The 67,443-nt window shown below is 49.0% G+C and overlaps 6 protein-coding genes across 11 annotated transcripts; 2 read left to right on the forward strand and 4 right to left on the reverse strand.

Moving 5' to 3' along the window:
- Window positions 1–487: 487 nt before the first annotated feature.
- Window positions 488–3,587, reverse strand: UBXN1 (UBX domain protein 1). Of its 2 annotated transcripts, XM_003828492.5 has the most exons (9): window positions 2,843–3,587; window positions 2,668–2,721; window positions 2,473–2,579; window positions 2,318–2,387; window positions 1,906–2,097; window positions 1,760–1,811; window positions 1,497–1,613; window positions 795–987; window positions 488–627 (listed from the first exon to the last, which is right to left on the reverse strand). In XM_003828492.5, exons 1-9 carry the CDS (start codon window positions 2,899–2,901, stop codon window positions 578–580), a joined length of 894 nt encoding a protein of 297 aa, XP_003828540.1. In that variant the 5' UTR covers window positions 2,902–3,587; the 3' UTR covers window positions 488–577. The 2 variants fall into 2 exon arrangements, with proteins under 2 accessions (XP_003828540.1, XP_008952147.1); XM_008953899.5 differs by lacking the exon at window positions 488–627 and having other exon boundaries at window positions 691–987; window positions 2,843–3,077.
- A 6,565-nt stretch (window positions 3,588–10,152) lies between these two features.
- Window positions 10,153–13,873, reverse strand: LRRN4CL (LRRN4 C-terminal like). The gene is made up of 2 exons (XM_034932800.3): window positions 13,176–13,873; window positions 10,153–12,263 (listed from the first exon to the last, which is right to left on the reverse strand). The coding sequence occupies exon 2, from the start codon at window positions 12,256–12,258 to the stop codon at window positions 11,542–11,544; it is 717 nt and encodes a 238-aa protein (XP_034788691.1). The 5' UTR covers window positions 12,259–12,263; window positions 13,176–13,873; the 3' UTR covers window positions 10,153–11,541.
- A 147-nt stretch (window positions 13,874–14,020) lies between these two features.
- Window positions 14,021–32,442, reverse strand: BSCL2 (BSCL2 lipid droplet biogenesis associated, seipin). Of its 2 annotated transcripts, none has more exons than XM_003828498.4 (11): window positions 30,802–32,442; window positions 29,014–29,330; window positions 26,171–26,252; window positions 18,293–18,436; window positions 16,402–16,536; window positions 16,115–16,212; window positions 15,020–15,161; window positions 14,815–14,881; window positions 14,527–14,607; window positions 14,352–14,432; window positions 14,021–14,261 (listed from the first exon to the last, which is right to left on the reverse strand). In XM_003828498.4, exons 1-11 carry the CDS (start codon window positions 30,886–30,888, stop codon window positions 14,113–14,115), a joined length of 1,383 nt encoding a protein of 460 aa, XP_003828546.1. In that variant the 5' UTR covers window positions 30,889–32,442; the 3' UTR covers window positions 14,021–14,112. The 2 variants fall into 2 exon arrangements, with proteins under 2 accessions (XP_003828546.1, XP_008952148.1); XM_008953900.4 differs by having other exon boundaries at window positions 14,527–14,613; window positions 30,802–31,252.
- On the forward strand, window positions 31,369–32,903 carry GNG3 (G protein subunit gamma 3). The gene is made up of 3 exons (XM_003828499.6): window positions 31,369–31,618; window positions 31,996–32,095; window positions 32,378–32,903. Exons 2-3 carry the CDS (start codon window positions 31,997–31,999, stop codon window positions 32,504–32,506), a joined length of 228 nt encoding a protein of 75 aa, XP_003828547.1. The 5' UTR covers window positions 31,369–31,618; window position 31,996; the 3' UTR covers window positions 32,507–32,903.
- Window positions 32,904–36,334: 3,431 nt separating this feature from the next.
- Window positions 36,335–51,167, reverse strand: HNRNPUL2 (heterogeneous nuclear ribonucleoprotein U like 2). 2 transcript variants are annotated; one of them, XM_008954226.6, is made up of 14 exons: window positions 50,322–51,167; window positions 47,986–48,121; window positions 47,611–47,687; window positions 47,284–47,423; window positions 46,505–46,595; window positions 46,293–46,405; window positions 45,809–46,072; window positions 45,512–45,634; window positions 44,992–45,120; window positions 43,738–43,906; window positions 40,689–40,889; window positions 39,564–39,637; window positions 39,200–39,307; window positions 36,335–39,078 (listed from the first exon to the last, which is right to left on the reverse strand). In XM_008954226.6, exons 1-14 carry the CDS (start codon window positions 50,857–50,859, stop codon window positions 38,998–39,000), a joined length of 2,244 nt encoding a protein of 747 aa, XP_008952474.3. In that variant the 5' UTR covers window positions 50,860–51,167; the 3' UTR covers window positions 36,335–38,997. The 2 variants fall into 2 exon arrangements, 1 of the variants encoding a protein (XP_008952474.3); XR_008620189.2 differs by lacking the exon at window positions 39,564–39,637 and having other exon boundaries at window positions 39,037–39,078; window positions 50,322–51,031.
- Window positions 51,168–51,445: 278 nt separating this feature from the next.
- On the forward strand, window positions 51,446–63,679 carry TTC9C (tetratricopeptide repeat domain 9C). 3 transcript variants are annotated; one of them, XM_008953905.4, is made up of 4 exons: window positions 51,681–51,931; window positions 52,529–52,792; window positions 59,070–59,252; window positions 61,691–63,679. In XM_008953905.4, exons 2-4 carry the CDS (start codon window positions 52,555–52,557, stop codon window positions 61,783–61,785), a joined length of 516 nt encoding a protein of 171 aa, XP_008952153.1. In that variant the 5' UTR covers window positions 51,681–51,931; window positions 52,529–52,554; the 3' UTR covers window positions 61,786–63,679. The 3 variants fall into 3 exon arrangements, 2 of the variants coding, with proteins under 2 accessions (XP_063464592.1, XP_008952153.1); XR_010113429.1 differs by having other exon boundaries at window positions 51,683–52,792; window positions 61,691–62,380; window positions 63,373–63,679; XM_063608522.1 differs by having other exon boundaries at window positions 51,446–52,792.
- The last annotated feature ends 3,764 nt before the right edge of the window (window positions 63,680–67,443 follow it).

The following is a 67,443-nucleotide window of genomic DNA, read 5'->3' on the forward strand; positions in this document are numbered from 1 at the left end:
GCAAATCACAAGGTCAGGAGTTCGAGACCAGCCTAGCCAACATGGCAAAACCCCATCTGTACTAAAAATAGAAAAAATTAGCTGGGCGTGGTGTTGGGTGCCTGTAATCCCAGCTACTAGGGAGGCTGAGGCAGGGGAATCGCTTGAACCTGGGAGGCAGAGGTTGCAGTGAGCTGAGATTGCGCCACTGCACTCTAGCCCAGGCAACAGTGCAAGACTCCGTCTCAAAAATAAAAATAGAAAAGCAGCAGCAGCTGGGCTTTTATTTTGTCTTACCATAGGAGTAAAAGGTGCCATCCAATGTAGTCTCCACCCCTTTTAGCACCTCTCCTCCGCAACTTCCCCAGCAGTTAATCAGACCCAGAGATTAGAAACAAGTGTCTTTGTTGGAAACTAAAGATGAGGAAGAGGGTCTACTGTTCCGTTTTAGCCTCTTCCTCTGCCTTAGTTTTGTCCCTCCCAGCCATTCAGGAAGGAGTCAGGCATGTACAGAACTCAGGGTCTATTTATTAGGAAGGAGATGTCAGTGCTTTATCAAAGATGAAGGGGTCACAGAGGGACGATGGGACAAAGGCCCTCAGCTGGGACATTTCTTGGCCACAATGAGAACAGCAGAAGGCACGAGTCCTGAAGATGGAAGAAAACAGGCTTGAACCACAAGGATACTTGGTTTTTGCTCCCAAAATTCCTGGCCTTGCACCATGTTCACAAAGCCCCTTCTCTTTGCATCCCTCCTTTTCCTAGGCATGCCTCCCTACTCCCCCAGGTCCTGGTTTCTAGTCTTGCAGCCATACCCAGCTCCTGCAGAGGCCGCTCCATGTCAGCTTCTGAGAAGGCCCGTCTGGGGAAGCCACTGAGCAATTGCACAGGGTCCTGGCCCCCACCTAGTTCCTCCCCACGGTGGAGCTCCACATAGAGCCTCACGGCTGCCAGCTGTTCCCGGGCCCGGAACGTCTGGGTCAGTGAGGTCCCATCTGGCAGCCTGACCTAAAGGGCAAGGGAGATACTCAGTATTGTGGGCATCAAAACTGAATGAGGTGCCCAAGTAAGGAAAAGAGCTAAAGCTGGGCCCCCTTCTTCTTAGATTGAACCAGCACAACTATTTAAAGCACCAAATGAACAGCCACTTAGGCTCCGCTTTACTAAGTGCGGATGAGAGACTCCCAGCTCCCTCACAACCTAAGAAAGACAAGGATAAGATTATACAAAAGAATCTGGATAAATACCACATCACCAGATAGCTACATAATAAACCAAATAAAAACATGAACAAGTAAAAGGGTAACTGCTGAGTAAGAGAGAGGTATGGGTTTAAATACGACTGGGGCAGGTGAAATTTGATACCTTTCCTAAGAGTAGAGATAGGATTTCAAAAGTCATTTACAAAGAAGGGAGAGATTTGGCAAAGGGCACATTAACTGAAAAAAGCTCTGAGCTGGGCACCTTAACAGGCAACGAAGGGGTCCCAAGAGGAAGATAGGAATTAGAATCAGTACCTGTATGCGACACTGGTCATACTCCCGCTTGGTGGGAGGCTCCTGGCTGGGAGAAGAGGGAACAGGACCTGGCTCTGGTGCCACTGGGGGTGGCTGAGAGCCCACACTGCCACCATACTAAAGGGCAAAGTAAAACAGTCAATCAGGTACTCACCCATCCTCAGGTGAAACAGATCATATAAGCCCATGCTTTCCCTCTGAAGCTGGAAAAGATTTACTAACCTGCCCACTCCATTACCCGTGGCGTCTTCTCAGTCACCTACCTTCTTGGCTCTCTCTGCTTTGTCCCTCTCGATCTTTTCTCTAACTCTTTGTCTGAAATGTAGACAAGAAGAAATTAGGTCAGACATCAACAAAGCAAATCTTGATTTCTTTCTCATCTGCTATCCATCATTTCCCCTGCCCAGACCTGGCTGCTAACTCCTCGGCCTTTTCCCTCCGCCTCTCCTCAGCAGCCCGGCGCATCTCATCTTCCTGTAGCCGCTGTCGTGCTGCTGACAACTCTTGCCCTTGTCTCCTGCGCTGCCGTTCCCGTTCCAATGCCTCCCGTTCCTCTCTTTCTTCACGCTCCCGCTGCTTCTGGGCCACCAGCTCCAACATCCTGTGTTGCCGAGGGAAAACAGTTCAAGAGAAATGGACAGAGTGGTAAAGTGTAAAGTTTACAATAAACAAAATTAGGCGACATATATCCCAAAGTAGATTAAAGGAAAAGAAAATGCCAAGAAAGAGGAAATGTGGAAAGGTCAAGGTTCTTTGACCAGACGTGTACTGGGGAGAGATGGAAGACGACCCTCAGACATGTGAGATTGTTGTTACTGTACCTCTTAGTTTGTTCCTGTCTTTCCTCTTCACTCAAAACGGGTTTGCCTTCTCCGGCAGCAGAACCAGATCCTACAAACAAACAATCGGTATTATTATCCCTTCAGATTCTCCTTGGACCCTCCTGAAGAATCACACCGTGACCCTCAGTCAGGACCTTCAAGGCCGCCTTGCTCTGAGGAAGTGGGCTCCCGTCCCAGGATATGTCCAAGGGGAGTCTCTAAAGGCTCGTCCACATCGGGGTCGTCTTCGTGCTCCATCAGCCTGGCAGGGAAAGTGGGCGGGGAGGTTAGCTTTGAGGCTGCCCCTCCCGCCAGCCCCCAATTCTCTGCCACCCGGGACGAGCGCTTACCAGTCCATCGCAGCCTCAATGCCCTGGTTCCCTGTGAGGGCCAGAGCCTTCTCCCTGGGGGCAGAAACACCATGAATAGCGCCCACGAGCCATGGTGACGGTCAGGCTGGGGCAAAGGCCGAGACAGGTCCGCGACCCCCCACCCCCGCAGGCCGGGGTTGGGGAACTCCCTTACGCGCGTCCCCTGGGGAAACCCATCTCGATGAGACTCTCAAGAGCCGTCAGCTCCGCCATGGCGCCGACACCGCGGCTTCCGCGGGGACCTGGTGTGTGACGAGAAGGAGGGCGGGAAGGGTCAGCGCGAGGCAACCCGCCCTCGACACCCGCCGACGGGCGCTCGCTCTCTCACCCGGCTCTATAGCAGCCGGGAACACCGACGAGAAGAAAGCCGAGGGGAAGCGGAAGTGCCGGATCTGTTTGGGTCACGTGGGGGCGGATGTCGACGGGTGCCGCTGAGAACCATAAAACTTCTGGCCCTGCTGCCAGGACTTTCCGTGGGTGGGAACAGGGAGGCAACCCACCAAGCCAAGGCGCCAGGCTGCTGTGGGGAAGAAAGCTGGTGCGGCTCTGAAACCCGTGGGCGGAATGAAGCCAGTTCCCGGAACTTCATCCTGCCTCACCCTCCTTAGAAATTAGAAGGAATATGGTCCCTTAGCGCAATGCTTTGGGAAGTTCTTTGGCAATGTTTGCCAGGAGCAGAAGAAATGTGCTTGCTCTTTGGCCCACTCATTCTCCTTAGGGAATTGAGCCATCCTCTGCCTGACTGCCAAAGGGATTTTTGCAAAACACAATCATGTAGTCCTGTCCTCACCTCCCTGCTTAAAAATCCGTGACACTTCCACCATCTAGGACAACTTACTTTTTTTTTTATTTTTTTATTTTTGAGATGGAGTTTCACTCTTGTTGCCCAGACTGGAGTGCAATAGTGCAGTGGCGCGATCTCTGCTCACTGCAGCCTCCGCCTCCCGGGTCAAGCATTTCTCCTGCCTCAGCCTCCCGGATAGCTGAGATAACAGGCGCCCACCACCACGCCCAGCTTTTTTTTTTTTTTTTTTTTTTTAAGAGGGAGTCTCGCTCTGTTGCCCAGGCTGGAGTGCAGTGGCGCGGTCTCGGCTCACTGCAACCTCCGCCTCCTGGGTGCATGCGATTCTCCTGCCACAGCCTCCTGAGTAGCTGGGATTACAGTCCCACGCCACCATGCCCGGCTAATTTTTGTATATTTAGTAGAGACAGGGTTTCATCATGTTGGTCAGGCTGGTCTTGAACTCCTGACCTCATATGATCCACCTGCCTCGGCCTCCCAAAGTGCTGGGATTACAGGCGTGAGCCACCACACCCAGCTATTTTTGTTTTTGAGACAGGATCTGGCTCTGTCACCCAGGCTGGAGTGCAGTGGTGCAATCTTGACATACTGCAACCTCAGCCTCCTGGGCTCAAGCGATCCTCCCACCTCAGCCTCCCAAGTAGCTGGGACTACAGGCACATGCCACCACACCCGGCTAATTTTTCTTTTTCTTTTCTCTCTCTCTCTCTCTTTTTTTTTTTTTTTTTTTTTTTGAGACAAAATCTCACTCTGTAACCCAGGTTGGAGTGCAGTGGCACAATCTCAGCTCACTGCAACCTCTGCCTGCCCCGGGTTTAAGCGATTCTCCTGCCCGAGTAGCTGGGATTATAGGTGGCTGCCACCGCGCCTGGCTAATTTTTGTAGTTTTAGTAGTGACGGGGTTTCACCATCTTCACCAAGCTGGTCTTGAACTCCTGACCTCATGATCCACCCACCTTGGCCTCCCAGAGTGCTGGGATTACAGGTGTGAGCCACCGCGCCCGGCCTAATTTTTCTATTTTTTGTAGAGACGGGGTTTCGCCATATTGGCCAGGCTGGTCTCCAACCCCTGAGCTCAAGTGATCCACCTGCCTCGCCCTCCCAAAGTTAAAGGCGTGAGCTACCATACTCGGCCATCTGGGACAACTTAAATGCTAGTGGTCTGACTTCCTTCTGCGCACACCTTGGCTTTTTTTGCGGGGAGGGGGGTTAGAACCCCCTCTCAAGTGGAGATCACAATAGCACCTACTTTGGTGCCTGGCAAGGCAGAGTATGTAAATGCTGGTAGTTATTGTGCAGTTTCATCACCCACCACTTGAGGGTAAGCTGTGCATATTGCAAACCAGACTTCACCCTCCTCTTGGCCTGTGCACCGACCAGTCTCCGCCTAGGATGTCCTGTCTCTTCACTTAGTGAACTAACTCCCAGGAGTTTTTCAGGATTCAGGGTTTGCCTTCTAAGAAAAGCCTGCTTTGATCACTGCTGTCTGCCTTCCAGCTACAGTATTTAACCCATTAAGCATTTATCCCCGCTGCTGTGAGTCACTGTTGATTACTTTGTGCGCCACCACTACCCGGGCTGTTAGATTCCTGAAAGTGAAGCTCACTTTAAATGTTTATTAGAAGGTAGAGTAATAATTACAATAACAGTTACTGATATTGATAATATATGCACTAGAGACTTGTGTGTGTGTGTGTGTGTGAGACAGGGTCTCACTTTGTTGCCAGGCTAGAGTGCAGTGGTGGGATCTCGGCTCACTGCAACCTTTGCCTCCCAAGCTCAAGCTATTCTCATGCCTCAGCCTCCCGAGTAGCTGGGATTACAAGCACCCGCCACCACATCGGGCTAATTTTTGTATTTTTTAGTAGAGAGGGGGTTTCATCATGTTGGCCAAGCTAATCTCGAACTGCCTCGGCCTCCCAAAGTGCTGGGATTACAGGCGTGAGCCACCGTGCCCGGCCTACTAGAGAATTTTGTATGATTAATCCATATTTAATCATCACAACAATCCCTATGATGTAGAAGCTATTTTTAGTCACAAAAAAACAGACTCAAGGCCAGGCATGGTGGCTCACGCCTATAATCCTAGGACTTTGGGAGGCCAAGGCGGGTGGATTACCTGAGGTCAGGAGTTCGAGTCCAGCCTGGCCAACATGGTGAAACCCCATCTCTGCTTAAAAAAACATAAAAATTAGCCGGGCATAGTTGCAGGCTCCTGTAATCTCAGCTACTCAGGAGGCTGAGTCAGGAGAATTGCTTGAACCGAGGAGGCGGAGATTACAGTGACCCGAGATCGTGCCATTACACTCCAGCCTGGGCAACAAGAGTGAAACTCTGTCTCAAGAAAAAAAAATAAAAAAACAAAATACAGACTCAGAAAGATGTTTTTTTTTGGCCAGGCACGGTGGCTCACGCCTGTAATCCTAGCACTTTGGGAGGCTGAGGCAGGCAGATCATGAGGTCAGGAGTTCGAGACCATCCTGGCTAACACGGTGAAACCCCTTCTCTACTAAAAATACAAAAAATTAGCCAGGCGTGGTGGCACACACCTGTAATCCCAGCTACTTGAGAGGCTGAGGCAGGAGAATCACTTGAACCTGGGAGGCGGAGGTTGCAGTGAGCCAAGATTGTGCCATTGCACTCCAGCCTGGCGACAGAGTAAGAGGCCGTCTCAAAAAAAAAAAAAAAAAAAGGAAAGATGGTTTTTTTTCTGAGACAAGGTCTGGCTTTATTGCCCAGGCTGGAGAGCAGTGGCACAATCTTGGCTCACTGCAACCTCCTTCTCCTAGGCTCAAGCCATCCTTTCACCTCAGCCTCCCAAGTAGCATGTACCACACCTGGCTAACTTTTGTATTTTTATTATAGTAGAGGTAGGTTTCTGCTATGTTGCCCAGGCTGGTCTCGAACTTGTGAGCTCAAGCCATCCCCTGCCTTGTGCTGGAATTACAGGCATGAGCCACCATGCCCAGTGCTGGAATTACAGGCGTGAGTGCTGTAATTACAGGCGTGAGTGCTGGAATTACAGGTGTGAGCCACCATGCCCAGCCAAGATGAGATAATTTACCTAAAGTCACAAAGTAAATAACAAAACTAGGATTCAACCCAAGGCAGTGTGTGTTCTCTAAACCACTATGCTATGTTGCCTCTCCACGGTAGAGTGACAAGCATGGGCTTTATTTTTTTATTTTATTTATTTATTTTTTGAGACAGAGTCTCCATCTCAAAAAATGAAATAAATAAATAGTAATAATAATGAGATAGTATGACCTCTCGTTATTTGTAAATAAATGAATGCTAAGGAAGGCCGGGCACGGTGGCTCATGCCTATAATCCCAGCACTTTGGGAGGCTGAGGCGGGCAGATCACGAGGTCAGGAGATCTAGACCATCCTGGCTAACACAGTGAAACCCCGTCTCTACTAAAAATACAAAAAAATTGGGCGTGGTGGCAGGCGCCTGTAGTCCCAGATACTCAGGAGGCTGAGGCAGGAGAATAGTGTGAGCCCAGGAGGCGGAGCTTGCAGTGAGTGGAGATCGCACCACTGTACTCCGGCCTGGGAGACAGGGACTCCGTCTCAAAAAAAAAAAAAAAGGAAAAAAGGCACAGGGTATTCACTGCAGTGTTATAACAAGTGTATTCAGGATAACATATGTATTCTTTTTTTGTTTTTAGAGATGGAATCTCACTCATTGCCCAAGCTGGAGTGCAGTGGCACAATCTCAACTCACTGCAACCTCTGCCTCCCTGGTTCAAGCGATTCTCCTGCCTCAGCCTCCCGAGTAGCTGGGACTACAGGCACCCGCCACCACACCCAGCTATTTTTTGTATTTTTAGTAGAAATGAGGTTTCATCATGTTGGCCAGGCTGGTCTTGAACACCTGACCTCAAGTGATCTGCCCACCTTGGCCTCCCAAAGTCCTGGGATTACAGGTTGAGCCATTAAGTCCAGCTGGGATAACATAGTATTCTAAATTTATTCTAGAGGTTCTATAATAGAATAAATTTTTTTTTTGAGATGGAGTCTCACTCCGTAGCCCAGGCTGGAGTGCAGTGGCGTGGTGTCGGCTCACTGCAACCTCCACCTCTTGGGTTCAAGCAACTCTCCTTTGTCAGCCTCCCAAGTAGCTGGGACTACAGGCGCCTGCCACCACACCCAGCTAATTTTTGTATTTTAGTAGAGATGGGGTTTCATCTTGTTGGTCAGGCTGGTCTCAAACTCCTGACCTCAGGTGATCCAGCTGCTTCAGCCTCCCAAAGTGCTGGGTTTTAGGCATGAGCCGCCATGCCTGGCCTTCTTTTTTTTTTTTTTTGAGACACAGTTTCACACTTGTTGCCCAGGCTGGACTGCAATGGCGTGATCTGGGCTCGCTGAAACTTCCACCTTCTGAGTTCTTTTCTTCTTTTCTTTTTTCTTTTTCTTTTTCTTTTTTTTTCGAGATGGAGTCTCACTCTGTCGCCCAGGCTGGAGTGCAGTGGCGTGATCTCCACTCACTGCAAGCTCCGACTCCCGGGTTCATGCCATTCTCCTGCTTCAGCCTCCCGAGTAGCTGGGACTACAGGTGCCCGCCACCGCACCCGGCTACTTTTTTTTGTATTTTTAGTAGAGACGGGGTTTCACCGTGGTCTCGATCTCCTGACCTCGTGATCCAGCCGCCTCGGCCTCCCAAAGTGCTGGGATTACAGACATGAGCCACTGCGCCCAGCCCCGCCTTCTGGGTTCAAGCGATTCTCCTGCCTCAGCCTCCCGAGTAGCTGGGATTACAGGCGTGCACCACCATGCCCAGCTAATTTTGTATTTTTAGTAGAGACAGGGTTTCTCCATGCTGGTCAGGCTTGTCTTGAACTCCCAACCTCAGGTGATCCACCAGCCTTGGCCTCCCAAAGTCCTGGGATTACAGGCATGAGCCACTGCCCCCGTCCTGATTTTTAAATTTTTTGTACAGTTAAGGTTTTGATATTTTGCCCAAACTGGTTTTGAACCCCTGGTCTCAAGCGAGCCTCTTGTCTTAGCCTCCCAAAGTGTTGGGTACAGGCATAAGCCACTGCACTGGGCCATATTATTCAGTATTAATTGAAATTTGTATGTGTTACTTTTATCTTTTTAAATTTTTTTTTTTTTTTTTTTTGAGACGGAGTCTTGCTCTAGCCCAGGCTGGAGTGCAATGGCGCAATCTCGGCTCACTGCAAGCTCCGCCTCCTGGGTTCACGCCATTCTCCTGCCTCAGCCTCCGCAGTAGCTGGGACTACAGGCACCTGCTACCATGCCCGGCTAATTTTTTTTGTATTTTTAGTAGAGACGGGGTTTCACCATGTTAGCCAGGATGGTCTCAATCTCCTGACCTTGAGATCCGCCCCCCTCGGCCTCCCAAAGTGCTAGGATTACAGGCGTGAGCCACCGCGCCCGGCTTAAATTTTTATTTATTTATTTACTGTTTTTGAGATGGAGTCTTGCTCTGTCTTCCAGGCTGGAGTGCTGTGGCATGATCTTGGCTCACTGTAACCTCCACCTCCCTGGTTCAAGTGATTCTCCTGCCTGAGCCTTCCGAGTAGCTGGGATTACAGGTGCCTGCCACCATGCCCAGCTAATTTTTGTATTTTTAGTAGAGGCAGGGTTTCGCCTTGTTTGCCAGGCTGGTCTTGAGCTGACATCAGGTGATCCGCCCTCCTCAGCCTCCTCCTCGGCCTCCCAAAGTGCTGGGATTACAGGTGTGTGCCACTGTGCCCGCCTTATGTGTTACTTTTTTTTTTTTTTTTTTGAGATGGAGTCTCGCTATGCCGCCCAGGCTGGCGTACAGTGGCGTGATCTCAGCTCACTGCAGCATCCGCCTCCCAGGTTCAAAAGATTCTCCTGCCTCAGCCTCCTGAGTAGCTGGGATTACAGGCACATGCCACCAAGCCCAGCTGATTTTTTGTATTTTTAGTAGAGACGGGGTTTCACCGTGTTAGCCAGGATGGTCTCGATCTCCTGACCTCATGAGCTGCCCACCTCAGCCTTCCAAAGTGCTGGGATTACAGGCGTGAGCCACCGCACCTGGCCCATGTGTTACTTTTATAATTAAAAAAAGTTAGAATGGCCTGTAATCCCAGCACTTTGGGAGGCCAAGGGGGGTGAATCATTTGAGCCCAGGAGTTCAAGTCTAGCCTGAGCAAAATAGTGAGACCCCCCATCTCTATAAAATATATACATATATATTATTTAAAAAGTTATAATATCCACACAGGTAAGGATTATACTGTGTAGTAACACAAAACAGACTTTTCTACATTCGCTTAATTAAAAAAAATTCCAGGCCGGGGGCGGTGGCTCAGGCCTGTAATCCCAACACTTTGGGAGGCCGAGGCGGGTGGATCATGAGGTCAAGAGATCGAGACCATCTTGGCCAACATGGTGAAACCCCATCTCTACTAAAAAAATACAAAATCAGCTGGGCGTGGTGGTGCACGCCTGTAGTCCCAGCTACTTGGGAAGCTGAGGGAGGAAAATCAGTTGAACCCAGGAGGCGGAGATTGCAGTGAGCTGAGATCGTGCCACTGCACTCCAGACTGGGCAACAGAGTGAGACTCCATCTCAAAAACAAAAAAAAATCAAAAGTATGTATATTACTCTGAAAAATGGGTGTGTGGACAGTGACTTGAAAGGAATCATAAACAATAAAAATTACTTCCTTTTAAAGGTCCTTTAATGTTGTTATAGTGGATATGCAATAAACACAAATGGAGGGTAAAAGTGGGGGAAAATTCCTTGGTATTACTGTCGTTTTTGTTTTGTTTTACCTAGCAAGAATATAAACTTATTCTCAAAATCCCACTGAAGCCACTCACAGTGACAGAGCCATTTTGAGGGTGCATGACATGGATCAACTAACTACAAGCAATGGGCCAGTGGCCTGATTTGTAAGGCCCACAAACTAAGAATGGTTTTTACATCTTTTTTCTTTTTCTTTTGAGAGGGAGTCTTGCTCTGTCACCCAGGCTGGAGTGCAGTGGTGCAATCTCCGCTCACTGCAAGATCCGCCTCCCGGGTTCACGCCATTCTCCTGCCTCAGCCTCCGGAGTAGCTGGGACTACAGGTACGCACCACCATGCCCGGCTAATTTTTGTATTTTTAGTAGAGACGGGGTTTCACCGTGTTAGCCAGGATGGTCTCGACCTCCTGACTTCGTGATCTGCCCGCCTCAGCCTCCCAAAGTGCTGGGATTACAGGCGTGAGCCACCGCGCCCGGCCGGTTTTTACATCTTTAAAGAAGGGGGTCTGCCTGGGCACAGTGGCTTATGCCTGTAATCCCAGCACTTTGAGAGACCAAGGCGGGTGGAGTACCTGAGGTCAGGAGTTTGAGACCAGCCTGACAACATGGTGAAACCCCGTCTCTACTAAAAAAACACAAAAATTAGCCGGGCATGGTGGTGGGCGCCTGTAATCCCAACTAATTAGGATGCTGAGGCAGGAGAATCGCTTGAACCCAGGAGGTGGACGTTGCAGTGAGCTGAGATGGCGCCATTGCCCTCCAGCTTGTGTGACAGAGGGAAACTCCTTCTCAAAAAACAAAAAACCAAAACAAAACAAAATAAAAAATAAGGGCGTCTGGCTATGTTGCCCTGGCTGGACTGGACTCCAACTCCTGGGCTCAAGAGATCCTCCCATTTCAGCCTCTGGAGTAGCTGCTACTATAGGTTCGCATTACTAAGTCAGGTCGTTTTTACATTTTTAAATGGTTACAAAGGTCATATAAGTACCCACATAATAATATCCTCCATTTTATCCTCTTAAACCGCAAAGGTTACATTATTTATTATCTGGCCGCTTAAAAAAAAATTGGGGGCCCCTTTCTATTCCTTCCCAGACCTCAGCCAGGAAACAAAGCGCCAAGTACCGGACCTAAACAAGCGCTCAGCCCTGAGAACCATGACTCCGCCGTGGCCCTGGAGCCTGGGGCTGGCTCCCAGCTCGCCGTCCAGCCCTCCCTGGAGGCAGCGGGTTTTCCTCTTTCCCGGGGGCCAGGCTGAGCGCCCCAGGTGGGGCTGTCTGTGCCCGAGATGCCCCCAGGCCCCTTTCAGAGCGCCCCTGCGGCTCGGGCGGCGGCTCGGCGCGGGCAGCCCCAGCGATCGCGCAGGCAGAAGTGCCACACCAGGGCGGCACAGCTTAGCAGGGCCAGGGCCGTGCCCACCCCGACGGCCGCGTGGACCAGAGTGCGGGGGTTGGGCGGCACCGCAAGGCGGCTGCAAGGCCCGAAGGCAGGGATGTCGGCCCCCTCGGGGCCCTCTCCTCCAGCCTGGGGCACGCGGCTTGCCCCGGCCTCGTTAGCGGCCACTACGCAAACGACATAAACGCCCCCTGGCTTCAGCCCCTTCAGTTCGGCTCTGCGGACCGTAGCGTTCAGCTGGGGCCCCTTCTGCGCAGCCTCGCTGCCGTCCCAAAGCAGCAGCCAGTAGTGGAGGACCGGGGAGAAGGGGGCACACCAGTGGACCACTGCGCGGCCCTCTTCGGCCGCAATGCGCACTTCTCCCATGCGCGGCGGGTCGGGCGGCTGGGCAGGGCTGGAGAGTCCTGGGCACAGGCAGGCCGCCGGCCCGACCCTCTGTAGCTCCTTGCAGGGCACCTGCAGGTGTCGGCAGTGGTCGTAGTCGCAGGGGACAGCCGGCAAAGGCGGCCACGCCGTCTCAGTCTCTTCTGCCTCCTCTTCTTCAAAGTCTTGAGGGGCCAAGGGCTGAGCTCTGGGAACCAAGAAGGTCACGGCCAGGAGCCACAGAAGGCAGGGAGAGCCCAGCATGGAGACTGGAAGGGAAGGGGTGGATAGATAAAGCCTGTTCAGCCCAAAAGCCTGCCATGCCCTCTGCCTGGACACAACCTCTGGAGACAGGAAAATGCAACTGGGGATCAGAAGAGGAAAGAAGTTGGAATGAGGCAGACACACTCATTTGTCAACCAACTTCTGAGTCCAGGCTGTGTGCTTGGTTTCAGACAAAAAATAAAACATGATCTGACACATGAGACAGATGCATGATCAGCATGTGTTAAGTATTAGAAACAGTTAATGAATAAACAAAGTGCTGAGGGAGAGAAGAGGAGGACATGATTTACTTAGCCCAGGGAAGAACGGTAGGATATTTACTAGCTGCCACCCAGAGAAAAGATCTAAGCAAAACAAGTAACAAAGCCGGGCCCTTAGGCTGATGCCTATAATCCCAACACTTTGGGGAAGTCAAGGCAAGAGGATTGCTTGAGGCCAGGATTCCAAACCAGCTGGGGCAACACAGAGAGACCCCATCTCTACAAAAATTAAAAAGTATTTAAAAATTATTAAAAAGTTAAAAAACATTAAAAATATACTGCACATGCCTGTGGTCCCTGCTACTCAGGAGGATCACTTGAGCCCGGGAGTTCAAGGCTGCAGTGAACCATGATCGCCCCACAACACTCCAGCCTGGGTGACAGAGTGAGACCTCAACTCAACAAAAACATGTATCCGTCAGTGACACAGGCAAAAACCCAGAAAGGAGACAGAATTGAGAAAAGAGAACAGAACGGAGAAATATTGTAAGCACAGCTATATTTTTTGAAAACAAGAGAAAAAAATAGGGACGCTGGAATCCTCCCTCCCCACCTGCTATCTGTGCAAATCCTGTCCAAGGAGTCCTGGCCCCTGCATGCCTCCCTCCTCCTCTCTGGCCCATAGCAGCTCCTCACCAGTGGGTAGGCCTTGATGCAGCGGGAATCCACCAGCTGATGTCTGTGGGTGTTAGGCTGAGGGATCCCCAAGATCTCAGGCTGTGCTGTCAGGTTGTATCTTCAACTTCAATGCCGTTTGGCTGGAAGCTTTTATAACCTTCGACTGTGATGTCACCACCTAGCTCCCCTCCTCCTCCCACCTCCCTGGTGATTGCCAAAAAAGAGGGCTGCTCCCTTCAGAGGGACTGAGTCACGGGGCCAGGGATGGGGAAAGCCACATGCAATGGTTTCAGCTGGAGCCCAGGATGCCTGGGTTCTGGAAAGGGAGTGGAATGTGGAAAGCAGCCAGGAGCTTAGAATCCGAAGGCTGAAGTCATACAACGGGATAGGGAGGGGAACATAGAAGGCGGCCACCTGGCTGATATTAGAGGAAAACAGCTGCGAACAGCACGGGCCTGAGCCGCAAAATGCTGTTTTGGTAAAAATCATACCACATCCATGGCAGTCATTTCCTGTCTTCTGCCTCCCAATGGACAGAGAAAGGGAGGAAGGGAGGAAGGGAGGGGTGCAGAGGGGGCCAGAATGATGTCTCCCAGCTCTGCAGACCTGCCCTACACCATCCCCCTCCTCTGGGGGAGATGAAAGTCACATGCAGGGAGTGGGAAAGCTTGCTAGGGGCCAGGATAGCTTCTCCCTCCTTGGACTTCCTAGGCTTATGAATGGAAACATCTGTGCTTAAAATAGCCCAGGTCTGGAGGCCTTCCCCTGGACAAGAAGACCTCCCCTCTAATGGTGGAAAGTGAGAGATGCATGGGGGACACAGGGTTTTCAAATGGCCCTGAACCCATTTCAGAGTCAAGGAAGAAGCTGACACAAAATAGTTTATTGAAGGAAAAACGAGGGGAGAGGAGTCAGGTGGGAAAGTGCTGGAATGTGAGGAGTCTGCCCCTTTTCTTCAGGAACTAGAGCAGGTGGGGCGCTGTCGGAGAGCACCCCCAGCAGGTTCAGAGCTGCCCAGAGTCTCTAGGACAGGGGCAGAAGCAGGAGCAGGAGCAGGCAGGTTGGCCTCCGTCAGCAAAGCTGCATCTTCCCAGGAGCCTGAACCTGGGCCAGGAAAGGGAAAAACAAAATCTCAAATGGGATATTAGATTAACCGGGGGCCCCACCCAGGTCATGCTGCAGGATGCCCCTCACCATCACTGGCCTCAGGCTCTAGCTCCTCTTCTCCGCTCAGGGGCTGCTGATCTGGTTTCTCCTCCTCGGACAGCTGACCCTCTGCAGCCAAAAGGGGAATGCAGGGGTCAGACCCAGACACTGAAGGAGAAAGCCAAGGAGTCAGGAAGGAGAGAGTGTGGCGGCTGCGCCATACCTGTCCCTGAGGGATCTTCAGGGCTCTCACCATCCTCTGTAACATCTGATTGCGGAGTTGACTCCTCCTGGCCTTCAGGCCCTGCACCTCCAAAGAGGGAGAGGACAGCTTAGGGTTAGGGTGGCTGTGCCTGGACGGCAGTGCCAACCTCACCTTCCTCGCCTTTCCTTTGACCCTTGTCTCAGTCGGTGATACCCTAAGCCTCATACTGGATGAAGCAGGGACTCCTTCTGGCCCAGCCCAGCTCAACCTAGCCCACCTCAACAGCTCCCCAGCCAACACCTTTACCTGGCTGATGAGCAGAGATCCTTCGTTGGACTTCCTTCTGGGAATTGTCTCTTTTTCGGATGTTAACCTGTGGAGGAAAAACTACTGAGCAGCCAGGACTGACTTCCCTCACTAACAATCAGGACCCTCATGCCCTAATCCCCAACATACCCCTGACCACCCACAAAGATCAAAGGGACAAAAGGGGGTCCTTGCCCCTTTCGACCTGCAAAGAGAAGCGGTGTCGGGGCCAGATGCCCCCCCACACCCACTGCATGTAGCTGAAGAGCACGATGACGCTGAGGAAGGTGAAGTTGCTGGCGACACCTATGAAGGCGCAGGTCATCGGGAAGTTGTATAGCAGGTATCTGAGGTAGGAAGTAGGGACAAGAAGGTAGTAGCAGTTACCAGAGAGCACCAGCCTTCTCATGTCCCAGAAATAATTTCTAGGGCAATTCAAGTGAGTTTGGTTACAGCTGGCTCTGTCACCCCTGCCTCCCACCCACACAGTTCCCAGAACCTGCTATACCAGGTTCTAACAAAGGCCAAGGACCTTGGGAAGTCTCCTGTGGGAGGGCCATATGCCACAGCCTCAATGTTGTCTGTCTCTCAAGAGTCACCCCAACTCTTGCTAAGCCAACGGTTCAAAACAGTAGCTCTTAATTCTGTCAGCCCATCAGCCTTCCTCAGGGTGCTTTAAAACATTCTGCTCACAGGCCGGACGCGGTGGCTCACGCCTGTAATCCTAGCACTTTGGGAGGCCAAGGTGGACGGATCACAAGGTCAGGAGATTGAGACCATCCTGGCTAACACGGTGAAACCCCATCTCTACCAAAAATACAAAAAAAATTAGCCAGGTGTGGTCGCAGGAGCCTGTAGTCCCAGCCACTCAGGAAGCTGAGGCAGGAGAATGGCGTGAACCCGGGAGGCAGAGCTTGCAGTGAGCCGAGGTCGCGCCACTGCACTCCAGCCTAGGCAACAGAGCAAGACCCCCTCTTAAAAAAAAAAAAAAAAAAATTCTGCTCACTTGGGTGGAGCCCTTAGCCCTGGATTTCTGGGTGGATGGCAGGGCGGAGGGAAGATGAACAGGGATGATGGAGGGTTGGGGGGGCAAAAAACAAAAATTAAAAATTCTGATGCCTAGATAAAAATTCCCCAGGGAGCTGATAGGCCAATATGTGGCAGCTTTGAGACCCTCTGGCCTATGTGAAACCCAACTCAGCTCTGCTCTGTAAACCCATTACCTCTGCTTGGGACCCTCTTGGTGGAAGGTTAGCCCCCGTGAAGAGTTGCCCAAGGTTCACTCCAGTTGGCCCCTCACCTGAGCCCAGTGAAGTGCGCGTGGATGCGGAGGTAGGCTCCATACAGCTGGATGCGCTTGCTGTGGATCTCAATGATCGCTCCAGTGGTCGGCACATACTGTGAGGGGGTGGGGTGAGGGCGGCGTCAGGCCAGGGTCCTGCCGCTGGCATTCTTACCCGCCTCATCTGAGCCCCACTTCCAGTCTCTCAGTTGTGATGCCTCCTGAGCCTGGAGGCTCCTCAGGTAGAATCCTGGGCTAATGGGAGGGGCTATCTCCTAGTCATAAAGCTCGTTCACCTCACTCACCGAGTTCTCTCTATAGTCTGCGTAGAGTTCCACCTCCAGCAGCTGCTTCTGCTCTGCAAAGCCAAATAGCAGGAGGCTAGAGAAGACCAGTGTGTCCAGCATCTGGAGCAGGTCTGAGCGGTAATGCAGCATCACCTGCAGGGGGTGGCAAGCAGAGGCTGGGGAAAGGTGCACGCCAGATCCCCATGACCCTACCTACCCCTCAACCACCCCTGAGTAGTCTATGAAGGCGGCTTCTTCCTCAGGTCCCTGGCTCCCTCACCTTCACTTCCTACCCCTCAGTCTCATCCAACCATTCCAATTGCTTGAGTATCTCTCTCCCTACTAAACCACACTCTATTATAGAGCAAAGGCCCCTCCTTCCAAGAAACCTTCCTAGATTAAGCCCAGCACTGTCTCTGATCTGCCTTTCCCACCAAGTAGTTCTGTAATCCAGTACGGGATCTAAGTCCCAGTGCACCATCTGAAGCTTTCCCCCCATCATGTAGACATCAGGAATTTGCTTCATGATGAGGTTGTGTTGTTAATTAATGGAAGAATGGAGTCTTAACATTTATTAGGCCAGGTGCGGTGGCTCACACCTGTACTTGCAGCACTTTGGGAGGCTGAGGTGGTTGAATCATTTGAGATCAGGAGTTCGAGACCAGCCTGGTCAACATGGTGAAACCCCACCTCCACTAAAAATACAAAAATTAGCCAGGTGGGGTGGTGAGCACCTGTAGTCCCAGCTACTTGAGAGGCTGAGGCAGGAGAATCGCTTGAACCCAGGAGGTGAAGGTTGCAGTGAGCCGAGATCACGCCACTGCACTCCAGCCTGGGCGACAGAGCAAAATCTCTGTCTCAAAAACAAAAAAACATTAAACAGCCACTATGTGCTAATAGGAATTTTACATTTCCCCATTGAATCCAAACTAGTCTTGCTATGAGGCAGTTACTATTATACCCATTTTATGATACTTTATACCCAAGAAGTTAAGTCAGGTGACCCACAGCTAGCTTGTTTCTGAATGAGGACACAAGCCCATGTCTGTCTGGCTCTAAAGCCTGTTTTCTGAGAGCAGCTCCACTCTTCACACTTAATCCCAAAGCTGGGCGTGCTCCTGAGATACCTGGGGTGTTTGGCAAAGGTTTCTGGTTTTGTAAGCTGATTCCTTTCTTTTTTTTTTTTTAAGACAAAGTTTTGCTCTTGTTGCCCAGGCTGGAATGCAGTGGCACGATCTTGGCTCACCACAACCTCTGCCTCCCGGGTTCAAGCAATTCTCCTGCCTCAGCTTCCTGAGTAGCTGGGATTACAAGCATGCACCACCATGCCCAGCTAATTTTGTATTTTTAGTAGAGACGGGATTTCTCCATGTTGGTCAGGCTGGTCTCGAACTCTGGACCTCAGGTGATCTACCCGCCTCGGCCTCCCAGAGTGTTGGGATTACAGGCATGAGCCACTGGGCCCGGCCTTGATTCCCTTCTTTATCCTGATGTGTCTGTGACCTCAAAGCCAAGGGTGTTTTCTCCTGAGGAATCCCTACCCAGACATTCTTTTTTTTTTTTTGAGACGGTCTTGCTCTGTTGCCCAGGAGGGAGAACAGTGGTGCAATCTTGGCTCACTGCAGACTCAACCTCCCAGGTTTAAGCGATCCTCCCACCTCAGCCTCTAGAGTAGCTGGGACTACAGCCGTGAGCCACCATGCCCAGCTAATTTTTTAAACTTTTTTTGTAGAGATGGGTTTCGCCATGTTGCCCAGGCCAGTCTTGAACTCCTCGGCTCAAGCGATCTGCCTGCCTCGGCCTCCCAAACTGCTGGGATTATAGGCCTGAGCCACTACACCCGGCCCCCTACCCATTCTGATCCTGCCATCTTCCTCCACACCTTCTCAGACAGGCCACCAACACTTACCGAACGCGAAGAAGTGGAGATGATTCGGCCACCTCTGGTGTAGCAGGAAATGGTGACCAAGAACATGCCCAAATCTTGATTCACAGGGGACTCTGGCAGCTCAAGCTCTAAGGTAACACGATACGGCTGTCCATACATCAGCACCTGCCAAAGGTAGCCCCCATTTCTTTAAAAAAATTTTTCTGTTGAAAATGTACTGTCTCTATTCCACCTCCCTCTTAGCCCCCCCAACGCCCCCAAATACTCAGCCACAACCCTCTTGGGTAGCCTAACGGGCCTTTCAATCTGTCATCCCAAGAAGGTGCTGCCCCCTTCTGGTGGCTAGAGCCTCTCACGTCCAGGTCTTGGGTATCCTGTTGGCTCTCCTCAATCAGACTGGCTACCCTGTTCCCAGAAAGGCTGTGTCACGTTTCTTTTCCAAAAGTGAACCATCATGTTGCCAACTGGGCCATCTGTGACTCTGGCCTATGGGCCGGTGAGGCTGTCCCCAGGGCCCAACCTGTCCTCTCTTACATTATTAATCAAGCACTGACAATGCTCAGTCTCCCCAGCCAGCTCTGGCACAGTCATCCTCGCTCCAGATCATCTTTCTGCCATTCTAGCTCCCTTATCTTGGTTCTGTTGGTAGCACCCCAAGACTCAGAGTAGGAAGGCTTCTTCACAGGGATCACCCTCAAGAGGTTAAAGATTTGCTACCAAACATGCCCTAGTTTTTCCTATTTCTATATTCTTCTAGCCCTTTTATTGATTCATATCTGGCAACAAGGCCCTCACACAGTAGTATATAAAAATTACAGGAGTGAGGGTAAAGCTTCTGTTTTTAATTAGAGGTAATGGGTTAAAAAAAAAAAAAAAAGGTTAGCCAGGTGCAGTGAGTCATGCCTGTAATCCCAGCACTTTGGGAGGCCGAGGCAGGTGGATCACCTGAGGTCAGGAGTTCGAGACCAGCCTGGCCAACATGGTGAAACCCCCATCTCTATTAAAAATACAAAAATTAGATGGACGTGGTGGCAGGCGCCTGTAATCTCAGCCACTCAGGAGGCTGAGGCAGGAGAATCGCTTGAACCCTGGAGGCGGAGATTGCAGTGAGCCGAGAGCGCGCCATTGCACTGCAGCCTGGGCGACAAGAGCAAAACTCTGTCTCAAAAAAAAAAAAAAAAAGGAAAATACTGCCCTAGCCCATAGTGAACTACCTCCAAAACGTGGGTTCAGCCTTGGGGGTGCTTTCAGTGTTTATCACTAAGGCAATGGTTGAAACCACTGATAGGGGCCTTTTTTTGTACCTTCTTATTGCCAGTCAGAACTATCTGTTGGCCGGGCGCGGTTGGCTCATGCCTGTAATCCCAGCACTTTGGGAGGCTGAGACGAGTGTACAAGGTCAGGAGTTCAAGACCAGCCTGGCCAAGATGGTGAAACTCTGTCTCTACTAAAAATACAAAAATTAGCCGGGCGTGGTAGCAGGCACCTGTAATCCCAGCTACTCGGAGGCTGAGGCAGAGAACTGCTTGAACCCGGGAGGCGGAGGTTGCAGTGAGCTGAGATCATGCCACTGTACTCCAGCCTGGGTGACAGAGCAAGATTCTGTCTCAAAACAAACAAACAAACAAAAAACTATCTGTTGAAGAAAATGGATTCCATGAGATTCCTACCCCCTGTAGAGACCAGATGATTAAGCCAGTTGCTTCATAAACGTTTTGTGTGTGTGTGTGTGTGTGTGTGTGAAGACAAGGTCTTGCTCTGTTACAGGCTGGAAGGCAGTGGCATGATCATGGCTCACTGTGCCTGGAACTTCTGGGCTCAATCTATCCTCCTGCCTCTGCCTCCTAAGTACCTGGGACCATACGGACTATAGGCACATGCAACCACACCCAACTAAAAATTTTTTTTTTTTTTTTTGGAGAGACAGGGGTCTTGCTTTGTTGCTCAGCCTATGAATTCTTCCCCTCAACCACTCCCCCAGTCTATTAATTCTTTTCTTTTTTGAGACAGGATCTCGCTCTTGTCACAAAGGCTGGAGTGCAGTGGTGTGATCACAGCTCACTGGCAGCCTCAACCTCCTGGGCTCAGTTGATCTTCCTGTCTCAGCCTCCTGAGTAGCTGGAACTACAGGCATGTGCCACCACACCCAGCTAATTTTTTATTTTTTTGTAGAGACGGGGTCTCATTATGCTGCCCAAGCTGGTCTTGAACTGCTGGACTCAAGCAATCCTGCCTTGGCCTCCCAAAGTGCTGGGATTATAGGTGTGAGCCACTGCCCTTGGCCCAAATTCTTTGAAACATTAAAATAGGTAGTTCTCTTAGCCAGGTGTGGTGGTGCATGCCTGCAGTCCCAGCTGCTGAGGAGACTGAGGCAGGAGGATCCCTTGAGCCCAGGAGTTTGAGCTATGATTGGGCCACTGCACTCCAACTGGGGTGACAGAATGAGACCCCAATTCAAAAAAAAAAAAATTAATCTCCTCCAAAGGGATCCACAGAATTTAATACTAAAACCTTGTGAATAAATCCATGCCGGACGGGCGCGGTGGCTCATGCCTGTAATCCCAGCACTTTGGGAGGCCGAGGCGGGCAGATGACGAGGTCAGGAGATCGAGACCATCCTGGCTAACATGGTGAAACCCCGTCTCTACTGAAAATACAAAAAAATTAGCCGGGCACGGTGGTGGGCGCCTGTAGTCCCAGCTACTTGGGAGGCTGAGGCAGGAGAATGGCGTGAACCCGGGAGGCGGAGCTTGCAGTGAGCCGAGATCACGTCACTGCACTCCAGCCTGGGCGACTCTGTCTCCAAAAAAAAAAAAAAATTCCATGCTTTTGTCCACAATTGCCTGCTTGATGGGCAGATTCTCCCCCTTCTCTAACATTCCCATGTAATATTCACCCTTCCTTAAAAGATCCGCTTTGGGCCCGGCACAGTAGCTCATGCCTGTAATCCCAGCACTTTGGGAGGCGAGGCAGGTAGATCACCAGGACAGGAGTTCCAGACCAGCCTGGTCAACGTGGTGAAACCCCGTCTCTACTAAAAAAAAAAAAATACAAAAATTAGCTGGACGTGGTGGCATGCGCCTGTAATCTCAGCTACTCAGGAGGCTGAGGCAAGAGAATCACTTGAAGCCAGGAGGCAGAGGTTGCAGTGAAGCAAGATCACACCAGTGCACTCCAGCCTGGGCAACAGAGAGAGACTCTGTATCAAAAAAAAAAAAAAAAAAGATCCGCTTTGAACATCGCCATCTCCATCGTCTTAGACTATCCCAGACAACACTGATCTAATTCTTCACGAATGCTTCTGGAATGCAGAATCCACATCCTTTTTTTTTTTTTTTTTGAGACGGAGTCTCGCTCTGTCGCCCAGGCTGGAGTGCAGTGGCGCGATCTCGGTTCACTGTAAGCTCCGCCTCCCGGGTTCACACCATTCTCCTGCCTCAGTCTCCCGAGTAGCTAGGACTACAGGCGCCCGCCACCACACCCACCTAATTTTTTGTATTTTTAGTAGAGACAGGGTTTCACCGTTTTAGCCAGGATGGTCTCCATCTCCTGACCTCGTGATCCACCCACCTCGGCCCCCCAAAGTGCTGGGATTACAGGCGTGAGCCACCGTGCCCGGCCTCTTCTTTTTGAGATGGAGTCTTACTCTGTCACCCAGGCTGGAGTACAGTGGCATGATGTCGGCTCACTGTGACCTCTGCCTCCTGGGTTCAAGCGATTCTCCTGTCTCAGCCTCCCAAGTAGCTGGGACTACAGGCACACACCACCACGCCTGGCTAATTTTTGCATTTTGAGTAGAGACAGGGTTTCACCATATTGGTCAGGCTGGTCTTGAACCCTGACCTCAGGTGATCCACCCGCCTCGGCCTCCCAAAGTTCTGGGATTACAGGCATGAGCCACTGTGCCTGGCCAGAATCCGCATCTTACAGTTTACTACTTAAATGCATGCAAACATATGCAATGTATAGTTTTCCATCAACGCTGTGAGCTCATTGAGAGCAGCGACCACATCTACTTCTAGCAAGCCGTTACACATAGTGGACAGATTATTTCATTCATTAATTCATTTAAAAATGTTCATTGTCAACAAACAAAATGTTCAACCTCTTCTAATTATCAGACACATGGGCTGAATTTGCTCTCATCTTCCTTTTATTCCTCCCTCCCTCATGTGACAGCCTCACACCTGATCGTTTGAGGCTCCCTCCCTTGGCTCCCTGCCTTCCCATTATGATCTCTGCAATGGGCCACAAAACTGTATGCACCATCCCAGGTTCTGTGGCTTTCTCATTTCTTCTCAATAAAGTCATTTATTATTATTATTTATTTATTTATTTTGAGATGGAGTCTTGCTCTGTCGCCAGGCTGGAGTGCAGTGGCACGATCTCAGCTCACTGCAACCTCCGCCTCCTGGGTTCAAGTGATTCTCCTGCCTCAGCCTCCAGAGTAGCTGGGATTACAGGTGCACACCACCACGCCCAGCTAATTTTTGTATTTTTAGTAGAGACGGGGTTTCACCACGTTGGCCAGGATGGTCTCGATCTCTTGACCTCATGATCCGCCCGCCTCGGCCTCCCAAAGTATTGGGATTACAGGCGTGAGCCACCACGCTTGGCCCCTAATTTTTTTTGAGATGGAGTCTTGCTCTGTAGCCCAGGCTGGAGTGCAGTGGCACGATCTCGGCTCACTGCAAGCTCCGCCTCCCAGGTTCACGCCTTTCTCCTGCCTCAGCCTCCCAAGTAGCTGGGACTACAGGCCTGCACCACCACACCTGGCTAATTTTTGTATTTTTAGTAGAGACGGTGTTTCACCATGTTGGTCAGGATGATCTCAAACTCCTGACCATGTGATCCGCCTGCCTCGGCCTCCCAAATTGCTGGGATTACAGGCGTGAGCCACTGTGCCCAGTCAAGTCATTTATTATTTTTTAACCATGGAAGCAAACTGAATAAATGTCTTTATAGAAGATTCTAGGCCAGGCATGGTGGCTCATACCTGTAATCCCAGCAGTTTGGAAGGACCAGGTGGGAGGACTGCCTGAGCCCAGGAGTTTGAGACCAGCCTGGGCAACATAGCAAGATCCTATCTGGTTTTTTTTGTTGTTGTTTTTTTTTGAGACTGAGTCTCGCTCTGTCACTCAGGCTGGAGTGCAATGGAGCAATCTCGGCTCATTGCAACCTCCACCTCCCGGGTTCAAGCAATTCTTGTGCCTCAGACTCCAAAGTAGCTGGGACTATAGGTTTGTGCCACCACACCTGGCTAATTTTTGTATTTTTAGTAGAGACGGGGTTTGACTGTGTTGGCCAGGCTGGTCACGAACTCCTGACCTCAGGTGACCCACCTGCCTCCTCAGCCTCCCAAAGTGCTGAGATTACAGGCGTGAGCCACCACACCCGGTTATAATCCTAACACTGTGGGAGGCTGAGTCGGGAGGACCACTTGAGCCTAGTAGTTTGAGACAAGCTTAGGCAACATAGTAAGATCTTGACTCTACTAAAAATTAAAAAAAAAAAAAAAAAAGCTGGGCATGGTGGCACACACCTGTAGTCCCAGCTACTTGGGAGATCACTTGAACCTGGGAGGTCAAGGCTGCAGCGAGCCGTGATCGTATCACTGCACTCCAGGCTGGGCGGCAGGGCAAAACCTTGTCTTGAAAAATAAAATAAAATAGAACCCCAGACTGTATAGGTTATACTCCTCCCTTCAAAAGTGTGACATTCTATCATTACATCAGTTTCCTCCAAAGTACCACTTTTGAAAAATAACTTCAGGCTGGACATGGTGGCTCATGTCTGTAATCCCAGCACTTCAAGAGGCTGAGGTGGGCAGATCACCTGAGATCATGAGTTTAAGACCAGCCTGGCCAACATGATGAAACCCCGTCTCTATTAAAAATACAAAAATCAGCTAGGTATGGTGGCATACACCTGTAACCCCAGCTACTTGGGAGGCTGAGGCAGGAGAATCGATTGAACCCAGGGGGCAGAGGTTGCAGCGAGCCAAGATCGTGCCATTGCACTGTAGCCTGGGCGACAGGAAAGAAACTCCGTCTCAAATAAATAAATAAATAAATAAATAAAACTTCAGGCTGGGTGTGGTTGCTCACGCATGTAATCCCAGCACTTTTGGAGGCCGAGGTGGGTGGATCACCTGAGGTCAGGAGTTTTAGACCAGCCTGACCAACATGGTGAAACCCTGTCTCTGCTAAAAATACAAAAGTTAGCCAGGTGTGGTGGTGGGCACCTGTAATCCCAGGTACTCAGGAGGCTGAGGTGGGAGAATCACTTGATCCCAGGAGTTGGAGGTTGCAGTGAAGTGAGATCGTGCCACTGCACTCCAGTCTTGGCGACAGAGCAAGACTCTGTCTCAAAAAAAAAAAAAAAAAAAAAAAAAAAAAGAACCTATCCTTTATGAGAGCCTCCTCTAGCTTGCCTACTATAGAGGGCCCAGTCCCCATATGCATTTCTCAGGGTTCCCAGGTTTGTTGACATCACACTGGCATCTGGCCAGTCCTCTGGCACAGTACCCTTTGTAATGACACGATGCATATATTTGACAACAGTTTCATAATGTTATATAAATGCTTTCAAAACTCTTGGGTAGATGCCCATCTTATTCCAATGTAATAGCTCATTTGTTCATTTAGGTCTAAAACATTGCTTACTTCACCTAGCAGATATTGCTCACTTTACCTAGCAGATAAATAGATCATACTTCACCTGATACAGATGGTCCTCAGTTTATGATGGGGTTACATTCCGATAAACCCATCTAAGTTGAAACTATCACAAGCTGAAAACGCATTTAGTACACCTAACCTAAAGAACATCATAGCTTACTTAGCCTAGCCTACCTTAAACATGCTCAGAACACTTATGTTAGCCTACCTATAGTTGATTACAATCATCTAACACAAAGCCTATACTTATAATAAAGTAGTGAATATCCCATGTGATTTATTGAATGCTGTACTGAACGTGAAAAACAGGCTGGGCGTGGTGGCTGACGCCTATAATCCCAGCACTTTGGGAGGCGGGCAGATCACAAGGTCAAGAGATCCAGACCATCCTGGCCAACATGGTGAAATCCCATCCCTACTAAAAATACAAAAAAATTAGCTGGGTGTGGTGGCGCGCTCCTGTAGTGCCAGCTACTCGGGAGGCTGAGGCAGGAGAATTGCTTGAACCCAGGAGGTGGAGGTTGCAGTGAGCTGAGATTGCGCCACTGCACTCCAGCCTGGCGACAGAGTGAGACTGTCTGAAAAAAAAAAAAAAAGAAAGAGAGTGAAAAACAGAATGGTTGTATAGGTACCTGAAGTACAGTGTCTACGGAATGTATGTCGCTTTTGCACCACAGTAAGTTGAAAAATTCTTAAGTTGAATTACCGTAAGTCAGGGACTATGTTGAGAAAGAACATTTCTAACACCTGCTGCAGAAAGATCCATCAATACACACAATTAATTTTAATTTCTTTTCCTTCAAAGCCTTCCTCTTAGTCTCCTTTTTCTTTTTTTAAGACAGAGCTTCATTTTTGTTGCCCAGGCTGGAGTGCAATGGCGTGATCTCGGCTCACCAAAACCTCCTCCTCCCGGATTCAAGTGATTCTCCTGCCTCAGCCTCCCAAGTAGCTGGGATTACAGGCATGCACCACCACGCCCAGCTAATTTTGTATTTTTAGTAGAGATGGGGTTTCTCCGCGTTGGTCAGGCTGGTCTCGAACTCCCAACCTCAGGTGATCTGCCCACCTCAGCCTCCCAAAGTACTGGGATTACAGGCGCGAGCCACCGTGCCCGGCCAGTCTCTTATTACTCAATTGCTTCTCTCTAGGCTTTTCTCAAGTCTTCCTATTTTGAGTCATCAAAGCTCTAATGAAACCTCTCTCTAGTTCCCATACTCACCCGATCACGTCCACCCTTAGTCAGTGAGACATTGGCAACAGGGAAGGAGCAGAGTGAGGTGGTGGAGGAATCACAGTCAGTCCTAAACGAGAATGGAGGAGGATACTCTGCTAAGTTAGTCTTACTAGTCCATCCATACACCTTCTTTGCCCCCTAGGGCTCCCTCCTGCCCTCCTCCCTTCTCTCAGAACAGGCACCCTTCTCTCTGTTACAAAGATGGAGAACAAATGTGGCCAGGAGATTCAAGATACCAGAAGGATTATTTCATTCTCTTCCTATGACTTCAATGTATGTCCTCTCATTACAGCAGATGTTCTTAGATGGGAATCTAGAGATACTTAAATAGTTGCATACTTCAGTGTTTCTAAAGACTTAAGGAGCTTGATAAAAATGTAAATTCCAGGGCCAAGCAGCGGCAGCTCACGCCTGTAATCCCAGCACTTTTGGAGGCCAAGGAGGGCGGATCACCTGAGGTCAGGAGTTTAAGACCAGCCTGACCAACATGGAGACACCCCATCTCTACTAAAAATACAAAATTAGCGGGGCGTGGTGGCGCATGCCTGTAATCCCACCTACTCGGGACGCTGAGGCAGAAGAATCGCCTGAACCTGGGAGGCAGAGGTTGTGGTGAGCCAAGATCACGCCACTGCACTCCAGCCTGGGCAACAAGGGCGAAACTCCATCTCAAAAAAAAAAAAAAAGGAAATTCCAGGGTCCCACCCCAAGAGATTCTGATTTGGTAGCTCTGGTCTGGGTCCTAGTTTGAGAAAACGCCTCCAAAAGGATCTACAGATGGTTATTAAGAAGCTCATGAACCCCTCCAATTGTAGGCAAATTTGCATGTGGGGGTGTGGGCGCAGCATATGCCTGGGTATGTATATACGTTTTTGTTTTTTTTTTTGAGACGGAGTCTTGCTCTGTCGCCCAGGCTGGAGTGCAGTGGCACGATCTCGGCTCACTGCAAGCTCCGCCTCCCAGGTTCACGCCATTTCTCCTGCCTCAGCCTCTCAAGTAGCTGGAACAACAGGCGCCCGCTACCACGCCCGGCTAATTTTTTTATTTTTAGTAGAGACAGGGTTTCACGGTGTTAGCCAGGATAGTCTCAATCTCCTGACCTTATGATCCGCCTGCCTCGGCCTCCCAAAGTGCTGGGATTATAGGTGTGAGCCACCGCGCCTGGCCGTATATATGTTTTTATGGCAGGAAGGGCCATAAGATCCATTTCCTAAAAGTTTAAGAAGCTCTGCTTTAGAAACTATAGCTCTGGACCAGGGACTTAAGGGAAAAAATGACTTTAAACCATTGATTATAACGCCCTTCTCTGCATCTGTTGATAGGTCCTACAACCACTGTTAAGAAAAGAGAACTAGGCCGGGCGCAGTGGCTCATGCTTGTAATCCCAGCACTTTGGGAGGCCAAGGGGGTGGATCACGAGGTCAGGAGTTCGAGATCAGCCTGGCCAACATAGTGAAACCCCATCTCTACTAAAAATACAAAAAAAAATTAGCCAGGTGTGGTGGCAGGCACCTGTAATCCCAGTTACTTGGGAGGCTGAGGCAAGGCAGGAGAATGGCTTGAATCTGGAGGCAGAGGTTGCAGTGAGCTGAGATTGCGCCACTGCACTCCAGCCCAGGCAACAGCACGAGACTCTGTCTCAAAAAGAAAAAAAAAAAAAAGAAGAAGAAGAAGAGAGACCTTGGTGGGGCACAGTGGCTCACGTCTGTAATCCCAGCACTTTGGGAGGCCAAGGCGGATGGATCACCTGCATTCAGGAGTTCAAGACCAGCCTAGCCAACATGGTGAAACCCCATCTCCCCAGCACTTTGGGAGGCCAAGGTGGGTGGATCACAAGGTCAGGAGATTGAGACCATCCTGGCTAACAAGGTGAAACCCCGTCTCTACTAAAAAAAAAAAAAAAAAAAAAAAAAAATTAGCTGGGTATGGTGGCAGGTGCCTGTAGTACCAGCTACTCAGGAGGCTGAGGCAGGAGAATGGCGTGAGCCCAGGAGGCGGAGCTTGCAGTGAGCCGACATGGCACCACTGCACTCCAGCCTGGGCGACAGAGCAAGACTCCATCTCAAAAACAAAAACAATAACAAAACAAAAAAAAACCATCTCTACTAAAAATACAAGAATTAGCCAGATGTGGTGGCACACACCTGTAATCCCAGCTACTTGGGAGGCTGAGGCACGAGAATCGCTTGAACCTGGGAGGCAGAGGTTGCAGTGAGCAGACACTGCACCACTGCACTCCAGCCTGGGCAACAGAGAGAGACTCCACCTCAAAAAAGAGAGAATTTGGCACTTGGCAGGGTTTGTAAAATGAGAAGGAACCTAAGGGGCCAGTCAAGACGCAAGACTCTCTGGGAAGCAAGTTTATGCGCCTACTCATCTTATGTTTCCATAATCTCTATTGTGTAGCCGACTTTCAGGGACTGAGAGGCAGTAATGTAAAAAGCAAACTGCTGCTTTCCTAATAGCTCCTCTACTGAAAGCCAGGTTGGTTCTGCACTAAAGGGTTGAGTTGGCTCAAAATTCTACATTGGCCCTGAGAGAGGGGTGATCCAACCAAAATAGAATTGATCCTCATAATGATAGAAGTGGATATTTTTCCTTTTTTTTTTTTTTTTTTTTTTTAACCAGAATTCAGTAATCAGAGGTAGAACTAGAACCCTAGCCCTGGCAACCCAAATCTAGCCTTGGGCTGTGAAAGTTGAGAGGCCCTGGAAGCACACCTGGCTCCAGTTTTCCTTATCTGTAAATGAGGGGATTGAACTGAATGAACTCCAAGGGCCTTACAATTCCCATAGGAGTCCTCTATTTTGATAGAAGGCCCCTCTCACCTGTAGTAGAAATGCACAGGGCTGAGGTGGCTGACTGTCGGCATGTAGGAATAGTAGAAGGAGCCATAGAGGAAGACAGACACCCAGAGCAAGAGGAGGATGGTGCAGAAGAGCACCCCAAACTGCAGCAGCAGCCTGCGGGCACGGCCTGCCAAGACTTGGCCCACCTCCTGGGCCCACAGTAAGGCAGGTACTGGAGGGTCGTTGACCATGGCCGGGAGAGCAGGGTGTCTGGCCCCAGGTTCAGGCCTTGCGTTCCTAGCTGCTCTGCCACCTGGACGCCACCCCTGGCCATGGGACGCAGCAGCTGGTGGTTCCTGGAAAGAGAGGGTGAGGGAAAAGAGTGACTCCTTTCCCCAGGGCGGTGGGGACAAAACAGCTTACTGGACTGGCTTTGAGGAACGAGAGATAGCAGGATAGCAAAGTCATTATTTCATATATATGGCCTTTCTCCAAATGATTGTGCCACTCTGCCAATTACCCCTTCCCTTTCCTCCACTGTGTTCCCTCTGGCCCAGTGCTAAATCTCCTCAGTGGAATTCCTTCTCCAGTCATTTGATGCTGGGACAAACCACCTTCTCATTCACAGCTATATAACAAAGAATAAGCACCTTACGATTCTTAGAAAGGGCTTTACACACACGGTGATACTGAATCCACACTGCTAGGCAGCTGCACGGAGAGCATGTGCGACTTGCCTAAGGTCGCACGGCCTGACGAAACCAGTAGCCTAAGAGTAGCCACAATTGCTTCCCGAGTTTCTCCTCTCCGCCTCGAGCAGAGCTCGCTCCCCGACACGGCTACACCCCACGCCCGGCGGAGCGCCCTGCAGCCAACCGCCGCTTCCCGCCAGTCCCCTCCGGCTCGGGGCTGGGCAAAGCGCCCAGAGCCCCTACCTAATCGTGCAACCATGGAAACCAGCCCGCCGGCTGCCACAGGGCTGCCGACTCACCAGCCTCGCGCGCTGCCAGGGTAACCGTGAGACGGGACTTCCGGCTCCCGGGGAAGTCCCGCCCCTCTCCGCCGGCCGCTTTTGTAGCCCTGGGAGGCGGGGCTTCGGCCCAGGGCGGGGTCCAGCGCGGCGGGGCGGAGCCTTCCCGAGCTGCGAGGTCGCTGTCTCCTTGCGCTCGCCACTGGCTCTCTCTGCGGCAGGTTTCCCTCCGGTTACCGTGACCAAAGGGGAAAGACGCCTGCCTCCCTGCAGGCCCCAAGATGTGCCCCAGGGGATACGCTGACTGCAGCCTCCGCTCGGCTATCCCTTGAGACTGCAATCACAGCCCTCCGTGCACACCTTCACCACAGGCCATTTCACCCGCGAAGCGGGCGAGTGAGGCGGTCATCCAGCTGGCGCTGATTTTTATCGCCCACAGCTCCTAGGACCTGTAGGCATCTAAGGCGGGGGCATTCGCCTAGAGCATGTTGCAGTTTGCGGCAACCTGGGCCTCTTGCGTTGTTGCGCAGGCAGATTAGTGCCCTGTTCCCAGCGTGGTAGCATTGTGGACCTCCTCTGACCCTAACTGGATACACTCTCCCTCAGAGTCCCCACAGCACATTATCTAGACTAGCTTTTGGCAGTCTTCTATTTTGTAGACGTCTAATCACCCCAGATAAAGTCCTTCAGAGGGCAAGGCCAGTGTTGTGTACATCTTTGCACACTGCTGCGGGCGTGGGAAGTAATCTATTCAAAATGAATGAAATTCTTAAAACCAATCCATCCCCCCGCCCCCTTCACGCCAGCCCATCTATTTCCAGTATATTTCTGCTGACTGTCCCCACAAGGGCCCCTACCTCCTCTTTGTCCGGTCCTTTGATCTGGTCTCCGCACACCTCTTTTTCCCCAGCTTCCTCCTTTTGGTCTACCTTTTCTGTAGACATCTTCCTGACGAGCCTCTGTTGACTCTGGATCTTCCACTGAGTCACTTGTGGCTAAAACGTGAAGTGGCGATCCAGACGCTGATACCTGTGGCGCATCACATTTTCCTGGATATGGAAAATGGAGGGTCCCTGGGAGAGAAACGAAGATTCAGGTGCTAAGTGCTGTGTCAGGGTAGAGGGAGGAAAGGAGGAGGGGGGCGACTGCCCAGCTGATGTCAGATTTTCAAATGAGCAGGGTCCCCCGCAGCCAGTACAGACTCCACTGCAGGGGCCGTCATAGGCCCAGACCACGCCATTTGAGAGGGGGAGTCGGCCTTGGCCTCAGCTCTGTTGGGGAGGTCTCTAGCCCAGAGTCAGGATGCCTGCAATGGGGGAGGGGCAGGCAGTGAACCAGCGACAGTGGGGGTGTGCGCAGGGATGTAGGCAGCTAGGCTCCCCCACTGGCCAGGCAGTTGGTATGCTCCAGGATCTGAGCAGCTCCTTCTAGCATCCTTCATCCTTCAGGTACCAGCCATCCAGACAGTGCTTGAGCTGCAGAAACCGAGACCAGCCCTCGACAGACCTCTGGCCTGGCCCTCCCCAGGGGCCTCCTTTCCTATAGTCACTGCTTCTGCATCAGATACTTTCAGCTGCAACTCCCTACTGGGTGGGGCACCCATTTCAGGCAGAAGGTTTTGGTACCCTCCACTGACCCTACACCCAGGGCTGCTACTGCCGCTTGTGGCTTCAGGTAAGTAATGGCCTGTTTTTCTCCTGTTGGGGCTCACTGGAGCAGACAGGGGTGATGTGCCCTCCTCATCAGGGTTGGTTGAGGTCTTCAGAGCTGGGAACACACATGGTTTGAAGGGCTGAAAAGCCTTAAATCATTTGTGTAAGGTTTAATGATCTGTGGCCCAGGCCATGAGGGAGTTTGGGGAGCACCTCATCCCACCCTATTTTTTTCCATGAGGAATACAGGGATGAGACAGTCCACTGGAGGAGGAGGAGGAGGATAGGAGGGGAACAAAATATTGGGGTATGACCACAGCCTTGTAAATTGGTGTGGAGTGAGCATGGAGGGGGGCCTCCAGCTGAGACTGTGCTCTGAGAGGTCCCTCTTTTTTCCAGGATGAAAGGTGAGACCCCGGTGAACAGCACTATGAGTATTGGGCAAGCACGCAAGATGGTGGAACAGCTTAAGATTGAAGCCAGCTTGTGTCGGATAAAGGTAGGTGGGACCCTGGCTGGCTCCCATTAGTTGGCCAGGCTGTGCTGTGCTGCAGGTTCCCAAAGCTCAAGATAAGAGATGCGTTCTTTCCTTCACTTCCTGAGGTCAGGGGAGGAGTCTGGGGCTCTGTAGAGAGAGCTGTCCCCAGGCCTCTGGGGGGGATGAGGGAGAAGACAGTCGTAAGGAGCCCTGGAGATGGCAAAAGAGAACCCATTTGGGGAGGGAGGCTGCAGTCCCCTTCAGAGGTCCTGGCTAACAATACCCTTCCTGGCTGTGTCCCAGGTGTCCAAGGCAGCAGCAGACCTGATGACTTACTGTGATGCCCACGCCTGTGAGGATCCCCTCATCACCCCTGTGCCCACTTCGGAGAACCCATTCCGGGAGAAGAAGTTCTTCTGTGCTCTCCTCTGAGCTCCCCTGTCCCTTCTCACAACTCCTCCCTTTTCCCTCTCCTGGGCCCTTCCTTAGGTCAGTAATTGTTGTGAGCCCCTTAGGCTCCTTGCATCCCATCCCCCTAACCCTTGCCTGACCATGTGAGGTTATCTGAAGCACAAGGCCCACCCTCACCTATCTGTCGACCCCATCTCCTACCACCTTTGTGGCCGACCCCAAGCACCCCAGAGATATGAGGCACCCTTTGCTCCACCCACAGCAGGGCCCCGTCAGACTCTGCCAGCGCGTCCTGCCCGCTTCCCTCGGTGACCTGCTCAGACAATGGAGAGGGATGGGCCAGGTTCTTGCTCTCAGTCTCACCTGGAGCTACTGGGAGGGTAAAACCATTTGAAGAATAAAGTCATCCAGAGCCTCAGGACAGCTCCTGTGTTAGAATTCTTGGGGGGAGAGGATCATCAAGCAACAGATCTGCCATACCCAGGGAACAGGGCCAATCAATGCAGGCTAGACATCGTCAAGGATCGGAGATCAGAGGGGTCGGGGGATGGCGGGCGCGAGAGAGCGTCCACAGTGTAAGAATTAAGTACAAAAGACGCTCAAGAGGCTGCGAAGAGCAAACACACACACACAAACGTGCAACGAAGCCAAGTTAAAAGGTAAACAGGCCGAAGAGGGGGGATTTAGGGGAGGGTGCGGGAGTGCAGTCGTACAGCAGAGGAACTCTTAGGAGGGTAGGGGCGGAGCTTGGCTTCAGTTACCGCGACTGGAGCCGATTTTATACCTAAGATGGCTGCGCCCACAGCCGCTCCCATTCCAAGATGGCCGTACCAACATGGCAGCCCCCACATCACGGAGTTTACCGTACAGGGCTTCTCTTAAAATGGCGGCCCCCAGGCAACCGGCGTTCTCAATATGGTCCCTTCCGCCCTCTTCTGGTCTCAAAATGGCTGCCCCTGCCCTAACCAAGCCGGGGCCCGCGCCCTGCAACCCCGAAATCTGGATTTCGGTGTCCTCCCGATTGAGTCGAAGGCACACGGGCGGCCATAACGAAGAATCACTAAACAAGGGGACCCCAGGAAGCACAGCGTGGCCGACGCTGGTCGCGTGGATCTTGCGAGGGAATCTAGGTTTCTACATTTTGCCAAGAAAGGAGAGGCTCCCTTTGGAGCGGAAATATTAGCGGCAGGGGGTTAACCCCCGGCCCTGTCCGTCTCGGTGCACCGCTCCTCAGTTGCTTCCTGGTCTTCCCAGGAGCTGGATAAGCCTGAAGTTGCTCAGTTTGGGTTTCCTAGTAGAACTGGGGCTTGTTTTTGCTTTCATTTTCCCCTCAGGCCGATTCAGCCACAGCAGCCAGAAAGCAGTGGCCGCACCCCTAATGTGCCTTGCAAAAGTCCAGCATGCTGTCTGGGCAGGGACCAAACTTAAGGCTTAACATGTCATGGTCATCTCCAGGACTCAAACATGGCAGAGGTTTACGAACACCAGAATGCCTCCTAGAATCTTTTCCTTCCAAGGGTGCACAGAGGCGAGATGGGACCAGGGACAAGACAAAGAACGTTAACAATCCCAGTACGTGTGCTCCTGCTAGAGGTCCCCTAAACTCAGGGACGCATCCTCCCCAGGAAAAGCCTAGGCTGGCTCCTGTTTTGTGCCTGGATATACTTCGGGAAGGGAGGCTGCTTTGAAATAGTAGGGACAGCTCATTACCTCCAGCTTCCAGGTATCTTTGCACAGAAGACAGCAAAGTGGAGAAAGGAAACCAAAGGAAGAAAGGTTGTTATCACCAGCAACTGAACTTAGCCTCCTAAGGATATCTTCCTGAATTCCAGGGACACCCAGTGAACTTGGGTCACCTTAAGGCGTCCCAAGCAACTTTTTACTGTTGATGGAACTTCTGAGCTCTAAGAAGTCCTGGAGATCTTCTAATTAATTCCCTCATCCTAGAGATGAAGAAACGGGAAAAGTTTGCCCTCCTGGAGTGGGACCCTACCCCCATTCTGTTGCGGAGGAGCCTCAGTTCCTTCTTGGCACGGTGAAAATTCCAGGAAGGATCAATCAGGTCAGGTCCGTTTTAATCCCTGTATCCTGACAATGGCACATTATCAGGCACCCAAATACCCAATGAATAGATTGTACTGTACATGCTTAAATGGCAAATGTGGCATGGCAGGGACCAAGCACTTTGCCTCCCTCGCCCCCACTGTATCACGGTGTTGGGCAAATTCCAGGGGAGTAAGTGAAATTTTCCACAACAGCTCAGACATGGTTAAAAAAAAAAAAAAATTAGTGTGTTTAATAAATGTAACCTTGATTTTTAAGAAAGCCTCTTTTTGGCCGGCCGGGCGTGGTGGCTCATGCCTGTAATCCCAGCACTTTGGGAGGCCGAGGCGGGCGGATCATCTGAGGTCAGGAGTTCGAGACCAGCCTGGCCAACCTGGTGAAAACTGTCTCTACTAAAAATACAAAAATTAGCTGGTGTGGTAGCGGGTACCTGTAATCCCAGCTACTTGGGAGGCTGAGGTAGGAGAATCACTTGAACCCGGGAGGCAGAGGTTGCGGTGAGTCGAGATTGCGCCACTGCACTCCAGCCTGGGCAACAAGAGCGAAACTCCGTCTCAAAACAAAACAAAACAAAACAAAACAAAGCGCCTCTCTTCAATTTTTCTGCACACTCAATGTTCCTACCCATCAGATTATAACTGCGTGGCTACAGCGCTAGGTGGGAAAATGGGGTTTAAGCAGTAACTACAGACCAGGCATGAGCTATGATTAACCACTTTAAAAAATGATTAATTAGCTCTAACAGCAACTTAAATGTCCTAAAGAATAGATGGCTACCAAAATTAAGGGTGGCCTTCAGGATACAAAGCTGTAAACCCGGGTATCTGAATCCGTGTCACATACAGAGGGTAGGAATTAGAGCAGTATCTACATCAATACTACTACTCCTTCAGAACACTGGATGTCATGAGCCTGTGGTATCTCAGCTTTAAGACCCTGACCATTTATTAGAAACTGCCGTTAGGATCATTTCAGTGCTAATAATGCAATGGTGGCTGGGAGCAGAGGCTCACACCTGTAATCCCAGCACTTTGGGAGGCTGAGGCAGGCAGATCACGAGGTCAGGAGTTCAAGACCAGCCTGGCCAATATGGTGAAACCCTGTCTCTACTAGAAAAAAAAAAAAAAAAAATTAGCTGGGCCTGGTGGCACACATGTGTAGTCCCAGCTACTCGGGAGGCTGAAGCAGAAAAATCGCTCGAACCCAGGAGGCGGAAGTTGCAGTGAGCCGAGAGCGTGCCACTGCACTCCAGCCTGGGTAACAGAGCGAGGCTCTGTCTCAACAACAACAAAAAAAAAAAAAAAAAAAAAAAGCAATGGCGCTGTTGTAAATTTAATTTACCGTCTCGTTCTCCAGATTCACTGGAAAATAACCCCCATCAAACTTCTGTTGAATGAGTGGGCTTTCCCCCTAGCAGTAATTATTCATGAATATACTTATTTGGCTCCACAATGTACATTTAACTTCAAGCATCCAACTGGTTTTTGCATAGGCCAAATACAGAGGTCATGAGTTATAATTTATTTTCCTATACTTCAATGGCTCGACTCTTGGCCTAAGCAAGCACTAAATAGACTAATAACTACCCACCCATGTCAACTGACTGCATGGCTGGCTCCCAAGTGAAGGCATGGTAGAATAGGGAGGGAACGGCAGCCACCATGCAAGAGGAGAGTCCTCCTTGGTTGGAGCCCATGCGACCTGAGAAAGAGGCATTAAAAAATGAATAAATAACCCAGTGACACCCTCCGCCCCAGTCAGTGCAGCCACAGGAGATAGGGTGAATTCAATCCAAATGGTTATTTATTCTAAAACTGGAAGCTACTTTGCCTACATTTTCGCCAGAATGGTGTAATGACAACAGGGGAGGAAAAAGTTACAGATGTAAACAATGACACAGTTACATTTTTTTTTTAAATGGTAAAACCCTTTTTTACTGGCCACTTCCAAGAATGCTTTACAGGTTGTGCAAAAACATTTACAGGCTCCATGTGGTGTTTTTCTCACAAGCTTTCCTGTCTACAACTACAACAGACGTCTGATAAAACACTAAACAAGTCTTCTAAGGAAAACAAGGCTAGGGATTCCTCTGGTTACCATAATCCACATTTTCCCCCTTAACATAGTTTTTCATAATAAAAAGACAGAAACAAAACCCAGACATCTACTGTTGCTGCAAATGATCTCTTGGACTAAACCAACAAGGATGTGGCAGTTTCACTTTCCACCCACCTAGAAAAACAGTTTTGTAAAAAAGATTACTTTCTAGTGTCAAATATCAACAGCGAGTACCTCCCCTAACCCCTGTTGGAAAAAAACTCAACTTGATTTAGTTTAGTCCCCTTGCCCCTAAGGGCCCTAGCATCCCCATCCATGTCACAGACTACAAGAAAGATGCTATTTGCAGGACTAAACATCTGAAAAGGGGTGGCAGCCACTGCCTCAGGAAATTCAATTTTCTATTATAACATAATCTTGCCCTAAGGGAATTTCTTTGGGCTCTAGTTTTTACCTCCTTGCCTTGACATTATAAGCAAAGCTTTCTCAAACTCCCTTAATAATAATACAAAGTTAATGTGTTACAGAAAAATTCATGCAATCACTCCACTGCCACACAGAAATCCATTTGAGGACACCGCAGGGAAGCAGGTGCCAAGAGAAAGGACATGACTATGAGTAAGCAAACTTATCTCCTACCAGCCCCATTCCAGCCTTGGGGTCAGAGGTATTTGGGCGGAAGGGTGTGTCATGACAGACAAGGACACTAGAGGCCAGAATAAGGGTCTGTACACCTGAACAAGGGCTGCAGGGCAGTAACAGTGGGAGGAGGAGAGGAAGACCAAATCAGCCCACAATTTTAAACAGAGAACTGCCCAGGTGAGGAAATGGAAGTGAAGCATTTTCTAGTGGCACAGATTTTCTCACTAGGAAGTGCTGCAGTATGTGGTGTCTGCTGAGTAAGCTCTTGGCTGACAGTGCTGAGCAGGAGGATGAATGAAAACTGAAGCTAGACATTGAAAGAGCATTCCATATCCCACCCATAGTCTTGAACCCAGCAACCTACAGCTGTCTATCAAGAACTGGGAGGGTATTGGTAAAGTCACAAATGAAACTATCCCAACTGAAGGCTCCTGGCTAGAGGCCTCTCTGGGGACACACAGGGAAAGCGCCCCAAAAGGAATTTTGTTTCTAGAAGTCGGGAAGGGGTGCTCCCTTTCACACGCACATTTACACACGTTCACACTCACACTCTTCCCAAGGTTCAGCAGCCCCACTGAGCTGCCTCCCACCCCCCCCCCACCCTCCCCTCTTCTATTCATTCTCTACCTGTGTATCAAAAAAACCAGCAGGGCACGAGCCCTCCACACTGTAGAAAATAGTTGCTAGTTGCTATTCTCAGCACCTGGGCCTGTGAGCCCACACCACAGGATTCACCTATATACATATCCCGCTGCAGTGAAAAGAATCCTGCTGTGTTTTCGTGTGAGCTGAAACCCTGAGAAACGTTCCTTCTCTCGCACTGTAAGAGGACAGACACTCTAACAGGGATGATTTCAGAGACCTCCCACCTCTCTCAACCTTGGAAGACAGAGACTAGAGACTGGCAAATCACAATCTTTAGGCTGAGGGCTGCAATCCCATTCTCCCCAAGATTTTACGGGAATTAATCAATGGGTCTATAGAAGGGGCAGGCTATTCTGCTCTGCAATCAAGGACAGTCCCCAGGCTTTCTTGGCCTGGGAATCCTGTAAAATAGAACCACCCACTGGCAGTCTCCATGCCTCAGCCAAACAGCACAAAGGCACAGGAAAATGGAGAGTTGGGACACTGTAAGCCTCCCAGCCCACCAGACCACATATCCCAAAAGGGAAAGGTCGGTAAAGAAAATACAAACGGTTAGTTGGTGCAAGTGATTGATAAGAGCCAATCGTTTATTTTCACTGCCCCAGTCACAAGCTCTCCCTCTGTCCCCACTCCTGCCTGCTCCTACCTGCTGTGGAGAGCACCCTCGCGCTGCCTCCCCACCCTCCCCACACCACCTCATCACTCTCCTTTACTTGGCTGCCAGTCCAGCTGCCTCAGAATGTCAGAAGGGTGCCATTTTCAGTTCTTTTCCTGTCTGACTGCAGGGTATAGAACAGGCAGCCCTAAGTGCTGCTTTCTGCGCAAATGTTTTTTGATTACAAATCTCTAACTAGGTTTGAAATGTTTTATAGAATAAGACAATATTCTTTTCAACAAACTTTAAAAAAAATGTACAGTTTTGTTGTTGGTTTCCACCTCCCCCCTCCCCCACCCCTGCTTGAGCACCCTCCCCCCCCACCGCCCCTCCCCGGCAGCTCAGCCCCACCCCGACAGCCCCTGTTTTCCTTGGTTGTGTTTTGCGGGGGTGCCTGGCACCCCCAGAGATTCAGCTTCATGGCTGACAGGTGACCATGGCAGGGGCTTCACCGATACCCTTGGTAACCGTAGTAATTCCTGTAGTATCGGTCTCTGTCCTGGGGGTGGTGGTAGTAGTAACTCTGCCACTAGAAGAGAGGGGAAACCCCATCACTTGGAGCCAGAGCTGGCTGAGGATGAAGAGGCATAACACTCATCCTTCTGCTCCTGCCCCCCTTCACCCTGTGTCTATCCCAAGAAGATACTCACATCCCGATTGTATTGTCTGTAATAGTCTCTGTATCTGTTGTACTCATAATCTCGCCCGTAAAACCGATCATAGTCTCCCCTGTATCGATCATAGAAATTACGGTAACCCTGAGAAAGGAAAAGAAAAAGGAGTGAAGGTTTATGGGTTTTTGGCAGCATGACCCACTGTGACCCCCTTTTAAATGCGACACATCTTAGCTCGATATTATAAATTGGTTTAATTTTCCCATAGTAAATCTTCCAGAACATATTAAATGGGCAAAACCCTAAGCCCTAAGAAAACAGGCAAACCACTCTGCTCCCCCAAGCCAACAGAATGGCTCTCACAGCCCAGAGTGAGGAGCAGAAGGAGAGCTGCACTCACCCCTCTGTTTCCAGGCTGCCCCCAGTACTGCTGCCCGTAGGCCCGGTTGTCGTAGCCTCGGCGCTGCCCGCCCACTGGAAGAGAAATGGAGAGCGCGCTCAGACAGCTGGCATGGGGTCCTGGCTCCACATCTGGGTGGAAATCAAAAACTTGGAGCCAAAGGCAATTCTGGGGGAATATGAGGCCTGCTTTGGCCAGGCTCACACATGTTAATTAAAGCACCAGCCAGGAACTTTTAAAAAGTCTGAGGGGGGAGGGCAGAGGAACAGAGACACAAGAAAACCAAGCCACTTTGTTTTTGAAGCTCCCCAATTCCTGCAAAACATTTAAGATGGCAAAAGGATACATGGCAGAGTTAGAAACATAAGGAAAAACTGCCATTTATAGAATGAGACTTTCAGCCCTGGAAGGGATTTCAGATATCGTATAACCCATACCTATCATTTTATGCAAAAGAAACAAAGTCTCTGTAATCAGCTCCTCAAGGGCGGGAACTGTCAGCATTTACAGTACCTAGCACATAGCAGGCACTCGGAAATTCTGCTGACTTAACAGTTACACACACACATACACACACATTTTTAAAGAGCAGTGAATGCACACTGGGGTTTTAACTGACAAACTAGACATTCAGGGGGAAAATTAATTCTACTAATAGCCTAACTTGCTTGGTTAACTTCTTCCCCCCACAAAAAACACTGAATAAAGCATTCGCTTTCTTGTTAATCGAAATGACAGAGAAGCAAGAAAACTGAAGATGAGAATTTGATTTCACTGCACAAATCCTTCAGATAAGACAGGAACAGTGACACTGGGAACCCATATGTTAAAATGAAAACTAGACAGATGAGAAAGCCCAAGCATTGCTTTTCAAAGAAACAAATACTTTTGTGAAAAGTAACTCTTTTTTAAAAAAGAGGATTTTTGTTGTTGTTGAAGAATTATGGAAAAAGCACAAGAAAAAGGCAGGGATAAAGAACACAGGAAGAAATAAGCTCCATGAAGAAGGCACTTCCGTATTGTTAATGACCTGACTTGGTTTCCTTGGCCTTCCCTTGCACATCTTGCTGTACTAAGCACAAAGAATGGACTGAAGCAGGGGGCTGGCAGGTCCCCAAGACTCACCATAGCCTTGGCCCCGGCTTCGGTTCTGCCGGTTACGCTTGTTTCGGTTGTTTCGGCGATTTGTCCGCTTCTCGGAGGGGGGCAGAAGCTTCCTTGCCTCCTCCTTGTACTTAGTGACAATGGGCTGAGCTTCCTCCTTCTCCAGCTCCCCATATGTCACCTCATCCATATAGTCGCATTTTTCAGGCAAAGAGAAGTTGGCTATAAGAGTAAGAGAGAAGCTTGTGGGCCTGAAAAGTGCATAGATGGGTAAGAACTCATTATGAAAACTCTACAAGAAGCATATGACTTTCTATGCCTCATCTATTACTGCACAAAAATGTGCTACGTTTATACCCACTCGCATCTAAATAATGACATTAACTTTTTCTACTCTAAGTTTTCCCTAAATTGTAACAGACCCAGGCAAAGGGCTATGTAGATTTACAAGTTCTTAAGTGATCTATAATAAATTAGGAGTGAACTGGGTTAAAGTTTCTCATCAGGACAGAAGCAGGTAACCAGAGGCTAAAAGTAACTGAGAAAGTTCTGGTGTTGGTCAGATAAGATGCTAAGAAATAACATTTTAAAAAGAGACTCAAGAGATGGCCGGGCATGGTGGCTCATGCCTGTAATCCCAGCATTTTGGGAGGCCAAGGCAGGCGGACTGCTTGAGGTCAGGAGTTCGAGACCAGCCTGGCCAACATGGTGAAACCCTGTCTCTACTAAAAATACAACAATTAGCCAGGCATGGTGGCAGGTGCCTGTTATCCCAGCTACTCGGGAGGCTGAGTGCCACTGCACTCTGGCCTCGCTGACAGAAGAGAGACTCAATGAGAAACTGACCCAAGCCTAAAGGCATCTGCTCATCTATACAAGGAGAAGAGAAGACAAGAGTACAAGGGCTCTCATTTACCACCTGTCCGTGATAGGCCAGCACATCTGCCAGTCTCTGGACGTCAACTTCAGAAGCTGAGTCCCAGTGGAAATTCAGTTCAATGGGGCTCTCATGATTCTTAGATGAATCCAGTTGGCCCTCAATTTTATAAAACTGAGCTACATTTCTCTGAGTGCCTAAGTAAGAGTTATGGACTGGCATAGTTCATTCTCAGTAAACTCTGAGGATCTGGCTCATAGATATGCAAACCAGTTCCCATGCCTGGGGATTATCAGTATTTGAAGAGCAAGCAGTTGATAGACTCGGTGGGATGTCAGGAACTAAAGGCAGCAATGGGAAAAAAAATCACGTTTTAAGGGAATAGGAGGATCAATCAAAATAATAATATTAATATTTCTTATGTAGACATTACTCTCTGTCTTATGTATTGCATTACAGACTTCAGCCAAATTAACAAACAAAACACAAACATAACGTGATACTAGAAATCAAGTTATACCAATGAGATCATTCACTCCAACTGCCATATTTTAATCTGAACCATAATACTCTCTCTCTGCGGCCAGGCGCAGTGGCACACACCTGTAATCCCAGCACTTTGGGAGGCCGAGGCGGGCAGATCACCTGAGGTCAGGAGTTCGAGACCAGCCTGACCAACATGGCGAAACCCTGTCTCTACTAAAAGTACAAAAATTAGCTGGGCGGGCACCTGTAATCCCAGCTACTCAAGAGGCTGAGGCAGGAGAATCGCTTGAACCCGGGAGGCGGAGGTTGCAGTGAGCCGAGATCGCGCCACTGTACTCCAACCTGGGCGACAAGAGCAAGACTCTGTCTTTTTAAAAAAAAAAAAAAAAAAAAAAAAAGCAGAAGAAGAAATGTAGACAAACAGTAGATGTACCAGAAATATTTACTTAACAAATAACTGATTCACAGAAGCCTCTCCCTTGATCCCTTGAGTTTAAATTACCCTACGGTCACTATTTTTTTTTTTTTTGAGACCGAGTCTTCTCACTCTGTTGTCCAGGCTGGAGTGCAGTGGCACAATCCCAGCTCACCGCAACCTCTGCCACCTAGGTTCAAGCAATTCTCTGCCTCAGCCTCCCGAGTAGCTGTGATTACAAGCGCCCACCACCATGCCCGACTAATTTTTTTTGTATTTTTAGTAGAGACAGGGTTTCACCATCTTGGCCAGGCTGGTTGTGAGCTCCTGACCTTGTAATCCACCCACCTCAACCTCCCAAAGTGCTGGGATTACAGGCGTCAGCCACCGCGCCTGGCTCACTATTTCCCTTTCTGTATCTTTTTCAAAACGAGCTAAGACGGCTAGGCACAGCGGCGTACGCCTGTAATCTAAGCACTTTGGGAGACCAAGGCGGGCAAATCACCTGAAGTCAGGAGTTCCAAGACCAGCCTGGGCAATATGGTGAAACCCCATCTCTACTAAAAATACAAAAATTAGCTAGGCATGGTGGCACATGCTTGTAATCTCAGCTACTTGGGAGGCTGAAGCAAGAGGATCACTTGAACCCAGGAGGTGGACGTTGCAGTGAGCTGAGATCACACCACTGCACTCCAGGCTGGGCAACAGGGTGAGACTCTGTCTCAAAACCAAACCAAAACAAACCAAGAAAACAATGAGTCAAAATTATTGCTTCTGTTCATTCATTTATCTACAAGTGCTCACGACCATTAAGTTCCTCTTCAGATTTATATTTTAGATGTAGAGTGTCACTCCAGTTGCTAAGAGACCTCAATAAGGTGTGCACTGACCAGGGATAAGATCTCTTTAACTTGTACAATTTTAGCCCACTGCTATGGTTTGAGTTATGTCCCACCAAAGTACAAGTGTTGGATACTTAATCCCCAATGAGCAGTATTGAGAGGGTGGGACTTTTAATGTGATTTGGTCATGAGGATTCCATCCTCATGAATAGATTAATGCCATTATTGTGAAAGTGGCTTTGTTATAAAAGCAAGTTCTCTCACATGTGCCCTCTTGCCTTTTGCCCTCCTGACATGGAATGATGCAGCAAGAAGGACCTCACCAGATGCTAGTGCTATGCTCTTGGACTTCCTAGCCTCCAGAATGAGGGAAATAAACCTCTATTACTTATAAATTATGAAGTCTACAGTATTCTGTTATAGCAGCAGAAAATGGACTAAGACACCCACCTTTCATCTCCAGCATTATAGATTCAGGCACATCATCTCCCTCTACTTCCTTCCTCAACTCCAGCCTCTTCTTCCAATCTTCCTCATTAGGGACAACCACCACCACTTTCCGAGAGAAGGTCTTGAACAGCAATAGCTTCCGCCGTTGGCCAGAATTGTACACATTACACTAAGAACAGGAGGAATAACTGATGTTTAGGAAGAAAATTATCACTCAGATTTAACCAAAAGAATCAGTATCAGCTGGGCACGGTGGCTCACGCCTGTAATCCTAGCACTTTGGGAGGCCGAGGTGGACAGATCATCTCAGGTCAGGAGCTCAAGACCAGCCTGGCCAATATGGTGAAACCTCATCTCTACTAAAATACAAAAATTAACTCGGCGTGATGGTGGGTGCTGTAATCCCAGCTACTTGGGAGGCTGAGACGGAAGAATCGCTTGCACCCAGGAGATGGTGGTTGCAGTGGGCTGAGATCACGCCACTGTACTCCAGCCTGGGTGGCGGCTGAGCAAGATTCCATCTCAAAAAAAAAAAAAAAAAAAAAAGGCCGGGCGTGACAGCTCACGCCTATAATCCTGTTATCCCAGCACTTTGGGAGGCTGAGGCAGGTAGATCATGAGGTCAGGAGATCAAGAGCATCCTGGCTAACACGATGAAACCCCGTCTCTACTAAAAATACAAAAAATTAGCCAGGCATGGTGGCGGGCACCTGTAGTCCCAGCTACTCGGGAGGCTGAGGCAGGAAAATAGCATGAACCTACGAGGCGGAGCTTGCAGTGAGCCGAGATAGCGCCACTGCACTCCAGCCTGGGCGACACAGTGAGACTCGGTCTCAAAAAAAAAAAAGACTCAGTATCTTTGACAACTTAGACACGAGATGAAGGGTCAATACACATGATCTTCTTTAACTTTTCAAACTACATGACAGGTATTATCCTGTTTTGCTCATCAGGGAAACTGAGGTTCAGAAAGGATAAGGGACTTATCCAAGATCACAAACCAGAATGTGGTGGAGCCAGGAATTCAAATGAGTTCCAACTCTTTCCATTGTCTTTATTACATGTTTTATAGCCTGGGTCCATATATTTTCAAGTAAAAACACTAATTAGGGGTACCTCTGAGTTCAAAAAACATTGCAACCATAACACACAACCAGATGGTCATAATTAGGTAAGCTGACTCTGCTCCTTAATTCAGTCTCTCTTTATATACACATCCCACCTTGACTCTAGGCAATTTTATCAGATTAATACCTGATCAAGAATAAAGTTCCTCTTTGTCCGGGAAGCAATCTGGACCAGCTTACTAAGGCACTGGGAGGCTTGCTGAACTAAAAGGTCTCGGCTTTTGGGGTCCATCTCTGGCTCCTTGAGACCCTTCATCTGATTAGTTTGAGAGGAAGAGAAAAAAAAAAAAAACACAAGTTATATTGCAAGTTAGAGCCCAAGAGTTATTGGTAAATGTCACCTCCTCAAATACTGAATCTATATCACTCTATTCCCATTCTTCAGTGCTGTGAATGTTGTCCATTTCCTGCAGTAGTCATTTCTATCTAGTCTTAACCTGGATGTATTTCAGATCTCATCTGCTTTCAGAAATTTGACAACACAGCAAAGAAAAAAAAAATCAATCCACCTAAAACGCATAGAGAAAAATCTCATTTCTCTATTTATGGGACCCTTGTTCTCAGTCACTTGAGACTAACTCTCCGTTAAAGATAGGTTATAAGAGTCTCCAAATACTGTATCTGACAAATCCCCAACAGCAACTTACCCTCATTTGATTGAGCACAGTCTCAGCTCCCAGGACATTGTATCTTTTCTCAGGGTTTTCTTTTGCATATTTCAGTGCCCACTGGGTCTTTCCAGATCCGGGTAGTCCCACCATCAGAATCACCTGCAAAAAACAGAACCAGAAATATAATGAAAAATAAACGAGGGTCATGTTTATCAAAACCAATTTAAGAACATCCTCCCATTCCTGTTTGGTAACGCTCTGAGACCCTGGAGAGCATACGCACCCACCTCTGCAAAGCATACAACCTCAGTGTTCGTATACTGTTTGGCATACCTCACATTCCTCTATGGTCTTGGGAGGGACTGCAGTGCGTACACGCTCCTCAACAGGCACAGCATGAATGAACACAAACTCTTCTGGTGGTGGAAAGAAGGGCTCCTCCTTCTGACCGAAGTTTAATTCTACAACACAATTTTTGCAGAGGACATGGGGTAGAAGGGCCCGGTCTGCCAGGGAATCCTTGCTGATCCAGAATGCCACACCTAGGTCTTCTCCATTCTTGGAGAAGGAAAGTTCTACTTCTTCAGTCTCAAAATTCTACAATGACAAGGGACAAGAGCACTTATTGGCTGACAAGGCTTTGGGTTGATTAAACTTTACAATTTATTCTTTTTTCACACAGACTGCTGCACAATGTAACTAAGCGAGCCACACACATCACATGCATAAAAGCCAGCAGTTGATGGGAAGCACAAGTGAATTCCCAGTGCCCTCTATCCGCTCCTTGTTATAACCCACAACTTTCAGGAGCACTTACAGCAAAGCAGCCAATAACATCATTCTCCCCAAAAGTCTGGCCAAATTCCTCAAATTGTCCATTTTCTGCCTTGAGTCCTCGTCCATCGAAACCGTAAGAGAATTCATCTTCACCTAGAACAGTCAACAAATTAGTTACCTACAACCAGACTTCCCATAGAGTAAGCAATATGGTAGTAAACACTAATGAGGAACTTAAAGAAATAACTTTACCAAGCTGTGGACGGGAAAAATCAACAGACCACCCAACTCGAAGGAGAGAGACCTCTGTGCAGCCTTCTTTCATTGGGAGATTCTGGGTTACCTGGCCAAGTCAGAAAGGGAACTATTAGATATTGTGACCAACTGAGTAGCAAACTCTGAGTTCGAAGGACAAGATTTTTATACAAACTGAAAACGACATTTACCTCAACTCAACATCAGAATAACAATCACTGAACTTAAAGCCACAGGGATCAATTTCTTGGTTACTGAAACTAAGGTTCTTGTTAAAGCACAGTGCTTTTACCTACCTGCACTAATAAAAGCCTGACTGGACAGAAGTCCAGTATACATAGGTAGTAGCTTAATGAATAAATGAACGGTCTTTTTAAAAAAATATTTTTTCCCCAGCCAGGTGCGGTAGCTCATGCCTGTAATCCCAGCACTTTGGGAGGCCAAGACGGGCGGATCACCTGAGGTCGGGAGTTCAAGACCAGCCCGACCAACATGGAGAAACCCCATCTCTACTAAGAATACAAAATTAGCCAGGTGTGGTGGCACATGCCTGTAATCCCAGCTCCTCGGGAGGCTGAGGCAGGAGAATCGCTTCAACCCAGGAGGCAGAGGCTGTGGTGAGCCGAGATGGTGCCACTGGACTCCAGCCTGGGTAACAAGAGCGAAACTCCATCTCAAAAATAAAAAAGATAATAATCTTCTTTCCCCCCACTAAGAACCATAAGCATCCAGTAATAAATGAATGAATGAATAAATGAATGGTCTTAATGAGCTACCTTTGCCTCAAAGCAGACTTTTCCCTTTGTCACTCCGTAAGTACTCCTTGCCCCAGACCAAAGGGTGGGGAACTTCTCTGAGAAAAGTGGCTGCCCTCCATAGCGGTCTTTGCTCACTTGAAAATGCAGATCCGAGGTATCTGTAAAGAAAGAAGCAATCAGTTTACTCCAATGTCCAATACTTGTAAGCCGCCAACAGAGCATAAGTATACCAGTTGTTGTAGTGGATACAAAGTCTCATAGAATTTATAGGCTATGAAGTTTTAATCTCCAAAATCACTTTTAGGAGATTAGTTAAAAACCACAGTCTGTCTGCCTTATACATACACGTGTCCAGGTTCACAAGAGTTTGATCCTCCTCCTCATCTTTTGCCTCTTCTTCAGGAGGCAGTGGAGACTTTGAGCTATATATGTAAGATAGAAAAGAAACACAATGTAAACAAAGCCCTCTTCTTTGAGGGGTGTGTGTATGACATTATGTCCATTTTAAACTGTCAGTGAATATCAAATCCCAGCAGACAGCTTTTTTCAATAAATGAGAAAGGGCAATAGGAGTTTCCATGGTAGATGCAATCTAAAACTCATGCCTATAAAAACTTATTCCATTTTGAATCCACCCTCCTTCCAGTCTCTCCAGTCAATACCAGGTATACCAAAATCAGAGCAGACACTCCCTTCAAGGAAAGGGACTGTTTCCCTCACCGGCTGTGGTAAGCCTCCTCTCGGAATTCATAGTAAGCTCGGCCATGTTCATCCTTCTCATCCCGCTGTCTCTTTACCCCCCGCCGCTCACCATCTGAGCCTGCTGGTTTTGACTTTTCACTATCCTGGTCATCTCCTACAAAAACGAGGGAAAGAAAATCAGCAGTTTTCATACTGGAGTGTAGAATAAGCTCACAACTAATAGACACTAACAGGGAATCTTAGAATCTGTCTGATCAAAACAGCCAGGTTATTCCCACTACATTCACATAACATTTTATTTCTAAAGATCAGCTTTCTGTCATTGGCTGTGATTTAATTTTTTTAAAAAGGGGCATTATGGGCTAATTACAGTCAAGCAGTAGATAAAAATTGGACAATTTTTGCATTCTAAATTTATCCACTTAAATCAGGTCAAACTTGCAGATTTCCCCATCAATATGACATAAAAAATATCCTCTAGGTCTCTAAGAAAACCTCAAAGGTTAATTTAATTTTGACTCTTGTCAGATCTAGATTTAAGGTAGGCAGTTAATACATATTTTGTAACACTTTTCCACACCTTCATGATACAGAGAAGCCTCAATTTCTTTTATTTCCCTTTCCTGCATTGAAATACACAGCCATCCATGGCTTTATTCATGTGGCAAATGGACTCAAGTGCATTATACACAGCTGTATTTTTATCAGGGACTTCTACTGAAAGTTGCAAGAGCAAACCACTAAGTCACAAGAGATCCATAAATAATACCGCATCTAGACTGCACATAATTTGGGGCAGAAAGGTGTTGTTGTATATTTAACAACTTCTCTACAAGAGGAAAAAACTTGGAGTTTTTCCCTAGGCTTTTGTATTTTGCAACACTAGGAAGGTTTTTAATAATAATTTCTTTAAAGCAGTCTTTTATCCTTCAATATATATTTTTCTGAGACGGAGTGGAGTCTCGTTCTGTCGCCCAGGCTGGAGTGTAGTGGCGCGATCTCAGCTCACCGCAACCTCCGCCTCCCGGGTTCAAGCCATTCTCCCGCCTCAGCCTCCCAAGAAGCTGGGATTACCGGCACCCGCCATCACGCCCGGCTAATATTTTGTATTTTTACTAGAGACAGGGGTTTCACCATGTTGACCAGGCTGGTCTCAAACTCCTGACCTCAGGTGATCCACCCGCCTGGCCTCCCAAAGTGCCAGGATTACAGGCGTGAGCCACCACCCCCAGCCTATCCTTCAATTATTTTTTTATCTGTTCTTTGGGATATACATAAGTCAAAGGTTATGTAATGGGATTTTTGCTCCAGGACACAGGACAAACAATCTGCAAGTTGCATGTGATTGTTGTACAATGGGTTCCGATTATACCATGACTCTCCACAGTGGCCTAAAAAAATTACTAACAAAAGAACTGAGGCCACCCACTTTATAGTAAGACTTATCCTCCCTACTCGGACACACACTGTTATGGATCAGTTCTAACCATCCAATCACTTCAAAAGAAAGGAGAAAGGTCACTAACTCCCTGGGGCGATTCTACAACACACCTCTTCCACAAGGTTACTCAACGGACCCAACAGCACCTCAGTCATTACCATTCAGGAACCGAGGGACCTGAAACGTAAAAAGCTAGCACCAGGTGTTCAGCAAATCTACAAATATGCCCATCCACGGACACAGTAGGACAATTAAAATTTAATCATAATCCAAGCAAGATAAAAACCCTAGCCAAGTAACGTTAACTAACTCTAAATGAACTAGATTAAGATTTTTCTCTTCACTGGTTAACTATTAAACTCGACACTGTTACACTAGAGGCTCTCCCTTACAGCTCAAAGAGGAGCAAGGTTGGATTTTCAGATTCTCTGTGGCTCAAGCTCTGGTAACATGCTTTTAATGGAGCGGACTTTGACGGACTTCGATTTTTGCTTAACATTTTTACGGCGAAAAAGTTAGGTCAGGTAGCCCAAAGGCCTGACCCTCTAACTGTGGGCCTAGTTCTCCGTGTAATCCCCAATTGCTTAGCACGTTCTCAGCTAAGAAAAATATAACAAGCACCGTGGGAGACTGTTCCACAGGTAGCTCACAAGTAGTTCGCATGCAAAATCACTCACTGCCATCCACTATCACTAAGGAACCAAGTTAGGCAGGAACCTTCCTCCTGCAAAGAGTAGGGCCACGAGAGGCGGCCTAACCCCTCAGAAAGGTGGGTAGAGAATGAAAGGAGTTCCATCAAATGGCACTTTGAGGCAAGCGAGAACAAGGACTCGGACCCTGCGGTGCAGGGCGGGGTGCTAGATCAGGGGCGCAGCCGGCAGGTTGGAGCCGGGCTCGGCTGCCAGCTCCTCACCCTGTTCCTCGGCGGCCTTGTCACCCGGCACCTCGGATCCCGGCGTCTCGTCCCCGCTCCGCTCCTCGGGTTCGTCTTCCTCCCCCTTGCCGGGGCCCTGCTCTTCGCCACCATTTACCCCGCCTGACCCGGCCGTGGCCTCCGCCGGCTTCTCGGAAACATCTGGCTCGGCCGCGGCCTCCATGGCTGCCGCCTCCGGGGGCTCCGGCGGCGGCTGCGCGGCCTGACCCAAGGCTTGAGCAGGGGGTGGCTCCTCGTCCTCGTCCTCAAGCAGCGCCTCCTCGTCCTCCTCCTCCTCCTCTTCGTCCTCCTCCTCGTCCCCGCCCGGGCCGCCGCCCGACGCGGCCACAGGCCGAGGCTCCGCCTTGCAGGCCCCGCCGGGCCCGGCCCCGCCGCCGCCGGCCTCGTCCTCGAGCATCTCGGCGTCCAGCGCCTCTTGCAGCCGCTGCGCCAGATCCACCTTGAGGCCGCGCGAGTCCAGGCCCCGCCGCTGCAGCTCCGACCGCAGCTCGGTCACTTTCAGCCGCTTCACCTCCATCGCCGCCGCCGCCTCCTCCGCCTCCCGCCGCCTCCTCCCCTGCGAACCGTCGACCGAGTCCGACCGCGCAGGCGCCGCCGCCGCCGCCGCCGCCCGCCTCCGCCTCACGCGCCAGCACTGAGCCCGCGCGAGCGAGCGCACGCACGCAGAAGCGGAGGCCGCGCACGGTCCCGCTGCGCAGTGTTTGCTTCTCCTTCGTCTCCCCTCCCCCTTTCGGCTCACGGAGCCCAAAACAACGCAGCAGGGAGCTGTTTCCCCTCCAGGCCCTCCGTTCCCCAGCCGCGGGTAGGCGCGCGCGGAGGACGACGGAGTTCCTCCCGCTTCCTCCCGCCCTCTGGCGCCCCCGGGCCAATCGCCGCCGGTGCTTTTATCGCGCAGCCGCAGTGGAGTCCAAGACGGGCAAGGCTGGCTGCAGCTCAAGTGCCTCGTAGCACGGAAGCGTGTGCGCGCCGGTCTTTCTGTACTTCCAGCCGGGGAGTTCTGCGCAGCCGCCCGGAGCTCCCCGATGCCATGCCCCTCCCACCACCCTTACTTCCGTCTGACTTCCAATTGCTGTGGCGTCTTAGGGGTCGCTAGCCTCTTTTCCCTACTGTCTGTGCTTGCAGCAGTAACGACAAAAAAAAAGTCAGAAGAGAATGTGTTGCAACATGTAAGCCTAGTAGCAATTGTTTTTCTGGCTAGGAAGCAAAAGGGCTCCCCAGAACGAAGAAATACTGTAATCCGGGCCCTCCTTTTTCCTCAACGCCTCAACTTCTACCCAGCAACAGAGGCCCTTGACCCCGCCCTTTTTCTCTTATTGGACAACTTGAATCGTCATTTGCCGTTCCGATTGGTCATCCGTGATCGTCCGGATTTTTCCAATTGGCGAAGCTGCCAGGGGAATTTTTTTTTTTTTCCAGGTTGGTCCGCTGAGGAGGCGGGGTCGTTTCTGCGGGATTATTTTTCCGGAGCCTCTTCTGATTGGGTGGTGTGGCGCAATGCGCGCGACCCTTCAAGATACCAAACTGTACGCATCTCTGACCCTTTCCTCTCCTTGCTCCTGCTGGTAAACCGAAGGCCAGGAGACTTCCAGGTTTGGGCATCTGCAGAGGGCGAGGAACTGGTCACGGCGCCGGGTGGGCTTGCAGCTGTGACGCTTATGTGGACACCTCAGTGTCGCTGGTGGTTCACCTCGGCTTCCCAGTTTATTTACTGACGTCAACAAATAAATGTTGAATAAGGAAGAAGAGTTAGAATTGCTTCAAGCCCCCTGGAGTTTTAGTACTAGTCCCGCCCACTCCCTTCTACTTCCAGGTCGGGGGGTGGGGGGGCGGGTCCAATAGAAAGGCGGAAGCCAGTGTCCCAGGCGTTCTCACGCCCGCAACAATTCCTGAGTAGGGCCTTGCTTGAGTTCTTCGGAAAGTCTCATCACCCCCACGTCGCCTCTTTAGGAAGTCACTTAATGTTTGGCTTCATTATTCCCACATCCCTTTCCTAACTACTTGCCTGCACTTCTTGAGAAAAAGACTGCAGAAAGGAGAGGTGGGGCTTTCAGTAGAAACAAGCAAACCGCAGGTCCCTGTGGGGGGACTCTCCAGGAAGAAGGGTAATTTCCTGCCTCCTTAAATTGGCTGCTACTGTCAGTTATTTTGCTCCCAACCCCAGAGCTTCACTTGCTCCTTCACCCCAGTTCCGCAAGAACCGTGGGCGACAGTTATGGAGAAGCGTCTGCAGGAGGCTCAGCTGTACAAGGAGGAAGGGAACCAGCGCTACCGGGAAGGGAAGTACCGAGATGCTGTGAGTAGGTACCATCGAGCTCTGCTTCAGCTGCGGGGTCTGGATCCGAGTCTGCCCTCTCCGTTACCTAATCTCGGACCTCAGGGCCCGGCCCTCACGCCTGAACAAGAAAACATACTGCATACCACCCAGACAGACTGCTATAACAATCTAGCTGGTAAGAACGGGGCTAAAGGGTGGCTAGAGAGCATTAAGACAGGAACATGAACATCTGTGAACATTGGGGGAAAAAACGCTGACTTTTTTTTTTTTTACTGTCATCCATTTATTCTGCCATGAATTGGAATAACCTGCCAATCTGTGCGGCTGTAATTAAGTTGCCATAGAGCAGGGCTTCTCAGACTTCACCTGGAGAGTCTGTTAAAACACAACCTCCTCGGCCCCATCCCCAGAGATTCGGATGGGTCTGACGTGGGGCCTATCAGTTTGCATTTCTTTATTTTTTTATTTTATTTATTTATTTTTTTTTTTGAGATGGAGTCTCGCTCTGTCTCCCAGGCTGGAGTGCACTGGCGCGGTCTGGGCTCACTGCAGCCTCCCCGTCCCGGGTTCAAGCAATTCTCCTGTCTTAGCCTGCCCAGTAGCCGGGATTACAGGCGCCCGCCAGCCACCACGCCCAGCTAATTTTTTTTTTTTTTTTTTTTTTTTTTTGAGACGGAGTTTCGCTCTTGTTGCCCAGGCTGGAGTGCAGTGGCGTGATTTCTGCTCACCGCAACCTCTGCCTCCCGAGTTCAAGCGATTCTCCTGCCTCAGCTTCACGAGTAGCTGGGATTACAGGCATGCGCCACCACGCCCAGCTAATTTTTGTATTTTTAGTAGAGACGGGGTTTCATAATATTGGTCAGGCTGGTCTTGAACTCCTGACCTCAGGTAATCCACGCGCCTCTACCTTCCAAGGTGCTGGGATTACATGCGTGAGCCACCGCACCCAGCCCCAGTTTGCATTTCTAACAGCCTTCTGGGTATTGCTGATAGCTTTAGGTAATTTTGCATGCTATAGGGAAAAACTATACTTAAGGTCAGGCCGTTGTTTAAGGGACATTTAATATTTGTGAAACACGTTCATTTCTTTAGCTGCTAGTTTAGATCCCTTATATTCAGTGGGTCGTATAGCTTTTCCTCATTTTTCTTTTCCTTTTTCTTTTTTTGAGAAGAGCTTCGCTCTTGTTGCCCAAGCTGGGGTACAATGGCACGATCTCGGCTCACTGCAACCTCCTCCTCCCGGGTTCAAGCGATTCTCCTGCCTGAGCCTCTGGAGTAGCTGGGATACAGGCGCGTGCCACCACGCCTGGCTAATTTTTTTGTATTTTTAGTAGGAACGGGGTTTCACCATGTTAGCCAGGCTAGTCTGGATTCCTGACCTCAGGTGATTCGCCCGCCGCGGCCTCGCAAAGTGCTGGGATTACAGGCATGAGCCACTGCACCCGGCCCAGTAATTTTTATTTATTGAGTGCCTATAACATGTTGGGCAGTCATTTACAGATATCTGCCATCTTCACAAAACTGCAAGGATTATCACCATTTTACAGATAAGGAAATCAGATCCTGTCACTGCCTGAAACACCCCATTGGCATCTCATCACACTTAGAAGAAAATCCAAACTCACCTCGAGGCCCCAGCACCAACTAGCTCTTTTATTTTTTTTGAGACTGAATTTTGCTCTTGTTGCCCAGGCTGGAGTGCAGTGGCACGATCTTGGCTCACCGCAACCTCCGCCTCCCGGGTTCAAGTAATTCTCCTTCCTCAACCTCCCAAGTAGCTGGGATTAGAGGCATGTGGCACCATGCCCTGCTAATTTTGTATTTTTAGTAGAGATGGGATTTCTCCATGTTGGTCAGACTGGTCTCAAACTCCCAGCCTCAGGTGATCCGCCCACCTCGGCCTCCCAAAATGCTGGGATTACAGGCTTGAGCCACCACGCCTGGCCTTATTTTTTATTTTATTTATTTATTTATTTTTTTGAGACGGTGTCTCTGTTGCTCAGGCTGGAGTGCAGTGGCGTGATCTCAGCTCACTGCAACCTTTGCCTTCCAGGTTCAAGCGATTCTCCTGCCTCAGCCTTCCAAGTAGCTGGGATCACAGGCACCTGCCACCATGCCTGGCTAATTTTGGTATTTTTAGTAGAGACGGGGTTTTGCCATGTTGGCCAGGCTGGTCTCGAGCTCCTGACCTCAGGTGAGCCACCCACCTCGGCCTCCCAAAGTGCTGGGATTATGGGTGTGAGCCACCATGCCCTTCCCAAACTGGCCCTTTTATACACTTAATGTCCAAAGTACATTTCCACCTTCACGCTTTGTAGGCTGTCTTTCCAGCTAGAATGCCCTGTCCCTTGAATGATACTTATCCAGATTTGGACTCAAAAGTTGCTTCCTTAGAGAAGCCTTCTGTAGCTGGTTCAGTGGCTCACGACTGTAATCCCAACACCTTGGTAGGCCAAGGAGTTCAAGACCAGCCTGGGAAATGTGGCGCCACCCGGTCTCTACAAAAAATACAAAAATTAGCCAGGCATGGTTGTGCTTGCCGGTAGTCCCAGCTATTCTGGAAACTGAGGTGGGCCAATGTCTTGAGCATGGGAGGCCGGGGCTGCAGTGAGCCAAGATTGGGTCACTGCCCTCCAGCCTGGGTGACAGAGCAAGTAAGACTCTGTCCCCCCATTCCTCCCACCAAAAAGCCTTCCAGAAGCAAACAGCACTCTGACTTCATTCATTCTCTGTCCCAACATAGTTTTATTTTTCTTAAAGCGCTTTTTTTTTTTTTTTTTTTTTTGAGACAGAGTCTTGCTCTGTCGCCCAGGCTGGAGTGCAGTGGCGTGATCTCACCGCAAGGTCTGCCTCCCAGGTTCATGCCGTTCTGCCCCAACCTCCCGAATAGCTGGGACTACAGGCGCCCACCACCACGCCCAGCTAATTTTTTTTTGTATTTTTAGTAGAGACGGGGTCTCACCTTGTTAGCCAGGATGGTCTCCATCTCCTGACCTAGTGATCCTCCTGCCTTGGCCTCCCAAAGTGCTGGGATTACAGGTGTGAGCCACCGCACCTGGTCAGCACTTTTTTTTTTTTTTGAGACCAAGTCTCACTCTGTCGCCCAGGCTGGCGTCAGTGGCGCGATTCTGGCTCACTGCAAGCTCTGACTCCTGGGTTCACACCATTCCCCTGCCTCAGCCTCCCGAGTAGCTGGGACTACAGGCGCCCGCCACCACGCCTGGCTAATTTTTTGTATTTTTAGTAGAGACGGGGTTTCACCGTGTTAGCCAGGATGGTCTCGATCTCCTGACCTCGTGATCCGCCTGCCTCAGCCTCCCAAAGTGCTGGCATTACAGGCGTGAGCCACTGCGTCCAGCCTCTTAAAGCACTTTTAAAAATTAATTTACTTGGGCCGGGCATGGTGGCTCATGTCTGTAATCCCAGCACTTTGGGAGGCCGAGGTGGGCGGATCACCTGAGGTCAGGAGTTCAAGACCAGCCTGACCAACATGGAGAAACCCATCTCCACTAAAAATACAAAAAAAATTAGCCAGGCGTGGTGGTGCATGCCTGTAATCGCATCTACTCGGGAGGCTGAGGCAGGAGAATTGCTTGAACCTGGGAGGCGGAGGTTGCGGTGAACCAAGATCGCGCCACTGCACACTCCAGCCTGGGCAACAAGAACAAAACTCCGTCTCAAAAAAAAAAAAAATTAATTTACTTGGGCCAGGTGCGGTGGCTCACGCCTGTAATCCCAGCCCTTTGGGAGCCCATGACAGGCAGATCACGAGGTCAGGAGATGGAGACCATCCTGGCTGATATGGTGAAACTCCATCTCTACTAAAAATATTTTAAAAATTAGCTGGGCGTGGTGGCAGGTGCCTGTAGTCCCAGCTACTTGGGAAGCTGAGGCAAGAGAATCGCTTGAACCTGGGATGTGGAGGTTGCAGTCAGCCAAGATCGTACCAGTGCGCTCCAGCCTGGGCAACAGAGGGAGACTCTGTCTAAAAACAAACAAACAAAAAATTCATTTACTTGTTTCTTCTGTATTCCTCCACTTTTTTTTTTTTTTTTGACCACTTGGTGGGGATGTTGTAGAAGGGATACAGACATCAGCACAGGCCCTTTAATGTGCTCATCACTGCGGATTCTTGATCTTTCTCAGCACCATGATTTAATAATACTATGTTTAATTCCCACAGTTGTGAAATAGGGAGTGTTTCCCTTCTTAATCATAAAAAGGCAGAACATTGACCTGAATTGCCTGAATTGACTCCTCTGCAGGTTTGTATTTCAAGGTCCCATTAAGTCATCCAAGAGAATAGTGAAGTTATATGCTGTATTGTTACTGAGAATGATGATTTTGGAGTTAGACAACACTTCATTCAAATTTCATATTCCACCTAGAACCTGTAAGATCTTGGACAAGTTACTTGTCTGAGTCTTGATTTCTTCATCCACTAAATGAAGATAGTAACACCTATTTAATAGTGTAGATGCGAAGATTAAACAAGACAGTGTATATCAAGCACATAGCACAGTGCTTGCCATTTCCTGACACAATTAATGGCAACCATTATTAACAAAGCTGCAGTACAAGAACTGTGGTGAAATGGGGGATTCAGGACATAGAGCCTTAGGTAGAAGAGATACAATGAAGGTTAGTTTGTTTTTTTAAAAATTGTAATTTATCTAATTTTTTTTTTTTAAGATGGAGTCTTGCTCCATAGCCCAGGCTGGAGTGCAGTGGTACAATCTCGGCTCACTGCATATCTAATTTTATATAAAAAATTAATGGGGCCGGGCACAGTGACTCACGCCTGTAATCCCAGCACTTTGGGAGGCAGAGGCAGGTGGATCACAAGGTCAGGAGTTCGAGACCAGCTTGACCAACATGGTGAAACCCCGTCTGTACTAAAAATACAAAAATTAGCCAGGCATGGTGGTGAGCGCCTATAATCCCAGTTACTCAGGAGGCTGAGGCAGAAGAATCACTTGAACATGGGAGGCAGAGGTTGCGATGAGCCAAGATCACACTACTGCACTCCAGCCTGCACGACAGAGCGAGACCTCCATCTCAAAAAATAATAATAATAATGAGGGGGCTGGGCAGGGTGGTTCACGTCTATAATCCCAGTACTTTGGGAGGCTGAGGCCAGCGAATCACCTGAGGTCAGGAGTTCAAGACAAGCCTGGCCAACATGGCGAAAACCCATCTCTACAAAAATATAAAAATTAGCTGGGCATGGTGATGTGTGCCTGTAATCCCAGCTACTCGGGAAGCTGAGGCAGGAGAATCACTTGAACCCAGGAGGCGGAGGTTGCCGTGAGCTGAGATCGCGCCATTGCACTCCAGCCTGGGCGACAGAGCGAGACTCCATCTCAAAAAAAAAAATAGGGTCTCACCTGGGCATAGTGGCTCATGCCTATAATCCCAGTACTTTGGGAGGCCAAGGTGGACAGATCACTTGAGGTCAGGAGTTTGAGAACAGCCTGGCCAACATGGTGAAACCCCATCTCTACTAAAAACACAAAAATTAGCTGGACATGGGTAATCCCAGCTACTCGGGAGGCTGAGGCAGAAGAATTGGTTGAACCTGGAGGTTGCAGTGAGCCAAGATCATGCCACTGCACTCCAGCCTAGCTGATGAGTGAGACTCTGTCTTAAAAAAATAATAAAATAAAGAATACATTTGTTATTCGGAATACACTTCTTATAACACTGCAGTGAATACTCTGCCAAAAAAAAAAGGGACAGGGGAGGGTCTCACTATGTTGCCCAGGCTGGTCTTGAACTCCTGGGCTCAAGCAAATCTCCTACCTCAGCCTCCCAAAGTGCTAGGATTACAGCATGAGCCACCATGCTCAGCTGAGTTTTAAATAAATTTTAAAGTATGTTCTTACCAGCTTTATAGCCAAGCCTAACTCGGTACTAAATGTGTAGCAGAAAATCAGTAAATATTGAAGTAGATTACAAGATATAGGAATTTTTTGTTTTGTTTTGAGACAAAGTTTCACTCTTGTTCCCCAGGCTAGAGTGCAATGGCACGATCTCGGCTCACCGAAACCTCCGTCTCCCAGGTCCAAGCGATTCTCTTGCCTCACCCTCCCGAGTAGCTGGGATTACAGGCATGCGCCACCACACCTGGCTAATTTTTATTTTCAGTAGAGACGGGGTTTCTCCATGTTGTCAGGCTGATCTCGAACTCCCGACCTCAGGTGATCCACCCGTCTCGGCCTCCCAAAGTGCTGGGATTACAGGCATGAGCCACTGCACCTGGCCGATATGTGAAGCTTTTATTCACTGCTGCATCCCCAGTGTGTAGAAGAGTGTCTGGCATATGGGAGACACTTTAGCATTTGTTGACTGAATGTTGTTACCACCCTGTTCAGTACTGTCTTGAGCTGGCCAGTGGAACCTGGTGTAACGAGCCCCTCCTACCTCTTCTCTCTTTTCATTTGGCCCATTAGCCTGTCTCCTTCAGATGGAGCCCGTGAACTACGAACGAGTGAGAGAATACAGTCAGAAAGTCCTGGAACGACAGCCTGATAATGCCAAGGCCTTGTATCGGGCCGGAGTGGCCTTTTTCCATCTGCAGGACTATGACCAGGCCCGCCACTACCTCCTGGCTGCCGTGAATAGGCAGCCTAAAGGTAAGCAAGAAGGGCTTTGAAATGGTAAAGACAAAATTGTCTTGCTGGGGTGGATCTGTGGAAAGGGGGTTTTATTTTACTTTGCCAATGTATTATTTTCAATAAGTAATACATTCACATGGTTGAGAATTCGAACTGAAAAAGTATACGATGAACAGACCTTTTTCCACTCTTGTGTTCTTGTCTCCACAGAAAAGCAGTATTATTAGTTTCATGTGTAGGGGGTTGATGCTTAATCAGACATACACAATATATATGTTGGTATGTCTGTTTCATATATGTATGTATGCCTATTCTAATATATAAATATATGTATATCAACGTGCTTTTATTTATAAATATACAGTGTATATATTTATACATATACATGAATATATATATAAAATAGGCAGGCCAGGTGGGGTGGCTCACATCTGTTATCTCAGCACTTTGGGAGACCAAAGTGGGTGGATCACCTGAGGTCGGGAGTTCGAGACCAGCCTGACCAACATGGAGAAACCCCATCTCTACTAAAAATACAAAATTAGCCAGGCATGGTGGCGCATGCCTGTAAATCAGCCGGGTGTGGCCGGGCGCAGTGGCTCACACCTGTAATCCCAGCACTTTGGGAGGCCGAGGTGGGCGGATTACGAGGTCAGGAGATCGAGACCATCCTGGCTAACATGGGGAAACTCCGTCTCTATTAAAAATACAAAAAATTAGCCAGACGTGGTGGTGAGGGCCTGTAGTCCCAGGTACTCGGGAGGCTGAGGTAGGAGAATGGCATGAACTTGGGAGGCGGAGCTTGCAGTGAGCTGAGATCCTGCCGGTGCATTCCAGCCTAGGGGACAGAGGGCGGCTCCGTCTCAGAAAAAAAAAAAAAAGCTGGGCGTGATGGCAGGCCCCTGTAATCCCAGCTACTTAGGCTGATGCAGGGAGAATCGCTTGAACCCAGGAGGCAGAGGTTTCGGTGAGCTGAGATTGTGTCGCACTCTAGCCTGGGCGACAGAGCCAGACTCCATCTCAAAAAAAAAAAAAAGCCAGTGTCGTTTTTCAAGTTCTGTTCCTGGTCTTTAAGAGTGATTGGAGGCTGGGCATGGTGGCTTATGCCTGTAATCCCAGCACTTTGGGAGGCCAAGGTGGGGGCGGATCATGTGAGGCCAGGAGTTCGAGACTATCCTGGCTAACATGATTAAACCCCATTTCTAGTAAAAATACAAGAAATTAGCCGGGCGTGGTGGCGGGTGCCTGTAATCCCAGCTACTCGGGAGGCTGAGGCAGGAGAATAGTGTGAACTCGAGAGGCAGAGCTTGCAGTGAGCCAAGATCGCGCCACTGCACTCCAGCCTGGGAGACAGAGGGAGACTCCATCTCAAAAACAAAACAAAACAAAACAAAAAAACAGTGATTGGAATAGGATGTGTGAATGCCAACAAATACACTTGATAATTTTCATTCTGCCAGTTCTCCAGATGGGGTCTGGCCTTTGGTTTAGCTATCATTTTTATCCTTTAGCTCATCTAACCCCAGGTATGACCTAGAAAAAGGGCAGTCCTGCTGAGAGAGAATTTGGGACTTTGTTTCCAAGGCAAAAAGGATATTGTGAAGCAGATGAGAGACTCATTCCTGTGTTGGTTGGTTGAGCACTGAAAATTGTCTCCCTTTTGCATTCTGGCTTACAATAGCCACTGGATACTAGTAGCAGAGTCACCAAATGTATAGCAGTGCAGTAAAATCTCATCTAAATAAATGAGAAAGCCATTATGAATTAATAAAGATATAAAATATAAGCCATTTGTTCATGTTTCTCAGCATCCAATACGTAAATTAACTGCCACCTATATGAATAGTATCTTTAGAGGCTCTATTTTAATGATAACTGCTTCATCAATCTTGCTTTCATTATGAAATTAGCAACCAGTGTCCAGGCATGGTGGCTCACACCTGTAATCCCAGCACTTTGGGAGGCGAAGGCGGGTGGATCACGAGGTCAGGAGTTCCAGACCAGCTTGGCCAACATGGTGAAACCCCATCTCTACTAAAAATACAAAAATTAGCCAAGCATGGTGGTGCATGCCTGTAATCTCAGCTACTTGGGAGGCTGAGGCATGAGAATTGCTTGAACCCGGGAGGCGGAGGTTGCAGTAAGTGGAGATCCCATGCTATTGCACTCTAGCCTGGGTGACAGAGCGAGACCCTGTCTCAAAAGTAAGTAAATAAATAAAATAAATAAATAAATAAATAAATAAATAAAAATTAGCAGCCGGGACAGAGATTGTTTTTTTCAATTCCAAATGTTATTAATTAATGAGATTTACTATTGCATAGAATGGTTGCGATATATTCAGATCTTGGAGAGATTTTAAAATGGGAGCATGTTAACATTCTCCTGCCACAAGGTATGATTATGGTCTTAACTGACTCTAACTGTTTCTAATTGCTTCTCCATCATCTTCCAAGATGCCAACGTCCGGCGGTACCTCCAGCTGACACAGTCAGAACTCAGCAGCTACCATAGAAAAGAGAAGCAGCTCTACCTGGGCATGTTTGGTTAACAAAGAAGAAAGATGCTCCTCCAGTTGAACTTAGGTGGACCATTAAACATGCATGAAGGAGAAATCTGAGCCTCAGCAAGAGAAATTAACCCTATACCTCTGACCCAGGTGGATTTTTGTTTCTAGTTCTGCACAAACTTCACTACTTAGACAGTCTGAGTCTTTTTCTGTCTATCCATCTGTTTATTTCTATACCTTTCAATACATGTTATTGTTGCAGATATTTGGCTTGAGAAATATAATCAGAAAACATACATCAGTTGTGGGTGGAATTAATCATATCTCTGGTATAGATTTTTCATGACAGTGTTGTTAGATGTACTTATATACAGAGGCGACAGCTTGCAGAGGATGACATAGTAAGGATAGGCAGAAAGAATTGTCTTCCTTTATTTTTTCAGAAGCCCAAACCGAAGTGGGAAATATGGCCGGGCGCTCTAGCTCATGCCTGTAATCCCAGCACTTTGGGAGGCTGAGGCCAGCGGATCACCTGAGGTCAGGAGTTCAAGACCAGCCTGACCAACAGGGTAAAACCCTGTCTCTACTAAAAATACAAAAATTAGCCTGGCAAGATGACACACGCCTGTGGTCCCAGGTACTGGAAACTAGACAATTATAAATGGGCCAGGCTGGGCATGGTGGCTCACGCCTGTAATCCGAGCACTTTGGAAGGCAGAGGTAGACAGCTTGAGTCCAGGAGTTCAAGACCAGCCTGGGGAACACAGTGAAACCCTGTCTCTATAAAAGATGCAAAGATGGCCGGGCGCGGTGGGTCAGGCCTGTAATCCCAGCACTTTGGGAGGCTGAGGCAGGTAGATCATGAGGTCAGGAGATTGAGACCATCCTGGCTAACACAGTGAAACCCCGTCTCTACTAAAAATACAAAAAATTAGCCGGGCGTGGTGGTGGGCGCCTGTAGTCCCAGCTACTCGGGAGGCTGAGGCGGGAGAATGGCGTGAACCCGGGAGGTGGAGCTTGCAGTGAGCAGAGATCACGCCACTGCACTCCAGCCTGGGCAACAGAGCGAGACTCCGTCTCAAAAAAAAAAAAAAATGCAAAGATTAGCTGGGCCAGGTGTTCACCTGTAGTCCCAGCTATTCTGGAGGCTAAGGTGGGAGGATTGCTTGAATCTGGAGGGCAGCGGTTGCAGTGAGCCAAGATCCTGATACAGCACTCCAGCCTGGGTGACAGAGTGACGTGTCTCAATAAATAAATAAGCCCAAATATACTAAAGTAACTTTTTGTTTTTTGAGACAGAGTCTCACTCTGTTGCCCAGTCTGGAGTGCAGTGGTGCCATCTTGGCTCACTGCAACCTCTGCCTCCCAGGTTCAAGTGATTCTCGTGTCTGAGCCACCCAAGCAGCTGGGATTACAGGCATGTGCCACCACGCCCGGCTAATTTTTTTGTATTTCCTTTTTAGTAGAGACATGGTTTTGCCATGTTGGCCAGGGTGCTCTTGAACTCCTGGCCTCAAGTGATCCACCCACTCGGGCTCCCAAAGTGCTGGGATTACAGGTGTGAGCCACTATGCTTGGCCAAAAGTAACCATTTTGTTTAATTTTTTTTCTTTTTCTTTTAATTTTAAGTTCCAGGATCCATGTGCAGGATATGCAGGTTTGTTACATAGGGAAACGTGTGCCTCGGTGGTTTGCTGCACCTATCAACACATCACCTCGGTATTAAGTCCAGCATGTATTAGCTATTTTTCCTCATGTTCTCCCACCCCCCGCCACAGCCCCTGTTAAATTAATTTCTTATTCTCCTTAATATTCCATACACATTCAGATTCCTTCTCCCCTACAAAAATATTTGCTATTTTGTCCTTGCTATTTCTCATACTTAGATCATTCATACACTATATTTATTTTTTCATTAAACTATTTTAAAACCTTTGGAGTAAAGCATTTAAGTATTTATTTAATAAACCCTTCAGACCTCATGCTAAAGAAAACACCTAAGTGAACATTTTAAATTTTAATAGGTGCATATCTATAGTATCCTCATTTCTCTTAAAAAAAAAAAAAAAAAAAAAGACCATCCTGGCTAACACGGTGAAACTCCGTCTCTACTAAAAATACAAAAAAAAAAAAAAATTAGCTGGGCTTGGTGGCGCGTGCCTGTAGTCCCAGCTACTCGGGAGGCTGAGGCAGGAGAATGGCGTGAACTCAGGAGGTGGAGCTTGCAGTGAGCCGAGATCACGCCACTGCACTCCAGCCTGGGTGACAGAGAGAGACTCCATCTCAAAAAAAAAAAAAAGATTATCACATCTTCTAAAAACATACATACTAGCCGGGTACGGTGGCTCATGCCTGTAATCCCAACACATTGGGAGTCTGAGGCGGGTGGATCACTTGAGGTCCGGAGTTCAAGACCAGCCTGGCCAACATGGCGAAACCCCATCTCTACTAAACTGCTGGGGAGGCTGAGGCGGGAGGATCACTTGAACCTAGAAGCCGGAGGTTGCAGTGATCTGAGATTGCGCCACTGCACTCCAGCCTGCGGCAGTGAGACTGTCTCAAAAAAAAAAAGAAAGAAACATACATAATAGAGCAGAATAAAAACAAATCTGTCCTTTACCTGTCATCTCATATTTTGCAAGGGCTGAGGTCCTCACAGAGAAGAGAAATAGGCTGGGCGCTGTGGCTCATGCTTGTAATCCCAGCACTTTGGGAGGCTGGATCACCTGAGGTCAGGAGTTTGAGACCAGCCTGGTCAACATGGTGAAACCCCATCTCTACTAAAAATAGAAAAAAATAACCAGGTGTGGTGGCGTGCACTCTGTAACCCCAGCTACTCAGGAGGCTGAGACAGGAGAATCGCTTGAAATGCAGGAGGCGGAGGTTGCAGTAAGCAGAGATTGCATGCCACTGCACTCCAGCCTGGGCAACAAGAGTGAAACTCCATCTCAAAAAACAAAACAAAAACAGTGAGGAAGGGCGTTTCTTGCTTAGTGCCTTTTAAACACCTGATAGAACTCTCTGGAAGCTGTGTTGGACATGGGTGCCAGTTGCAGTATGGTGCGGTCCTGGCTCAGTAGGAGGTTCCATCAACCAGGAGCCCCTTTGTTATTCTGTTTCTGTTTTTTCATGGTGGATAATGTCTATGATGTTGTGGGTACTCCATAGGTGAGTAGTGGTGGCGGGCACCTGTAGTCCCAGCTACTCGGGAGGCTGAGGCAGGAGAATGGCGTGAACCCGGGAGGCAGAGCTTGCAGTGAGCCGAGATTGCGCCACTGCACTCCAGCCTGGGCGACATAGCAAGACTCTGTCTCAAAAAAAAAAAAAAAAAATTGTTGCACTAATCCTTTTATTAGCGCTGCTAAGAGATAGCACAGGGTCAGGCTTACATTTGTGTTTTATTGAGAAGCCCAGCTCCTAATGGAAATCTTAATGAACAGGGAAATGACAAAGGCAGTCTGATGCAGGTCTTGAGGACGTCCTCAAGGTCCTGAGGGAACCAGCCAGAGAGTGCCTCAACCTCTGTATTCAGAAGTTTGTGGAAGGAGAGGCTGCGCACTTTATCAGTCCTTGTTTCCACAGAGGATTTAAATATTTTGAATGAAGAAAAAGCATTCATGGTGAATGTGAAGGATTATATACCTTGGCACATGAGGGACAGTGTTTCCCAAACTCATACCCACCACCTTCACAATGTTGCCCAAACCACTCACTACCTGTACTAATATATATGGATGTGTGTAGAAATATATGTGTGTGTGTGTGTGTGTGTGTGTATGTATATGTATATATATATATATATATATATATATATATATATATATATATATAGACAGTCTGGCTCTGCTGCCCAGGCTGCAGTGCAGTGGCACAATCTTGGCTCACTGCAACTTCCACATCCCAGGTTCAAGCAATTCTGCCTCAGCCTTCCAAGTAGCATGCACCACCATGCCTGGCTAAATTTTTTTTGTATTTTTAGTAGATACGGGGTTTCACCATGTTGGTCAGGCTGGTTTCAAACTCCTGACTTCAGGTGATCCACCCACCTCGGCCTCCTAAAGTGCTGGGATTATAGGCGTGAGCCACGGAGCCCAGTGTATTTTTTTTTTTTTTTTTTTTGAGACGGAGTCTCACTCTGTTGCCAGGCTAGAGTGCAGTGGTGCGATCTCGGCTCATTGCAACCTCTGCCTCCTGGGTTCAAGCGATTCTGCTGTGTCAGCCTCCCAAGTAGCTGGGACTACAGGTACCCACCACCATGTCCAGCTAATTTTTGTCTTTAGTAGAGACGGGGTTTCACCATCTTGGCCAGGATGGTCTGGATCTCTTGACCTCATGATCTGCCCACCTCAGACTCCCAAAGTGCCAGGATTACAGGCATGAGCCACCACCCCCGGCCTATTTTTTTTTTTTTTTTTTTAGAGACAGGGTCTTGCTCTGTAGCCCAGACTGGAGTGCAGTGGTGTGATCATAGCCTTGAACTCCTGGGCTCAAGGGATCCTCCTGCATCAACCTCTTGAGTAGCTGGGATTACAGCTTGAAGCACCTTGCCTGGCCCTAAATAAATATTTTTAAAGGAACCTTTGGACAGAGGAATATGTTAAATGAAACTATGGGGATGTAAGCAGCAAACTCCAGACCCTCAAACCGTAAAACAACCCCAGCTTCTTCAACAAATAAATTGCAAGGAAAAAGGGAAGGGAAACCTAGTAAAACTTAAGGCCAGGTTCAGTGGCACACGCCAATGATCCTAGAACTTTGGGAGGCTGAAGGGGACAGATCTTTTGAGCCCAGGAGTTTGAGACCAATGTGGGCAACATGGCAAAACCCTCTGTCTACAAAAGATAGAAAAATCAGCTGCCACTAGGGTGCATGCCTGTAATCCCAGATATTCAAGAGGCTAAGGTGGGAGGATCGCTTGAGCCCAAAAGGTTGAGGTTGCAGTGAGCTAAAATTGTGCCACTGCACTGAAGCCTGGGCAACAGAGTGAGATCCTGTCTCAAAAAGAAAAAGACAGTTAAGAGACATCAATCAAATAAATGCATGACACTACTTTGGATTCTAATTGGATTCTCATTGGGAAAAAGAGAAACTTGAGTAAGAATTATTGTCGGGGCCGGGTGCGGTGGCTCACACCTGTAATCCCAGCACTTTGGGAGGCCGAGGCGGGCGGATCGCAAGGTCAGGAGATCGAGACCACGGTGAAACCCCGTCTGTACTAAAAATACACACAAAAAAATTAGCCAGGCGTGGTGGCGGGGCGCCTGTAGTCCCAGCTACTCGGGAGGCTGAGGCAGGAGAATGGCGTGAACCCGGGAGGCAGAGCTTGCAGTGAGCCGAGATCGCGCCACTGCACTCCAGCCTGGGTGACAGAGCGAGACTCCATCTGAAAAAGTAAATAAATAAATAAATAATTGTCGGAGCCAGGGGCGGTGGCTCATGCCTGTAATCCCAGCACTTTGGGAGGCTGAGGCGGGCGGATTCCAAGGTCAAGAGATCGAGACCATCCTGGCTAACACGGTGTAACCCTGACTCTACTGAAAATACAGAATTAGCGGGATGTGTTGGCAGATGCCTGTAATTCCAGCTACTCGGGAGACTGAGGCAGGAGAATCGCTTGAACCCGGGAGGTGGAGGTTGCGGTGAGCCGAGATGCTGCAACTGCACTCCAGCCTGGGCAAGAGCAAAACTCTTATCTAAAAA

Source organism: Pan paniscus, chromosome 9 (genome assembly GCF_029289425.2).
Source record: "Pan paniscus chromosome 9, NHGRI_mPanPan1-v2.0_pri, whole genome shotgun sequence".
NCBI lineage: Eukaryota > Metazoa > Chordata > Mammalia > Primates > Hominidae > Pan > Pan paniscus.

Excerpts from the sequence above, each read along its gene's own strand:
- UBXN1 (XM_008953899.5), bottom strand. The coding sequence starts at position 2,901 with ATGGCGGAGCTGACGGCTCTTGAGAGTCTCATCGAGATGGGTTTCCCC. Across the intron at positions 2,388-2,472 it reads AGAGCAAGGCGGCCTTGAAG|GATCTGGTTCTGCTGCCGGA; the intron begins GTCCTGACTGAG and ends GTTTGTTTGTAG. Across the intron at positions 2,098-2,317 it reads AGACAGGAACAAACTAAGAG|GATGTTGGAGCTGGTGGCCC; the intron begins GTACAGTAACAA and ends TCGGCAACACAG.
- LRRN4CL (XM_034932800.3), bottom strand. The coding sequence starts at position 12,258 with ATGCTGGGCTCTCCCTGCCTTCTGTGGCTCCTGGCCGTGACCTTCTTG.
- BSCL2 (XM_008953900.4), bottom strand. The coding sequence starts at position 30,888 with ATGTCTACAGAAAAGGTAGACCAAAAGGAGGAAGCTGGGGAAAAAGAG. Across the intron at positions 15,162-16,114 it reads GCGCACTTCACTGGGCTCAG|ATACCTGCTATACAACTTCC; the intron begins GTGAGGGGCCAA and ends TTCCTACCTCAG. Across the intron at positions 14,433-14,526 it reads TGAAGATCCCTCAGGGACAG|AGGGTCAGCTGTCCGAGGAG; the intron begins GTATGGCGCAGC and ends TTTTGGCTGCAG.
- GNG3 (XM_003828499.6), top strand. The coding sequence starts at position 31,997 with ATGAAAGGTGAGACCCCGGTGAACAGCACTATGAGTATTGGGCAAGCA. Across the intron at positions 32,096-32,377 it reads CCAGCTTGTGTCGGATAAAG|GTGTCCAAGGCAGCAGCAGA; the intron begins GTAGGTGGGACC and ends GCTGTGTCCCAG.
- HNRNPUL2 (XM_008954226.6), bottom strand. The coding sequence starts at position 50,859 with ATGGAGGTGAAGCGGCTGAAAGTGACCGAGCTGCGGTCGGAGCTGCAG. Across the intron at positions 48,122-50,321 it reads CAAGGCCGCCGAGGAACAGG|GAGATGACCAGGATAGTGAA; the intron begins GTGAGGAGCTGG and ends TCGTTTTTGTAG. Across the intron at positions 39,308-39,563 it reads GGCAGCCTGGAAACAGAGGG|GGTTACCGTAATTTCTATGA; the intron begins GTGAGTGCAGCT and ends TTCCTTTCTCAG.
- TTC9C (XM_063608522.1), top strand. The coding sequence starts at position 52,555 with ATGGAGAAGCGTCTGCAGGAGGCTCAGCTGTACAAGGAGGAAGGGAAC. Across the intron at positions 52,793-59,069 it reads CTGCTATAACAATCTAGCTG|CCTGTCTCCTTCAGATGGAG; the intron begins GTAAGAACGGGG and ends TTGGCCCATTAG. Across the intron at positions 59,253-61,690 it reads CGTGAATAGGCAGCCTAAAG|ATGCCAACGTCCGGCGGTAC; the intron begins GTAAGCAAGAAG and ends TCATCTTCCAAG.